The 72,089-nt window shown below is 42.2% G+C and overlaps 3 long non-coding RNA genes across 3 annotated transcripts; all 3 read left to right on the top strand.

Annotated features, from left to right (window-relative positions):
* The first annotated feature begins 4,946 nt into the window (after positions 1-4,946).
* Positions 4,947-6,122, top strand: LOC134155930 (uncharacterized). Its single transcript, XR_009961777.1, has 2 exons — positions 4,947-5,720; positions 6,039-6,122. It is a non-coding gene; the product is annotated as an uncharacterized LOC134155930 (long non-coding RNA).
* An 11,807-nt stretch (positions 6,123-17,929) lies between these two features.
* LOC134155924 (uncharacterized) lies at positions 17,930-24,887 on the top strand. The gene is made up of 5 exons (XR_009961774.1): positions 17,930-18,419; positions 20,673-20,799; positions 21,617-22,216; positions 22,961-23,031; positions 24,708-24,887. It is a non-coding gene; the product is annotated as an uncharacterized LOC134155924 (long non-coding RNA).
* A 7,310-nt stretch (positions 24,888-32,197) lies between these two features.
* Positions 32,198-60,925, top strand: LOC134155925 (uncharacterized). The gene is made up of 3 exons (XR_009961775.1): positions 32,198-34,322; positions 56,263-56,356; positions 60,170-60,925. It is a non-coding gene; the product is annotated as an uncharacterized LOC134155925 (long non-coding RNA).
* The last annotated feature ends 11,164 nt before the right edge of the window (positions 60,926-72,089 follow it).

The raw sequence follows: 72,089 nt of genomic DNA, 5'->3' as shown, positions 1-72,089 counted from the left end.
ATCAAAGGGAACTCTGAACATGTCCTGAGGGCTGCTTTATGGCTGGACTACCTCATCTGCCTGCCCTCAAAGGATGTACAGATGATGTACAGATCTAGTACATGCAACCTATTTTTGCATCCTCCAACTACGCCAGAACAGTATTTTACACTTCAGGAGACAGTTAGTCTCTGTGTAAATGGGCCACTCAACAGAACTATGCCATACTGGCACTTCCTCAGAACATCAGACATAGATATTGCCATTTTTCAGGATGTGGGATACAAGATGAATAGATTTCATACCATGACTTCCAAGCCTCCATACTGGGACTTCTGATCAACTGCCCTATTCACCACAATTAATGGAAGTTATTTATGTTAAACAGATTAAAGGCTAAGTAACTTAGATTTTTTTCTGAGTTATGTGTTGTTTCAGCTTCTTATATGTTAAAATTTATTTGCATTAGTGAGGAAATACTGTACTCGCCTTCCCCCAGGAAAAAAAACTTGCTCATGGACTCGAGTTTAATTCTTATTAGTGTAGAAATGTTTTCTGGTGAGGGGCCAAGAGGGCTGGTTCCTGGTGACCATGATTTATTAAAACACTTAATTCCTTACACAACTTGTCAGGAGACCTCTATAGAAGAAATAGCAGGAAAGACTTTGTCATCTCTCATAACACATTTTCAGCTCAGCTCGTTTCCCACTGAAGTCACCAAGCTAATTCCTAGAAATGTTCCCTATCAGGCAACTAGTACTTCTTTATCTACTGTAAGCTGCAAGACTCATAAGTCATCAGTTCATTCTGCTATTTGCTGCTTTGCTATATATTGGGATTAGAGTCAGACTCTTTGAAAATACTTTATAGCACTGTTTAAAAACTTCCAATTTTCTGTTTTATGTAACGTAACCACTTGGAAGCTTTTGTTCAAAAATAACTCTGCAAGTATTCTACAATAAGTATAATGGGATGATTACATTACTACAGAAACTCTGGAAATTTACACAATACGATGACAAATCTCCCTCTGATTCAGGCTGCTTGTGCATGCTTTCTCCTCCCTCCCTCCCCAAAGTGTCTGCTACTGAGGAATTAGTAGATTGGTTCTTATTTTGGTACAATTACCAAAACTTTTTTTATCCCTCTTGTAAGGTAAGGAGGCAGAAGCTATAGGAATGTTATACAGGCTGCAGGGATGCAGGCAGCTCTTGCTCTTCAGTGCCTTTGCCAGGCTATGAACACCCATGTCTCCACCACTGGATAAATGAATGGGCAGTACCATTGGAAAGGGACATCACCACAGGCAGATGTTTACTTCTGTGATCTGTGCAGCCTGGCTGGGAACACCTGGGCATGGGAAGGAGGGGGGGGGAGGGGAAACGTCTGGCAAAGGGGTGTTTCAGGTGAAGGTGAGCCAGAGGCTTTACCTGAGTACTGCCAAGAGCATGAAAGAGCAGACGTTTGCATTATACTTCTTTTGGAACCTGCTCCTCCTGAGCTTTGCTGCTGCTAAGGGTTTAGAGTATCTGTGCACCAGAAAGCTTTCCTAAATCAACAGTCTCCTGTTGCTACATAAATACCTAACTGGAGCAGAGATGTTTATTTTCGAAGTGGGAGATGTTGTTTCTGTGACAATATTTTATTATAATGATTTTGATCATGAACCTGCAATCTTTACATGAAGACAAGGCTCTCCTTGATTTCAGTGCAAGCTTTGTCTGACTAAGGATTTCAGAATTAGCTCTTTGGTTTTATTTTTATTGAAAAACAAGCCTATGCTTGACAAGATAAAAACAGTAAGTAGATCATGTCAGGGAGACAAATTCCTGTGAGAAATTTCTAGCAGGAAAAACAGAGCTTTATGATTACATGGCAGTAAGTTGCGAGGTTCAAATTCTAAGGGTTTTCCAGAGAAAAATACTAATGCACTATTGTGAAGGGTACCTATGCCACCAGGGGAAAAGTCCCAACCCAGCACATGCCTCTGGCACCTCTCTATTAGAGACTACACAAACGAGTAAAGGTTGCAGCACTGAAATGAATAAAGTATTTCCATGAAAACTTAAAACATCCATGGAATTAAACCACATTTTGACCTAAGGGGTTTTGAGGGTAGATTGCGTATCAGTCTGGCCATACTTTATGCCACCAAATGGGCATATAAGCTTATCTGGGAGCCATTCGCAGAGGGGAGCCACCCAGCACCCAAACCCGCAAAGACCCAAACCCAAACCCAGCACACCAAGCTCTGCAGCTCACAGTAATTGCAGAGGCAGGGAAATGTCAGCAAAAAGGCTGGGGTGGGCCAGGGTGGGGGGTTGCCCTTCAGCCCTGCTGTGCCGTTCATACAGGCAAGAAGTCCACAGGGAGTGGGGCAGGCGCAGGAGGCTGGGAGCACTTGGGGTGGGACAGGCAAACATGGAGCTGGGGCTTCACTGAGTGCCTGGTCCACACCCCCTGCATCAGCAGACCCCCAAAAAAGCCTAGAGCAAAATGCCAGCAGGGCAGGGGCAGCTGCAAGATGCTCTGGCAAACAGGAGAAAATGGGGTGTTTGGGGTTTTATTTAGGGGGGTGCAGTTTAGGGAGTGATGAGCGAGGCCGTTGTTTTAAACCAAACATTCCCACTAGGAGCAGACGGCTGTGAATACACTGCTTGACCCACAGCTGTTTGCTGAGCCGGGATGCATGCTTCGTGCCCTGCTGATGCGCTGATGGAAGTGGGTGCTCTCAGAAGTTTGTCCCAGTTCTGGTTTGATCATAATCAAAGGATCAGTGTTTTTGCAGGCACGGACACAGCAAGGGGGAATGTGGGGATGCATTGTTGGAGAGGTAGGGGAAGAGTGAGGGAGAACGTGTATTACATTAAAAAGCCCCCCATTGCCCAGAAGGGGAAACAGGAACCTGAATTTAGTAACTCGGTGATCTAAGGCACCGGATTTCAAAGGTGGGGAGCAGTAGGGCGACACGCCGGCTAAACTCGCAGCCCCTCCAGCACCCTGTGCAGGCTGCAGGCAGGGGGCAAAGCGGGTGTCCCCTCTCCCTCCCCCATTAGGAGTCTGCACCAAATACTGGTCAGCAGCAGAGGTGCGCCAGCATCAAAGGAGCTTTCGGTCCGTCCTCACAGCAGGCTGCCAAGCCGCTGTGACGGGATTTTGCAGCCCCCTTCACCCTGCTTTAAATGGAGATAACACCGGGGCAGCACGTTTAATTAATCTCATTGATCAGCGCGAACCGGAGGCACCGTCCCTCCGCGAGCAAAACGGGTGCGAGCCGGCTTCTCCCGCCGTGACATCCCCTCTCCGTCCGTTCCTTTCCCCCCGCGGGACCCACCTGCCCGCTTCATAAACGCCTTTTGCCGCACCACGTTATTTCCCCGGCCTGCGAAAGCCTCCGGCAACAGGGAAACTCACTGCGGCGCGACCGCTACCGAACTCTCGTGAGCGCCCGTGGTGCTCGTGTATGTGAACATGCGGCAAGCGACCTCACGGTGCCAACGCTCTAGAGAACGGAGCCGTTCACCTACCCACCCCCGGCAGCGTTCTAGAGCCCCGCCTGGCCCCCGCAGCCGCCGCCCGGCTCCGCAGTGTCGGGGGCTCCCCCCCCCCCCCGTCACCTGATTACCGCCGCGCACAGCACAGCACAGCACAGCACAGCACAGCACAGCACAGCACAGCACAGCACAGCACAGCACAGCACAGCACAGCACAGCACAGCACACTAGGGTCGAGTTTCCCCTCCCCCCCCATTCCCATTACCTCCTTCATTCCCTCCCTCCCTCCCGGGAGCGCGCTGGGGGCGGGGGTTTCGCGGTATATACGGCCCCACCGTCCCCGCCCCTGCCTGCTTCCTGCAGTACGGGAGGCTGGGAGGCGCAGCTGTTGCCGCTGACGGGCCGGGCCGCACCGCGGCAGGTAGCCGAACAGTGTCGCCCCCGGATTGCTGCGGGGTGAGTGTGCAGAGCTCCGGCCCCTCTCCACCTTCCCCCCTCCCTTCCCGGTTGGGGGCGGGGGGAGCTGTGCCACCGTGAGAAGGTGCGGGAGGGGTGAAGGGGGGGCTCGCCCGGGTGGTACTTGTTGCGGCGCTCAGGGGCTGTGGGTGCGTGGTGGCGGTGGCAGCTTGTAGCTGCCCGCGCCGTCGGGGCGGGGTAGAGCCCCGCGGAGCGGCTTTGCGTTGCCCGTCACTGTGTGCGCGGTGCCGGCGCGGAGGACTGCGGGTGGCTGCTCGGTCTGGCCAGGGCAACGATGTGAGCAGCCGCCGCCCGTCCGCACCTGCCCTACGGCAACCCCCCCCCGGGCTCTTCCCAGAAAGTTTCGAGAACTCCTTAAAATGGGAAGCGGCACCAGGAAAACCGAGCTCCCGGCGGCTGCGCTCCAGCGAATGTGACTGGCTCCTGCTTCGGTCTGCCGGCGGCACCGGGCGTAGCCTGGTCGGGCTGGGCGGCGGAGGGCAGCGAGGGCTCGGATCCCAGCGGAGGTATGCGGAGAGAAGGGTTTGCAGTATCTCAGCCGCTGGGGTGTGTGGTTCGGGTGGGGTTTGAGTTAAAAGCCTTCTAAACTTCTGCAGGCATCACATTTTAGCTACAATTTACCTAATGAGGATCCAAAAAAGCACCTTTTTTTTTTTTTTAAAATCCAGTATATGGTGGAGACACAAAAGAAAAAAAAAAACAAAAAACCAAACCAACAGTCTGTTCCAACTGTCAGCGTGTTGGGGAAGAGCAGTCGCTTTCCGGAAGCATGCATTCGCAGGGGCAGGTTTTGGGATGCAGGCAATGCTGCCCTGGTGAGCTTAGGAAGGTTCCAGAAAGCAAGGTGGGTGCTGTCCGCTCTGTGGAAGCGCCCCAGAGTCTACCCATCTCTTGCGGGGGACTGTGCAAGGGGAGTGAGCAGTCTGACTTCCACATGAACATAGCCCACCCCACTGTAACCCCGTGGGGATGACAGCTAAAGAGGATGTGCTGGAGATGAAAAGAGTGCAGCTTCCCTCGTGCAGTCGTGGTTTGGTGACCACGCTGTGGCTCCATGCAGTCATTAGCAGGGACCTATCAGAAAATGCCTTTGCTGGGCTGCTTCTACTGAAGCGGTTTTGAGAAATCCAGGTTGCTACAACCTGGAAGAAGTCTTAAAACAGTGATTGCCAGTGGTGCTCCCTTGCATGGAGCCCTCTTCTGCAGTAGAGGTCTAGCTCTCTTCATGGGAAGGGTGTTAATTGACATGCTTCATGCAGCAGGGTGGGTTCTTACTGTTTTCTGACAAACTACACCAGTTACACAAAATCACTGAGAGGGGTGACCTACTTGGAGGGAGAAGAGGAAAAAGTGTTTGAGGAGACCTTGATTTCAAACATTGCGTTGCATGTCCTAACCAAGCAGGGTTATTGCCTCCTGAAGGTGTGAAATGTATGGCATGAAGGCTTCCCTTCCTTTTTCTTTTTTCTTGCAGCTTTAGCAGGAAGGAGATAGTTACTCAAGAGCATGCAATTCGTATGTTTCTTAAACATCCCTGCATTGTGGCAAGAGATTAAAATACCTAGAGTGTGTCTCCTCATCCTATCTCTCTCAAACTGTATTTAAAATCAGAGTATCATTAGCAAAATTGTAGGTACTCATGGGGAACGAGGGTATGTTTTATGGTTGAAAGTCAGAAAGCCAACAAATAACACTTTTGCAAATACCTGGGTCTTGCAGGTCTTCAACATGGTTGGTACTGAACAGCTACTTTCCTGCATGCAGTTCAGTGTAAGTACAGGAGGTGTTCCTATGATTTTTTTTTTTCTGTTTGTGGATTGTGGTAGATTAATGGATTCTTCCCCCCTCTTTAAATAGGTGGGTTGATTGTGACAAATGGTCAACATAGCATATTGCAGATGGTCTTGGTTGGGAGGCATCATGGGTAGTATCTGAAAGGCTCTGCTTTTCATACTCCCCCACAAAAAAAAAGGTAACTAGGAAAGAATTTGCCTGTATGTCCAGTGCTGATGTTACCAGCAGCTATTCCCTGTGAAGGAATGAGATACATTACAATTAATTTGTGGCACTGTTACGGCCTTTCTTGAGCCGTTGAAATGTTGGAAGGTAGGTACCCCAAGGATTTCATTAGTACCACTCAACAGTCAATGAATAGATGAAACCCACAAAGCATGGTATGCTAACAAATAAAACTTAATGTGAAAATAATGTTTTTAATGTAATAAAAATATAAACTGTCTTACTGGCATCGTGAATCATCTGCGTATTAAATGCCTGTTTAGAAGGGAAGAGTTGGCCGCATTTCACCACAGGTTAAGTAATTGTGGGTTAATAGGATTCTGTCAAATATATGCTGGGAAATGTTAGTGTACAAAGTAATGATTTTTCTTAACATGCCTGCATTTTACCTTGAAAACAAGTCCACAGTTCTTCAGACTCTTTTGTACTGCATAGATGCATGATGGCTATCTGGAGGTAGAGAATGGATTTTAGAAGGGCGCTCTGGAAGCGGTAAATAATGAATGCTCATAAGATCAATTTTAGAAATGGGGGAAGGGAGGGAATTGGGCCTTCTTGTAAAAACTACGTCCTACCCGATTATTTTTTCTTTAGTATATCAGGCCAAACAATGCTGTATTTTGACTTGTGTTAACATAATATTGTTGCTGGCTAGTTTTAAGCTTGTATTTTAGAATAGAGACCAGGGCTAGAAGTTCTTTTTGGTTAAACTGAGTGCATAGACCTTGGAGAACATGATATTCCTTAAAGTTGTTTTGAAAGCAAAAAATATTTTCTGTACTTCAGTGTCTACAGTACTTTCTGATAGTGTGTACTTGGTATTTACTGTAATCTACAGCTGCCTTAAATCAGTTACATAAATAGTGTTAAGTAAATGTGACATTGTTTTATGAGAAACTTGTCATTTACTATTTCTGTAAATTAGGTGGTTTAAGTTAATTTGTTTAATGAAAATATTATAACTTGGATTTCATAAGTAATAAAGTTTTTAACATTTTCACATACTGTGCATTGTCTTGTAGTGTCAATACATCTGCATGGTTCAAGGAGAGGACACAATAATATTCATCTTATTTTAACCATTATGTTTAATATGTCATATGCAGATGGATTGAGGTTAATGCGGGGGATGTCTGTGGGGAAAAATCCTTGTCCTCGAAATATTTTTAGGAACAATTGACCAAAATAGGCTTCCCTGTTTTGGGGGTGGGAGTGGATGCTTTGGAGAATGATTTTGTTTGTCTCTTCTGGTAATTCTTCATTTTTAAAGAATAGGTTTCCTAGTTTTGGAAACCAGCAAGGGAGGGAGAGATGGGAGAGCTTATTACAGGAAAAGGTTAGTACTATCCTGTTCTTTATTGTTTTATTCATGGGGTTTTTCCTTCTCGTGCCTGACCTGCCGATGGATTATTTGGGGAGAGAAAGGAAGGAGTGTGTTTTCAAGGCAGAGACATGTATCAGAGGGGATGCTCGATTAGAAAATTGTAGTACAGCCCTACAGCCTAATGGAGTGAGAAGATGACAAGTCTCAGCCAGCTGGGTGGGGCACAATGCAGTGCTAACTGTAAGCCTTTTGTCTGATAAAAATTTCTGAAACCAAGTGATTGTCTGGCAATTAGCATCTCACTTGACCTTTTTAAGGACAGGAAAACAAAGGTAATGAATGTATCTTTCAGTGCCACCCAGTTTGTCGGGATTTTTGTGCATTGCTAGAGAGCCGCAATGACTCCTGTGGCTCTGGTTCCCAGCGCAGCGTGGCTATTCAAAATTTGAAAGATTATTTGTGATATAGTGCCTGTAGAAATTGTTAAACCCTTAAGCAAACGAAAAGCGCCGTGTAAAGCTGCTAAACTACTTTGCCTGACTGTTTTTAAGGCTTCTTTTCTTGTCAGTGCAGTGAATTAACTTCACCAGAGTTTCAGAGGTTGCTGGAAAATGCAAGTCTTGTTGTTCCTAAGCTGCACTTTAAGTCTTCTGTATTACTGAATAGTTGGAATTACTAGATAATTACAGAAAACCTAGTGCATTGTTTAAGTTAAATGTAAGCGTTGTTTAAAAACCTTGTTTTAATGAGATACGGCATTCTTAAATGCTCTTGCTACAAAAATTAATTTGAGCTTTTTTAAATACTGCATGGTTATCAAAGAATTTGTAACATTTTGTAAGGAGGATACTTGCAAGACCTTTATTTTGTTTTAAGGCTCTAGAATCTGAAATCAAGTCTAATAATCCCAGGTATGTGTGAACAGCTATTTATGTTTTGCTAAATTTGAAACAGTATAAATGTTAGGGTTTGTGCAAGACTTAAGTAAGCTTGAATCTATTGAAAACTGATGCAGAAGATCATCCGTGTGAGGGGAATTTTATATGGTTGTGAGGTACCTTGGAAATAATTAAACTAATACTTGTGCTGGTTTTGTTGGTCCATTAAATGCTTAATTACTTCATTTGAACATGACTGAGGGGATTCATTTACAAATTAATACTTATTTTTAATGCCAGGTGACAGTATCATCACTGAAATGCATACTTCTCTGTGGTTTACACTTTCTGTAGAGACAATTTAATTTGCATGTATCGAAAAGAAAATGGTGGCTTTTCATCTCGCGGTGAAGACTGAATAGAAAACTGATGTTGTGATGTCTTAACACTGGGGCACTGTTTTGCAAAGAATAATGTATACGCTGAAGCATCATCATAGAATTAGACAAACTTTAAAATGCGCAGTGAATGTTTTGAGATGCAGTTCATTTCTGCTGCACTTAATATCTGAATGTTATAATGGATGTCTGCATTAACAGAACACATTAGGGCTTATGTATTGTAGGTAAAATAGGGAATAGGCTAAAGAGGGAGAATGTAAGTGCTATCCAGTAACTGACTTTTCTTAAGCTTACCATAGGATATTCAATACTAAGATGAAAAAGTATAAATGGTAAACAGTATGTATTTATCATCTATGCAGTATTGACCTAGATGAAAAGGAAACAAGTAATAATCAGCATTTTAAATAGAACATTAAAAATGAATCTCTTAAGACTTTGAAACGTGTAATCAGTGTAAATTGGAGGGGAGGAGAAGGAAGGGATTGGGGGAACTGTTGCAGTGTGCTCTACTCCTTCAGCTCTTTATACAGAAGTAGGTATCATGATAGAGAAAAATAAAACAACTGCCTAAATTTGCTGGATTTCAAATCAACTAGTAGCACTCGTGAACTACACGGGGTATTTCTGCAAATCGGTATGTTCCGTCTGTGCTTTGTTGGAGCAGCAGGCCTATTTGCAAAGCTGTTTGTCACACAGTCATTTTTATTGTAATAGGGCTGATATGGAAATATTCCTCTGATACATCTAAAGAAAAGACAAATGGCAGCATTTATAGAAGGTGGCAGATTGAACCACAGTATGTGTGTAGGGAGAAGGGGTTGGTGTTGTCTTGTTTCCCACCCCCAGCCCCATTACCAAAGAGGGGATTGACGTTATTTTGTTTAAATATGGTGTACCTTATGTTGGACTAGTGGAAAGATTAACACAATTGGGCTCTTAACCTGGTTAAGGACCCTGGGTCCTGCCCCAAGGTAAACAATGGATATTTTCTTGTTTGCCCAGCAGGTCTTACTGTGTGGAAAAATAGCTGGGAGCCAGTCCTATTCTTTTTAACCGCTTGTCTTGCACATAAATACATTAAACTTAAGGGTGTTTTGGAAGAAGTTTGGCCTTTCTAACAAGTCAAAATACTTGGATTTTGTTGTTTTATTTCCGCTGAAGGGCCTGATCCCATTTTAATACTTTTATATTTAAACTGATCACCCATCAATTTCAAGATTAAAAAAAAAATAAGTGACCTCTTTAGCTGATATAAAGCAATGGCTGATTGCTCTTGTGGACTTACGTGCTGTTCATCCTCTGTAGTGAATGTGGTCCTTAGTAATTCAGCTATATACTGATAATTTTTATGTACATTTGGGATTTAACTTTTATTAAAGCGTAAGAGGGTAAAACATGAATGAGGAAAGCAAAGATGAGGAAAAGTTTTGTTCTGTTTTGTTTCTCAGAGAAAAACGACTTTCCCTGCTGAACAAATTTTGTTTACTCCTTCTTCCCTGCTCTAAGTGGTAGCATATGAAGGGATGCAAGTCTTAAATGACAATGCAGAAAGGTGCAGATCTGCACCCAAGTTCCTTGGTGTTGTGATGGGTCTCACCTTCCCCCTTTACAACCCACCTGGCAATGGATAGATCTGGCTGAATTTTTCTCTGCTCTTTGTTCTGGTGATAACCAGTGTTTGTCATGGAGGCTGACAAATAGGAAATAGATTATTTTAATGATTTGCTAAAGTGCAAACTTAAATTAGAATGTTTCTGAAGACAGATGTAGTCTAGATTTAGACAGCATCTGAAAGAAGAGTTGTAAATTATTTTTGTAAGTTATCAAGGTAATGACACCATGGGTGATTTTGAAGCATATTGCAGGAAAATGGTTGCCTCCAGTTGTCTTGGCTGCGCTTACAGCAGCACAATCTCTGCCCCAAATCCTCCACCAGTGCCAGTTTGTGCTCCCATAAGCTGAGCCGAGAGCCCTTTGCTTTGAGATGCACCTGGCACTTCTTGCATCCATGCACACCTCTGTTAGCATAAACTCAGGGTTTTCACTCAGCTTGCAGCAATGCTATGGACTTTAATCGTGAGCTGCCTGACTCACCAAGACCTCTTAAATATTCACAAAGTTGAGACATAAAGCACTGGCATCACTGCAGTCAGTGGGAAAGGTGTTGTTGACTGAATCTGAGCTGAGGCATGCCCTGCTGGTGGTCACGTAGTGGTTGTGCATCACCTTCTCCTTGGGCGTTGTCCTCCTGAGAGATGAGGCTTAGCAAAAGGCATTGTATGAGTCTTACTTACCACCTGCTGTCCAATTTAGTTGATAACTGACTAGAACAGTGCTACTCTAGCCTAAAGAAAGAAGAATCTTTGAGCAGTTAGTGACTCATGTCGTTGCATGGCTGCTTGGAGGAGATTGGCAGCCTTGCCCTGCCAAAGCAAGTACTAGAGCTTTGGAACTAACTCTTGCAAGTCACTCCTCTGAGGACTTGTATTTCCACCAGCTTTCAGTAAACCCACTCTGGGCATGCTGTGGTAGTTACCAGTAAAGATGCTGGTGGTGGTATCTTGCATATCTGCTGTTGACCAATTACCACATCCAAGTAAGCCAAGAAAGGACCAGACAGAAAACTGGACAAAACCCAGACACTTTTTGTGTGTTATGTCCTGCTTTCCCACCACCCCAGTCCTGGTATGTTGAGGGTTCTGAGAGCCATTGAGAATGAGCACTGCCTGAGCAGATAGGAGCTGGCGATGACATGGCAAAAGCATGCTCCTGAATGGGAGGATGATTTGCAGTTGATTCCAGAAATACAGCCTCATTGCCTCTTCTAATGGTTCTCTAGCTAGAAAGTAGGGTAAAAAAAAAAAAAAAACAAAAGCCCCAAATTTCCAAGCTCTTTAGAAGTTAGAGGCAGTGCTTTATGACTAACTCTAGAACTGAAGTCTGGACATAACAGGGGCTTTAGACAGCTGAATCTATCACAGATGCCAAGCCTGACCTTGGACACATAGATAAGCTTCCCTCCAGCATCACTTCTCTGCTGAAGAATTGGGTAAGGTAGCGCACATGGTGCTTCTTGTGAGGTCTAATGGGAAGAGGCACAGCATGCTCCTGTCTGGCACTTCTGCTTCATAACCCCCTTTGTAGGGGTGAGGTGGGAAGCGTGGTTTGAATCTCCACTTCTCAAAACTTGCTCACTGTTGACTCGTTCAAAACATGGGGACAACTTTCCTGAATAAAGGGGTTGATCCCCAGAGCATCTGAATGCATTATCCAGCTGTCTGTCAGTATTGGAGCTGCTGAAATGGGAAGTGTGCAGGGCTGCATGCAGCCTTCTTTTGGGGAAGGGTGTTCTTTTTTTCCTTGCTTTGTGTTTTTAAGTAGAAGCAATGCCTGCTGGCTCGTGAAGACTGGGAAGCGCTGTGCGCTCTATAGGATGCAACGGGGGCTTTAACGCTGCTTGGAGCCAAGCAACCAGAGCATGGATGGGATTTACTGCTGCAAGTGATGTGCCATCTTCCTTCCACAGTGTGCTCAGTGGGAAGGCTCCACATCTGCCTGTGGCTTTTGCCCCGAACAGCATCACTGTGCTGGATTATGGAGGCTGTCATTTATCGTCGCTGTCTCTGACTGCGAAAGACAGTCCAGTGCTCCTGACAAAGCGACAGGAGGATTGGGTATGGTTGAGAAACAGCTTGCAGAGTTGGCAGGCATTTTAAGTAGGAAGGTGATTTCAAAGGAAGAAAAAGAGGTTGGGAGGGAGGGAAAGACCCCAAAGACCAAAAGCAACAACTTTACACTTTCACAGGATTGAAATATGCATGAACAATGAAAACTGGTATGAATAAATGTGATTGAGCACAACTGGAGATAGGGTTTATTTTAAATAATAAAATAAAGGGACTTGTATTCAGAAAGGTTGGCAGGATTAAGACTGCTTCCAGGAAAAGCCGATGGGAGGCAAGTAGGGTTTCCTGGAAGGGAAGATGCAGTCTATGTCAGAAAAGGGAACTGATGGGTCAATGGCATGCTGCAGAGGTCTTGCCAGGGCTTCTTGCCACCCATGTGCTGGGGGCCTGATGTCCAGCTGCACAACATACAGCCTGTTTGAGGGGTGCAGAAATGGAATATTTGTGGGATTAATGGCACATTTGCAGTCTAAAAGCTAACAAGTCCTGGTACTTGCTAGTTCAATTCTACTCTCATTAAAATCTTTGGTTTCATCAGGTACAACTACTACACTGAAAAAGCCACCTCACAGTGGATAAACTGCACAGGCTCACCATTAGCATTTCTTAGAAGACCATTGAGTACTCCTGTACCCTGTGCTACTTCCTTATTCTAGGGCTTGTTTTCTATTCATGCAATGTCAGTACTCTGGAGACATCCTGTTTCTCCTTCAAGTAACGTTTTCAGCAACATTAAAGTGACTGTATAAAGTCCACTTGGCTAGGTCTTGAGCAGGGTTGATCAGCTTATACTATAATCCAAGTTTTACAAGAAAAAAGTGGGAGGCTCCAGGCGAATCCCACAAACCCTTCCATCAAAAACCAGAGTGCAAAGGGGCATCTAACAGGGTGCAACCTGTTGTATGGGCAAGTGTCTTAGGAAAGCCTCTGCTGCTAACTGGTGCCTGACTGCCCCAGTGATACATGCAGGACCTCTAGTCATTATCAGCAGTTGCAGGAGAGCAGATGCTGACTGTGCCATGTATGTCCATTGTTCATTAAATACTTGCAAGGCTTGGCTGAAATGTGTGGCAGCTTGCTGAGCTGGGGTGTGAGTCTCCCCCGTACTGCTCTGCCTTCACTACCAGGGTGCCTTAAAAGCCACCAGTCTGCTGTTTCATGGAAAGTGTTTGGGGTTCTTCCTGTTGACTGTCAGCTCCTGCCTAGTCACATCAGTGTCACACAGTCCACTGCCCACGTATTTTTCAGTTGCCGTTCCACTTGATGACTTCCCCTCTTGGCTCACCTCGTTGTTCTCCCCTGGCTGCTGCTGTGCCTGCAGCAGGTCTGGGTGCTGTCACAGGCTGGCATCTGCTGCAGTGGTGCTGTGAATAACAAATGGCACAAGAATGTTTGTCTTTGATGTGTCCCAGAAAAGGTGGAAATGCAAGTTCACTCCTTAGGAGCTGGGGTTTTTGAAAACACATCCCTAGTGAGCAGCAATGGCAGCTGCAGCAGTAGGAAGCTTCAGTAGGTATCTCCACCCACACCCCGTTTCAAAATAGCAATGAGACCATTTAGCAGTTGGTAGTTTAATGTGTCCTGGGATATACAGGTTTATTTTTTCTTTTAAAGCTGGCTTTGCTGGTTGCTCAAGAATCATGAGATCAAAAGTTAAAGGGGTTTTATTTTTCTGTATCTCAAAGGTTAAAGTGGCAACAGTTTGTGCTGTTTAACGCAGAATGGAGCCATAGCTTGAGAGCACCACGGTTTCCCTTTGGTGGTGCATGGCTGGTGGATGATAACATATCAAATACGGACTAATGGCTGAAGAAAAGCTCTTTTTTAAAACAAACAGTAAAAAGCCTTATGCCAAACCTCATAGAGGCCATAGCATTGCTGGTTCTTAAAACTGTTTGGTCCTGTTCTGTTAGGGTTGGAAAGCACATCAGATGCATATGCTCTGTCAGAGAAACAGATGAGACCAAGTAAACCCATCTTGCAAAAATAATCCAGGCTAAATCAAGCCATTCTTTAACTCTGTCCTGAAACTTGGGGAAAACCCACCATTCCTGCTACTCCATTAGGTCAGAAAGTGTAATTTTGGTGCCTCAGGAGTTGTAGAGGGATAGGGCTACTTGATGGCTGTAAAGGATGTCTAGAGCTCACCTGCTGTTATGGAACTACCAAAAACTCAGCAGTTATTACAACCTCATGAAAAAGTTGGTGAGAAGAGCGCTGGAAGCTGTGGTGTTTGATTGCCTCCAGGCTTTTAGTAATAGAAAATTGAGGTGGTGCAGGAAATGTTTCTGATATGCAGAAAAAAGGATGTCGGTTGCCTTGCAGGTACCGGTTCTCACATTGTATCTCGCTTTATGTTGCTTGCTTATGTTATAAATAGATCAAATCAGGAATGTGCCTCATTTATAAAAATCTTCAAAAAACACAGTACGTTTCTCGGTGTTGTGTAGCTAGCCTATGAGGCTTTTTGTTCTTTATTTGTTTCTGGAGCGGCCAGGCACTGCATGTGATTTGCAGCACTAATGGGAGCATAGGTGAGAAACAAAAGGCAAAGGGCTTTTGTGCAGAGCAGCGGGGGAACAACCTTTCCGTGTCTCTCACCCAGACCAAGAGGAGTTTAACCTTACAAACTCTGAGCTGTCAAAGGATTTGAGGGAGTGAAATGGGGAGTGCATGGCTTGGCAAATAGGCATTAGGGGTTAATGCTGGCTGGAGCGTTTTGACCCCACAGGCAGATGCCTGGGGCTGGTGGGAAGAGGAGACAAGCAAGGGACCTCACCTTTTGTTTTTCCATTTGTATATCTGTTTGTTTGGTTTTTGTTTGTTCTTTTTCTTCCCTTGTCTGCCCTTGAATTCCAGGATTGATCAACCCAGTCTAAGCCCATGCTTTTTTACAGGGGAGGCTGTGCCCTCTCCCATGACCGACCGAGTAGGGTGAGGCCCTTCATCTGCAGGCAGCATCCCAACGGGAGCAAGGGGAACCGGGCTGCAGGGCACTGAGGCATTGCAGCCCAGGGACTCCCCACACTGTGGGAAACGCAGCTCTGCATGCAGCCCCTTTCCTTCCTTTAAAAGTAAACCCACGGGGGAATTCAAAAAAAAGGTGAAACCTGGCATAATAATCTTAGAGGATGTTTTATTGTCAGGAAGACATCATCTCTATGCGAGTAGGACAATGTGGAAAGAGTGTGTTCTGTAAGGAGGACAGGGTGTGGCTCAAGCATCAGTAACAAATGCTGGAAGAGAAAATGCTCTTTGTTCTGCAGTCAGGTGGGTTGACAACTATTCTCACCCATCCCTGGCACGAATAACACCCAAAGCAATTAAAAGATTGGGGAAGGCTTGACATACTGAACTGCTGCAAATGCAGATTCAGCCTAGAATCTGCTTTTTTTATTATTATTTTTTTCTTTTTAAAAAGTGATGTTCCAAAACTCACTGGTATAAAAATTAGCATATTTGTGTTCCATGCAGCTGCATTGTTTTAATATCAGTGTTTTGTGTGTAATGCTTCAATTGGTGAGAGCTCTCTAGCACTAAAATTTATACTGGCCTACATGTGACTAGAATTAGACCAAAGTGTGCATTAAAATGTATTAAAAATGTGTGCATCCATATAAGCATGCAGCATAGCAAATCAACTCATAATGACAGTCCTGCTAATTGGAAAATAATTTCAAAGCCATTCCTTTTAAACTACCCTTGTTTGTCTGGCAGGTTTAATAAAAGGGAAATAAAAATGTATTCACAGTTGCTTTTAGATTGCTACAGGCTAAAGCAGTATCTAGATCTTAGAAAAAAAAAAGATTAGCCTCATTTTTAATGCTTTTTTCATTCTGCTGTAAGTTGGTTCGTTTAAGTGACAAAAATGTTGCTGTCTTTTCTTCCTAGCCAAGCATCAGAACTAAAACTTGGTCTCATTGCAGTTGCTGGCAAGAAGTAAAATCCTTGCATAAGTGAAATACTATGAACTTGTTTGTAGACAAGCAAGTAGGAATTAATGTATAAAGCAACAAAAAGAGGGGTATGACCATTACACATCTTTTCTATTCCCATTTTACATAAATTCTTTAAAGTTCCAGGGTCAGGAATTTGGAAGGCTACCTATTTTGTGTGTCTGTATAAATATATGTCTGTGTGCATAAATTATATCTTCTAAAAATGTCTTTTTTTGCTGGGAGGAAGAGAAATCTACTTGCAAATTTACATCTTGTGACATTTCCTTACAACTGCATGCTAGTGTATGTACTGCTAGAGGCCAGCCCGTCATTTCTTGGTAAAAAGAACCTTTCAGCTCGGTTACCTCCTGTAGAGAGCTAATTTTCCAGCAGTCAGGGTTGATCTGGATAAATAATTAGAGAAAGCAAGAGAGAGAGATGAAGATGATCACATCAGTGCTGTCTGTAATTCAGTTAATACAGCCAGACCCTGTGATTTCGTGTCTGCATCGTACTTGCGTGGTCTCAAAAGCCGCAGAGGCAAGCAAGCAACAAAGCCAATCGGTTTCATTTGTCTTGGAAGAATTAGCAGCACTTTTCATTCATTTGTAGAAAGCCAGCAAACAGCTGCAGCATGCATCTGCAGGACGAGAAGGTGATTCTTGACACGTTCGCTCTTCCCACCCCACCGCCCCTCATACGCAAAAATTTCATCACACAATTAATGGATGGGTATCGCCATCTTTAAGGACAGCACTTGTGTTCTTTGTAGTTTGAGATGTTGCGGTGTTTTTATGTTGGAGTTAAAATGTGTCTTGTACAGCGGGGTGAAAGCCGGCTAGGTGAAGCTGACCATTTCAGCATTTCTTGATTGATTTATTCTAAAACTGGTCAGAATTATCTGATACCGATACTAAACTGCAGAGGAAGTGTGCCTGGTTCTTTGAGCAAGCAGTAGCATTTCACATGACTCTTAACTGTATCTCTTCCACTGATGTTAAAGCAAACTACATTCTTGTACAGCCTTTGAGGATGTTTTTGTTACTGGTGCGTATTTGTCCCTTCTGTCTACAGTGTTATAAAGGGGTTAAAAATACATCTTTGGTTCACTGTATTCCCAGTGGTAGCTCAATTGCATTTATACAGGGATCAGATTAAAATAGGTCAATATCTTTTGTGGAAGGTCTTTTGACACTTTGGTGCATGACTGCAATATGCCTACCTTGAGGATGAATGGACCCAGAGGAAATCCCTGCATTAACAGAAACAGAACCTCGGGATACTTTAGGATCACGTTCCTTTATTCATCATCTAAATCAAAGGCTTGACAGAGGATATTTTTTCATCATGTCAGGCTAAATAATACTTTATGAGGTGACAGATAACTTCTGCTGAAGAAATAAACCCATGTATTTAGATAGTCAAACATCTGACTGGTGTGGTTCTATTCTGTTCTTTAAACTGAATCATTTGCATAAATATATATGTGTATATGCTCTAGCTGAAATGTTTCAGAACCTTATTAAAAAGAAAATTGTGTATTCAGGAATTGCCTTATGGCAGGAAGTCTTTGTCTGCCTGTTTGCTTTATTGCAGTTGTTTACTGCCTTGAATTGATTTTGTCTACCAAATCAGTATATTGAGGATGGCTGGGGAAGGCAGGGTGGAGGGAGAGTGCAGTTCTGCAATTAGCAGTACCAAGAAGCTTTTTTTCTGCCTCACGGTTTGTAGGGGTTCTTTTTTGCCTTTTAAAAAATAAATAAATTAATTAAAACCCCTTGGAATTTCCATATTATAAAGAGGAAGAGACTTCTCTTCGATATTATGGTGCCATTAACATCTATTAATAATGCAGACAGGGTAAGTAGCTAGAGTTGGAGCTCCCTGGGGGCCTCGTAAAACAGATGTGCGCTGTATCTTCCCGGATTTGATAGCTGCTGGGGTCGAGGGGGTCGCTGTGATTCCCATTTATTTCCTCTGGCAGCGGTTTTCTAATTTAAGCACCTCTGTCTCCTGGCTACAGTTGCCTGCTGCGATGTGGAGGGGGTGTTCACGCATTGTCATGCCTGCTGCCAGAAAAAGGGGGCACAAGCTTAGTGGCCCTGCCTCAGCATTGCCTGTCCAGCTCACTGACTCTCAGCGCTCTCTTCAGATGCCTTTTCTGTTTAAGGTGGTGGAACCGGGCTCTTTTGTTGGGTTTATTTTGCAAGAGATATCAAGGTAAGTGTTTCTTCCTCCTTGCAGACGCTGATGTATTTTTGCATGGGAAGGAAGAAATATTGCAGCTTGTGAGAGCAGGTAGTGTGTCGCTTGAGGTGATGTCTAGCCCTCGGTGGGAAATGTAGTTGCCGTATCCCCTTTCTCAAGATTTTACTTCTCTGTTTTAAGGCAATATATTCATGGTTCTGCCTCTGAATAGGTAGCACTGCATATTCTTTCTGTAGCTGTCTGCAGGGAGGGTGGGGTATACCAGAAGGACTTAAAGTATTTCATTTTTTAATGCTATTTCTTTAATTGCGGAGTTTTCTACGTAAGTAGTGATAAAATGCTAGTGTATGGCAAAATGTCTTTACAGTCAATACTATATTGGATGTATTCACATCACACAGGTTTACGATTGTCTTCAATCAAATGAGATGTGAATGTGTGTCCTTGTGTGCACTTGCATTACAATATAGTCTTGCTGTATGCATTTAAAGGTAGAGGTATGCAGGTATGCACTTTTGCTAGCTTGTCACCGGGGGGGGGGGGGGGGGGGGTTGGCGGAGGAATATCCTGGTAGCAGGTCCAGATCCTTTTCAGCTGTTTCCACCAGCTGCACATTACAGTTAAAAGTTCAGAAATGTGCAGAAAGGTAATGTAACTACTTGGAAAGGACAGACAGAACAGTTACTACTTCACCTCTTTTATTCTTCCATTAGTATGTGTGCAAATGACCATTAGTCTCTTGCAGTGAGGAGTACTGTGTTATATAGGGAAGCATAGTTTCTGCTGTATATCCTACAGTAATACCCTCAGCTGAGAATCAGGTTGCTTCTGTCATTTCAGAAAGATAAAGATACATCCAGTAGAAGGAAACAACAGAGGCGTGGGTAGGGATTTTTTGGAAGCGCTGCATAAGCCAGTCCATGGGATTTCAACAGGCAACCCTCAGAATAGTCTGAATGGGCCTTACTCTTCCCCCAAATGCATTGAAAACTTAAAATTTGCCTCTGGCTTATCACACATTTAAAGCCCCTTGCTGTTCTGCTGTCTTCCTGTATACTGAGACACTGTGTATTAGCTTATCTGTCCTTATGAATGCGCACTGACATAACGGGTGCTTCATTTAAGTGTCCAAATCCAAAAGACAGAAATTAAATAATTTAAAAAAAAAACCAAAACTATGTGAAACTTGGAGGGGAAAAATGACTGAAAAGCAAAAACTGCTCTTTATATAAAACTTATTTTTCCCTTTTATTAGATCTGGGCTATATTGCAGATAGCTGTCTTTTTTAATATATTGACTGTTCCTCTTTCTGATAGAATTCCAGTCTTTTATTAATATCAGTCAGACTTCAAATAAAAATGTGCAGATTTTACAAAACATTTGAATTAAGTAATTAAATGTGTGTAACTTTAAAATGAGCACACCTGCAAATAACTTTAAAATATAGCCATTTTTTGGGGGGAAACTTGCTGTCTGTTACTTCTGGTAATTTTGTTTGCTGAGTAATACAGAACATTTGCAGAAGAGGTCAATAAGGCTCATAACTGATAGGTTTGAAAGAACAATAAAATACTGTCTGGTTTTAATCAGGGACTTGAGTTCATGTTTTTTATTGATGTTTTGCTAACTTATAATCTGTTTGGTAAATTCTGTTATGTATTCATACAATATTTCTATCGTTTAGCCCTTTTTTTCGTGAAATCAGTATGTGAAGCTATGGCTGCTGATAGTGCTTAATGATTCCTTTTTTCCTGGCTCCATAAAATAATCCCTTCTGAATTAATTGAAGACCTAAGCATTAACCAGCATACAGAGGGAATTGTAGAACTGAGCTGTATATTTTGTACTTCACCTATTGTTTGTTAAAATCAACAAACCTAACCCACTTTTGTGGTTGTTGTTGTTTGTGGTATCACTCACTTATTTGAGCCCTTTTTGGATTATCAGTGGCGAATTTCACATCCAAAAATACAGTTCAGATGCGTAACATTTGGTGGTTTAATATTTAATGACTGATTATGATTGAGATTATATATATTCTTCTTTGCCCTGGTAAGAGTTTCTCTGTGAAATTAAGACAGACTGTGTGGATTTTGTGGTGTTGGTGTACATTTTAGTGTACATTTTCCCTTTATTTTCCCATAAGGGGAAAATACACATGCAGGTATGATACAGTAACAGGAAACAGTAATTTTAATGACTTTTATACTATGCTTGTCCTCTGGATGATCAACATTTTTGTAATTTAATTTTTCTTTTTTTAGGTAGAATAGTAAACCAAGCTAGAAGCAAAATTTTCTGCTTAGGGAACTTTGCTGAATGTAAAAATACATTGCGAGAAGTCTGGCTTCCACCTTCTTTGGGAAACAAAGGAAAGATCCTCTTTCCTTTGTTAATGATGTTTATCATCTTTAACTCATTAGTTGCTGAAGGTAAAGATGAAATGTTGGAGGGATTAGAGATGATTCATTGATATAATTTACATAGATTATTTGAGGAATGCCTGTGTGTGGGTGTTTTGCAGATAAAACACAAAAATGCATAAGCAGTAGGCATTGCTCCTCCTTAATGCTCCTTAAAGAGCACTGAATTTTTATCCTGTGTTTGATGTGTGTTTGATGCCTTCTAAATAAAGAACAATTGCAGGACTGCTTTTTATCTGAACTTTGGGTGAACCCTTGTGTAAAATGGAAATGCTTTGTGAGGCATCCATGAGAAGGTAATATGGGGCTGCTGTATATGGCAAGCTGTGATTTGGCCTCTTCTGAAAATGTATCATCGTAATTTTGTCTGAGCAGTCTTAATTTCGAAAAGGTAACCTTTTTCAAGTGACAGTCTGCCAAACAGGATCAGTTATGGTTATATAAAAATATAGAGATATACAGATCTTCTTCCTTTTAAATTATCTCCTTTTTATTTACATGTGGAAGCAAACAGTATGTCCAAAATGCAAGGAATATATTTTTCCTTTACCCAGGAGTAGCACTTCTGCATGATGCATAGTCTTTGCTTTTTCAGAATCCAGTGTGTTTGTTTTCTGATTGAATTTTAAAGCACAGTGTTTCAGTGGATGCTTCAATATGTTGCATTTTGCTTACATGGGATTTATAAACCCACAAATAATTAGCACTTTTTATTTATTCCCATTAAATCATGCGTACATGTTCCTTGAACGTTATGCGAAGGGGAAAAAACCTCTTCCTTCTAGTGACTGTTCTGCTTTTGTGCGAGATACTGCAAACCTCTAACCAGGATCCGTACTGTAGCTGCTTATGATAACCTCCAGCATGTTGATGTGAGGGGAGGAGCAGAAATCTTAACAGCTCGCACTCCAGACACCCACGCTGATTGCAATAGAGGAAACTTTGTACAGCAGCAAAACAAAATAGTAAATAGAGAGTCAGGAATTGTGAAAATGTGGCAAGTTATAATTATGAAGAGGATGTGCATTGAGCTGAATGCTTCTTTGTATGTGACACAAGTGAGATTATTTGCAGGGGGAAAATCCTCAAATTTATGTATTTCATTTACTTTTTGCAAATGTTTGTTTCTGTGTTTCCTAATTTCTGATTGACTTCAAAAGGAGGGCATTCTTCTCTTGTTTAAAAGTCAGGTCCAAGGACAAAAAGATGCAGCATTGGTAGCGACAGCTGAAGAGCAGCAGTGATTCTCTGAGGATGTAATTTTCCCCATTTTTCTCTTCTGTTCAAGTCAGATACACACAATCATACATATATTTCTATGCGGCTTTGTACATGGCAGCATGGTTGTGGATGCGCCTCGGAGTCTGCAGGGGTTCAACATGCAGGTACCAAGGATGTACAGTGACAGTGCTTCCAGTACCCTTTTTGAGTTTCCACATGTGGAAACTTGTGTTGCTTCTCCCAGAATCTTCCTTCAGGGAGGAGATTATTTGGATTGCAGAAGGATATAGATTAGTTGTTTATTGAATGTTCCTGGAAAGACGGGAGGCTACATTTGTGTACAGAATAGGAGACAACTACTGATTTATGCTATAAACCACATGTAGCTTATAAATTTGTGCACGATGAATGTCTGCATTATACACTCTTTTCCACTTTATCCATGGACAACCCCCATTCATTTGTCTCCCTGAGGACTGCTGCAAATATTCCAAACACCCAGCCCTTTTAAAATAAAATAAAACCTGCTGATGTTGTGGGTTTTTATTTTCTCCTTGCTGAAATGGTGAATTTCCCCCTCCACAGATCATGCCTCTCTCTTGCTCATAAGAGGTATGGACGTGGTTGGCATGTTGTAAGCAGCCTGACCAGGACAGGGAGACAAGGACCCCAATGCTGGCTGTGGGGCACAGCCTGTGCCAGAATGATGTGCACTGGGCTGTGTGTGCAAGAGGATGGGGACTGTGCTTTGTGTAGAGCCCCTTGTCTCCATCCTTTTCGAGGCCCCTGCTCTTGGTGTTCTAATGGGAGGAGGAGTGCTGCCTTTTGGGGTTGAAGTAGTTAAGAAAATGTGTCTGTACCAAGTTGCCTTGCCTGTGTGTATTTACTAAATTGCATTTTGTTAAAAGGCAAAGTCACTCTCCTGACACTGTAGCTGCTTTGCTCTGACCTTCCCTCAAGGGCACCTGTTATCCCAAAGGTATGGTTTACTTCAACGAGGATATAACATCACTGTCCCTCCCTCCTGTCTGTTATATGCCCCAGCAGTTAATTTCTGTGTGAAACAACTTATCTTTGCATGTTTAGACCATGAGCCCCAGATAGGGAGGTTAAACTACTGTGCATGACAGTTGTGTACATGAAACTCTTCATTAGCCTCCGTACAAAACGAAAGGAGAAAATAGATGTCACAGAGCAGTTTCTGCCCAGTTTTGTTTCTGCAGCAGATGAGTGGGAGTGTTCAGATACCTCAAGTACCTTCTGCAGCAGCAGTGTGCAGGTTTTCAGGCAAGTCTCATGTCCAGTGCTAGATGATAGGGACTGCAGGGGGACCTGGTTGCATGGCTGAACGATCAGGAGCTGGGGTACCTCTCGAGTCAAGGCGGTGTCCCCAGGCCTGAGCATCACCATGCCTCTGCATTGCTTTGGCTGTCACCCTTTGCTGCCTCTGAAATCAGCAGAGCCTGAACCTTTGTGAGACCATGCCCCCCGCAAAGGGGCTGGAAGTGCTCAGTGCATGGTTAAAGAGGTCTTGCATTCATGTTGAGTCACTGCCAAAAGCAGTGCTAAAGCCCACTATGTCTGGCAAGTTGACACATCGTTTTCTGCTTGAGCAACAGGGTTTTTTTTTTTTCAACATCTTGCTAGTTCTTTGCTCTGTTAGAGTTTAACTTTGAACCATTTGAAATTCATAAAACATCTAGGAATATGCAGATTTTCATATCAAAAGTCAAATCCAAGAGCCTATTAAATACTACAAGTACTCTGTAATAGGCTTGATTAGGCTAATATTAACTCCAAGTGACACTTCAGTGACATCAACTGTGACAACGGAAGTGACATTTCTGAACTGCCTTGTTTTTAGGGAGAATGTTGATCATGGCTTTTTCAATTGTCCCTGTGGCATAACACTCATAGACCAACGTATTTCTCGCAAGTGTGACATGTACCTTCTCTCTGGTTGCGGGGGTGTGATGGTCAGACTTGCTGCTGCTTGGTAAGGTTCTTATGCTGACAATATGTACTGATGGCATTTCTGGCCACAGAGACCTAGGGACTTCTGTTAACCTGTTCAGAATTAGATTTCTTGAGAAACAGTTCTTGATTAGGTATCAGTATGTTTACCAAGGCAAGGAAGAATGACTGCCAATGTTAATGGCTAACCTGTGAAGCAATGGCTTTAGTTGTCTGAGCACATGATGAAAGAGAGTCAACAATGCAGCATTCTGTTTTCTCCTTGGTGGTGGACTTGGTGTTTTGATTCTGGTGTAGCTTTCAAAGGATGACAGCGTCAAATACTTGGCATGCAGAAAGGTGCAGTTCTTGTCACTGTCTGTATCCCTGGTACCATGTAATTCTCTGACTCCCAGGCTCGTACCAGATACAGATAGTGATCTTCTCTGCAAAGTACTATGCAAGTATTTGCTAAGCCCGGTTTTAGATCTTGAAGGTTGTGTTAGTGTCAGTAGTATAGGCCAATACTATTCTTTGAGCATATATTCTGGACAGGCTTCATTCTGAGCAGTCTATAAAAGCAATCTCTAAAAGTGTCCCCGAATCAAGAGCCAGTGACTGTAGGCAATCTTTTCATTGAGGGAAAATTGCACAGTTTTAATGAAACTTGTCTTTTAATGATTGTTTTACCTATGCTTATAGTCACACAGAAGAAGATAGATAGAGAATAATTCCAATCATCAAAGAGATGGTTTAACTGACTTCTCATCTTGGTAGATCGCCATGATTGGAGTGCCATTTCCCAAAAGACTGCAGAATTTCTTGTTTGTTTGCCATGTAGGAAGTGCAACGTGGATTGTAGTTAAGCAGATGGAGTACTGTCATTGTCTTTTCTGACTGACTAGAAATAATCACATCTGCTATTTTATTATTCTGTTCTCTTCACCTGCTCAGTCTTAGCTTTGAAGGCTGTGGAAATACAGGCTTGTCCTTTGTCAGTCCGTTCCCTGGACAATGTTCACAGCCCATGGTCAGTTTGGCTGATAAATTCTGCTGTAATATGTCATAAGCCTGGGTAGGAACCTAATTGAATTGTCCTGTGCTTCCCTTTTGCTACCCATCTTTCAGTCATTGATTGGACTTTTATCCAGTATCTTCTGTGTATCTTGAAGGAGTGCAGCTGTCTGCATAGAACCTGTACTGCAGTACAACACCTGTTCACCTTCTTCCAGTGTTCCCAACCATACATGCAATATTTTAGGTTCATATTCAGATCTTAAATACACTTTCTTGCTTGATGTATTTTACACAGAAAAGAGCATTTACACACTAATTATTCTTTCTGTAAAATCCTGCTGTATTTCCTTTCCAGAGGGCTCATTGAAATTAAGCCTGTGATAAGTCTGTCACTCCTAAAAATCAGAGATTGTCTGTCATTCTCATGATTACATGAGGTAAGAGATACTTACTACATATTTGATTTAATCCAATTACTTGGTTTTGAAAATGGGGCTTTTTTGCTCTTTATGGCTTTTGTGATCTGGCACTGAATATTGCCTCCTTCATTGCCATTGCTGATATCAAAGTGGTTTATTCATAATTTAATATTTTCTATATAAACATTCCGAAGTCTCTTTATCCTTAATGCTTTGGGTGTGACAGGGCTAAATCACATGTGGTTAACCAGGGCGGTATGTCTTGTTGCCTGCCTATCCAATGACGCTACCTATTTTCATCTGATATGTTGCAGCTCTGAGGCTAATTATCCAAGAGTAATAGTAACATTTAGTCTACTTGTGTGTGATGCAGAGTCTGTTCACTGTTGTCATGTGATCTTCTGGAAGACCACTTACTATGATAACTTTGTAATTGAAAAATTGTTTAATGGTTATGTTCAGGTGAAAAGGAACAAACCACCTATTCTGTGCATCCTACTTACTGGAAATGTTTTTCTTCCCTTATCAGTGAATTTTCATGTTCTAATGTAAGACTTCTCTCAGATTCCACCTAGATTCCACCCAGATTGCTTCTGTTTTGATGAATCTGGCTTGCTTTCAGCTTGCTAAAAGCTGTTTGCTGTAAGGCTTGGAACATCATTACAGCTGGAAGGATTGTTATCTGATAATGCCTGGAAAATTGTTTGCTATCCTGAAGTCAAGGGAATGTAGTTCAATGCAAGAAGAACCAAGGACAGCAAGTTTTTAGCGTGGTTTAACATTGTAGTGGATCAGCAACCTTTATTTTAGTTGTGTGTTGTTAGGTAGACACAGTATGTTCATCGCTTGAGCATGCAGCTCTGTTTCTGTGTGTTCCTAGCAAAGCTCATTAGGTAACAGCAAAGTTCACATATGAGCACCTATCAGTGACCACCAACCCAGAAGAAAGCGCTTGTGAATTTTGAACAAGTTTTTTGGTTTCCTGTTTTCAGGACTGGCTTGTTTGGATAATGGAAGGCTGCTGTTGGCTGAGTGACAGAGGTGTAAACTCTGTACTGCATGCCTCTGTTATCCAATTAAGAAATCTATTTTCAGCACTACTACCAAGGATCCTGCTTAATTGTTTGGGGGGGGGGTGTTAAATATCTGTAAAACAAAGAAAAATAGGTCTATCTTTAAACTGACATGAAAAAGAGAGGGAAAGCATGTGGAATAACAGTCACCTGGACTGGAGCATCTGCTAGGTGTTTAAATGAAGTGCTTTTCTGGTTGTTTCCATTGGTCCAGGCTCACAAAAGTTTTTATGTTCTAGCTGTAGGTCTGTAAAACCTCTGACCTTGCACATGATCTTGTTAATGTATCTGGTCAGTTGTCCTGGTTTTGCTTTTATCAAAATCCTGTAGGAAACAGCGGTAAACCTGGGCTCTGGTCATGCCCTAATACTTCTGTTGATGAATAAAGCAAACCCTTAATTACAAACTCTGCCACATTAAAAAAAATATTGTTGAGGGCTGACATTTGTGCATGAATTAAATGCGTGATGTGTCTGTTGAAAAGTCATGAGGTTATAATTAGGGTTTTATATGATACTGTAAAAGGAGATTAATGTATAGTGTATTTCCTTAACCAGCAGAAAGCAGGAACCAGTTGCCTGTGACAGCGTGGTGCTTGTCCCTGTACCCAGACGTGTGCTGTGCAGGCATGGGCTTGAGAAGCCCATCTAAAGGGTCTCCATTAAGGAGAGTTTTTTAACATTGGAGAGGCAGATGTTGGTAATGTAGGAGTCAGGAGTGCTTTTTGAGCTTAATTCCAGGATTTCCTGATTTGCTAAAGTGACAAAGTGCTGTCTGATTGACTATGACACAGTGCCTCAACGGGCCTTTCTGGGAGTACCCGGCACCCCCTCAGGGAAGATCCCAGGGCTGCTGGTGGTAGTCCTGTTCTCCAGGCTGTGAATCAGTGATGAGGGGTGGCAGCAGCAAGGTGGTCCAGCCAGCTGTTGGGCCAGTTGAGCACACTGCAGTGCTTGTGTTAAACATCAGGGAGCTATATGGGGGCATAACTGGGCAACTTTAGTGAAGTCCATCTAATTTTTTGTCTTCAGGAGTCTGCTGTGGTTCCCAGGCTTTGCCATGCTGCAGAGCTCACACTTACAAGTTTATGTTTCAGCCTCAAACTGTCACCAGCCAATTTTCCACAGCAATTTGATTGTACAGCCGTCTTCCCCTTCCCGCACCTACGCACAAGTCTTTTTATTGTTTTCTTCTTGCTACCTTCTCCCAGCTTCTCCCTATATGAAGTGAGTGCAGGGAAGGTGGTTATGAAATCTTTTGCATGCAAGCAGGGCTGATGTTTTCTACATCTGTCCTCTTTTGACTCAAAATGATATTTTTAACTTCTTTTAACTTCAGCTGCAAGTCTTGCCTTTTATGTCCAACACAATGCATGGGCCGGGCCCAGCCCTCTGTATGCGCTCTCTGCTATTCTTTCTCTCCCTCAATGGGAAGCCCTCATTTCCCCTTCTTGTTGACATAATTTCAGGATGCTTTAAAGCCACCCGTGTGCATAAGTGGTTTGCTGAGCCGTGCATAATGTGGTCACTTGAATGCTTCTGGAATGCCTAGGTATCATGTGAAGATAATGACCCATGTAAATGCATTTTGTAGCAAGAGAGTCATCTATAGATGGTGTGCGTGTAGGTTGCCTTGAGCATTGCAACTGCTTTTGTGTTTTGTTCCTCTCTCTACTTGCTCAGCTTTAGATCCCTTTTTTCAGCTTTGCATTTTTAAAAAAAAAGTGTTTCTTTTGTTAACTGCATTAGAGATATTAATTGTGCTCATGGAAAGCCACAGTGAGGTGCATATGTATCAAAAGCCATTATGCTCCACATCTAGAGGAAAATTACAGATTGTTTTCTTTAATGATTTCAGTGGTTGCTTGCTGCTCAGTGGCAGAAGTAGGACTGTGTTTCAAATGATTTCTACATTCCTTTGGATTTTTTTGTTTGAGCAAAAGTGTCAGGTTTTTCACACATGGTTCATCCTGGGTCTGCAGCCCTGCAGAGAGGTTGTTCTGTTTATTCTTTATAGAAATAAAGTATAGATTTGAAAAAAAACATTAATTAAAATCAGCTCCAAAATACATTGTTCTTTCTTCCTCTGTGAGGCAATTGAGATAATTGACAATTTTAGGTGTTGATTGTTGAGGGGTGGGACTTCCTTTTCCTGTATGTATGTATAAAGGCATGACTTGTCTTTGATGTGCCAGAACGTCATGGTTGGAGTCCTTCCGATGGCCCTCAGTCCCCCTACTTCATGTCACCCTTCCTCCCGCTGCACAGCCTTATCATTTCCTGCTGACACTGTGAATCACGACCTTGGGTTACCTGAAGCTGGAGAGCAATTGCTGCAGTTAGTGAACATAAAAAGTAATATTGTCTTTACTATGGCCATGTGAAGACTGCAGTAATGAGTCAGGAAGCAGATTGGATTTTTGGATTGGAAGTAAATCAGATCTTTATTTAATGGGGAATGTAGATATCACCAGCTGTGGTTTTTTAGGCCTTCTTTGACAGTTAATGTGAGGTAGACCCATCTCAAACACATTTACAGTGTTTTCTTATACTCGATATTGAGTTCCTACAAATCCTGTCTTGACTCATGTCCTCAACCCTAATTGTTCACAGAGGCTGAAAATTACCACTGCATCTGTCTGCATATCACACATTTTAAGTGTTGAATAGAAACACACTAGCTACAAGGCATGCTGATGGGCCATTAGATGTTATTGGTCTGGAAGTGCTTCATTTGAAGCATATTGCAAAAAATCCCCAAAACCATACCAGTTCTTGGTTGGGAAATTTATATCTTCTGTGACCTTATGACAGCAATAGAGTTCAATGACTTCATATTTGTATGTTTGAAGAAAAAAATGGAGATTAAGGTGAATTTTAAAATAATTTCCAGAAGATATTTTGTCAGTTAAAAACAAAAGCAAGTGGTAATTTTTGATCCACATAATCTTGCCTTCATTATGAAACAACATAGCCTGTAAAAGTAAACCTGTTGGCCACAAACTAATGCTTTTGTAAATGTTTAAATAAAAACAAAATATTACTAGCACAAATATGATCAGAAATATGAGCAATAACTCAATTTAGAAGACTACATTAACATTATTAGTCAAAATACTGAAGACAGACTGCTGACAACACTGCTCTGTGTGCAGCATACTAGTGGAAACAAGGAATAAGGCTTGTATTCTGAGATCATCTTTATGCTGCAAAGCCAGGATACATCCATCATGTTACTAAATGTCATTTATAATCCACTGTAGAATAAACTCCTGAGTTAACATTTTTGCTGGCTGCCACAAGAAGCAAGAAAGCTTTTTAACACTGTTTGTGATTTGAAAACTTCCATAATTTGGGATAAACATACTATTAGACCATCCTTATCAGAGTCTGTGAATGAAGAGGATGCACCCCAAGAGAGTCCCTGCTACGCAGCAGATTATTAAGTTTTCAGGAGAGTAAACAGGTAGGGTTTTCTCATAGACACACAGCCACAAAGGCATTCTTTCTGGGGCTGGAGTGGCACTGGCACTAAATCAGTTTGTTATCATTGAACATCATAACATTACCTCTAGTTATTATATGTATTCTAACTTCCAAATAATCTCTGCTCCAGAGCCTTCAAATACTGCCTCACCTAATGAAGCAATGCCTTTTTTTAATGACTCAGCACATTCACATATGTAAAAGGGAAGCTGCAGCAGGGCTTTGTGGCTCCTGAGAAGGTAGTTTTTCCTTTTACCAGTTCACCATCAAAGCAGGAACATAGAGCTGGTGAAATTCCTAAAGTTTCCTGCCTGGCAAACCCTGCTGCATTGTTCTGGTGCAGCAATGTCAAGCTTTTAGGGAAATAATTTCTTTCTGGAAATAAATGCAGCCCTGGAAAAAGATGCCTGCCAGCGAGCAGTGCAGGATTTTGATATCTTCCTCTGCCGAGGGGACAGGGAAGCCATACCACCTGCTTCTAGGCTGTCATGTTCTAAAGAGAATGAAGGGACAAGGATTTAATCTCAAAACAACCCGTCTTTTTCTTTTCTGCTGAGATTGCCAGTGATTTTAGGGGCAAGGGTACCCATCCACTGCAAGAGCAGAAATCATCCTGCTGTATATGATGGGTCACAGTTGACGTGCACTGGTGACTTTTGGTTTCTGGGAAAGTGCAAGAGTTGTGTCTTTCTAGGTAAAAGGTATTAAGTTGTCGTGTTGTTTTTTTTTCTTTTGCCAGTTCCGTAGGATGCTTCTTAAGGCAATCTGTGTGAAAGCAATAGCTATTTGTCTTGTTCCAAGTTATTTATTGTATTGTACCATGCTGTATTTATATCATCAAACATACCTCTCCAATGCAATTCTGTGGATTCAGAACAGAATTCTGTTTTGTTGCTGATTCCTTCAGTGAGCAAGTAAGATCATGAAATTCATGGTAGATGTTATTGATGATCATTTGAAGCAAAACTTAAAATGCTTGCTTTCAGAAGACTTTTGGGACCTTTGTAAGACACATGGTAATTTATTCAGAGGTACAAAAAAGTTATTCAAGTTATTGACATGTGATAAGTACTTTAGTGGAGAATTTCCATCTGATTTCATCATATCCACAGCAGTTTCCACATATCACTTTCAAAAGGACAAGCCGTGAAGTTAAATTACATGTATACAGAGAGGTGTTTGCAAGTTCTGTCAACAGTACAGATGCTTGTGCTTGATACCTTTGTTTGACCACGTAGTTTAGCCCTTGCAGTGGCTGTGGACTTCCTCCCACAAACCAGAGGTGGGAAATGAACAGAATCTCATAGTGATGACCTTCACTGGGCAAGTAAAGACTCACAAGTGCAAAAAGCCTTGTGCACTGGACAGTGTTTGCATTGCAGCCAGAACATTTTAATGGGTTCAATCTTTATACTAATTAAGGAAACAGATCTTTTTCATGGAGCAGATTTGGAGTCTATGTCTGCTTCTGTTAAAGTCAGTAGGGATTTTTCAGTTGACTGGGGGGCTGTGTCAGAAGAGATGAATGTGATGCAAAGGAGAGTGCTTGGATTTACAAGAATTAAAACCCCTGAGATTATAATTATTCCTCTTGGTATAATGTTAAAACACAAGCAACAATTTCTCTGAATTGTTAGAACTATTGAAGAAAACCCATGACAATGCAAAAGTTAGCTACCTGGCTTTTTTGTAGTATGCATTAGGGTTCTAAGTTTTTTAAACAGTATTAAATTTGAGTTGAAATACTACTCTGAAATAGGAGAGATATTTGAAATGTGTTTCACTTTACTTACATGCCACTGAGTTGGGATTCAGCAATGTTGTTGCTTAGGTCAGAACCCAGGTATGTGGCCCCATGTTGCCTAGTTGTGACATTAGTTTTCAGTTGCAACAGAAATACCGAATCTGAAATGGAGGATGAGGTGGAAGGGACTGCAGGCCCTACTTATAATTGGGAATTTTTATTTCCATTAAAAAAATGGCTTAGAAGAAGCTTTTTCATTCATCTTTCTATGTAAGTGGATATATTCTCATTGTCTGCTGTTAAAAGGAATATTTTTAACTGCGATGGAAAGGTCCTTGGGGTACATGTATGTAATAATAATTTTTTACTTTTAAAGGAAATCATCTGTAAATCCCATTAGTTAACATTTTTCAATTTTCGTCTTTCTAAGCATGATTTAACCTCAAGTGTTGCAATTCTGAAATCTAATTAAAGAATCGCCTTTTGTTCCGATCAGAAAGTAGACCTACTGTAGACTGAATGTTTGAGATGAACAAATGAAAACCTTTACCCGTTCTGGTTTGAAAAAGCTATGGGGATGTTCCTTGGGTGTGGAGCAGTGCTGAATGTGGCTGTCCTTCCCACAGAAAGCGCAGCCTGATCCCATGCCAGTGGGGTATATGAGGACCCAGTGGGACTAGCAGTGGGTGGATGCAGGAGGCATGTTTTCATCCAGCACCGCTCTCCTGATGCCCTCCTGAGAGGTGATCCCTGCTGAGGAGAGAGGGCTGTGAAACCCAGTCTTAACTCTGCCCCTTTGGCCAAGGTCCTGGTGGGCAGTGGTGGTTCCTCTCCCTATCAGCACACTGCATGGTAAATAGAAATGGTAAATGCTCCATCCCTGGCAGTGTTCAAGGCCAGGTTGGACAGAGCCTTCAACAACATGGTCTAGACTGAGGTGTCCCTGCCCATGGCAGGGGGGGTTGGAACTGGATGATTTTAAGGTGCTTTCCAACACTAATCATTCTGTGATTCTATGGCCTCCCCCTCTGCTGCTGCAGCTCTGCTTTGTGCTCTGCAATATCCAGTAGCAGCGTCCATGGAAACCACTGCTGACAGTGACTTGCAAAGAATTTGTTAATTAAAAGATGTTTAAATTTTAATAAAGTTGGTATCTTCAATCCAACCAGGATATTGCAAAGAGTATCCCACTCTGCCATCACTCTCCAAAACTGAAATGCAGCTGGAAAGGAAGTGCCCCTTCGCACCCAGTTCTCATCGTCTGTTATCTTAGCACACTGTCAGGAGACATATATACATATATTAGTATTAAAGTTTCTATAGCTGCAGCAATGAGGGCTTGACCCAACCCTGTGACCACCCATAAACTCTGTTATCTGTCCCCCAGTTTAGCACAGGGCAAGGCAGTACAAGTGCAGGGTTTGTCCTAGGCCTTGGTGGAGGAGTTTCTGCAATGGAGCCATGCCCAAGAGCATAAAGAAACAAAACACAGTAGCCGGGAAAACAGCAGAATCACTTCAAAATGGACATGAAAGAAAAGATTAGGCTAACTTCTTGCAGACTGAAGGGACATAAAAGGCTAAAATCTCATTAGAAACTTGTGAGTGATTGAGCTGAGGAGGTGATACCTGTGCTGGATCTGGGGGAAGTCTCGCAGGAAGTAACAGAAACTGTCTTTGTGTTAGAGGGCTGGATCCATGGTATGTGTGAAACTGAACATCGTTTGCTGCCTTTGCATGCAGGAGTCACACAGTGCAGGAGGGTTGTGAACCTGAGAAGTTAGCAGTCTTTGCAAAAAACAGCTCTAAGTGTCACTTAACCAGCACCTAGATGTTACAATTTAAGAGAAGATGATGTTCTCACTATGTGGAACAAAACAGAGAAAAAAGTAGAAGCTGTGGTAGAATTGATGCAGTTTTAATGTTGGCCTCTGGCTGATCACTCACTTCCTTAGGGCAGCTGTAAGGTTATGGGAGAACCTGGGAGTAGAGGGGCAGAAATATCACCCTCGCTTCCAGTGGGGTCCATGAGATGCGAGACTCCATGTAAAGGCTGAGGAAAGGGTATTTGGCATTATTATGGATACAAAGGCAGGGAGTTCAACCCTTGCTGTTTCAAGTCTTTATTAATGTTTTTGGGCAGTTTCTCTTTCTATCAATGAGCAGGCTGTGAGTAGTCCTTGTTAGTGTAAAGTACTCTGGTAGCTGATACTCAGGCTTGAGAGATTAAACATGTGGTATGCAGAATAAGGAGAATTAATTCATTGGTGTTTTCTGTTCAGTGAGAAAGGGTAAACAACCTGGACACTGAAAATTGCAGTGGGTGTTTTTATATTTGTTTCCCATATGAAATAAAGGCTGTATTTAAACTTTTCCAAAGCAAATATTATGCTACTATGAGGTGAAAATTTCTCAAATTCTTATCCCTGTTCTTTCATTCTAATTCTTATCACAAACTGATCTTTTCTCCCAGCAGAAATAATTGACCTATAACAAATCCTCATCTTGATTTCATTGGCTTGTATCTCGGACAGCACAAGAGGCATTCTGTAATGGTTCAAAATATCCCTACTGGATAATGTGAACAGACCACTAAATTAATACAATTTAACTTTTTAACCTTTCAAAGTTAAAACCCAAGAATTTGGACACTGCCCACAACCAGAACTAAACATGTTCAGATGTCTTTACTGTATGTCATTTCTGCATGTTAACATACACTTAAATGAAAGTGCAGTTATCTTTATTGGTTATTTCTGTTTACTATTGTCACCAAGTAATTAATTTGATAATGAAAGTGAATATATTAAAATTGAGAACTGCATCCCAGCAACTTACCTGCAGTTAAGCAATATTACCCCTCTATGTGTTGAGGGTTCAAACCAGTCAATTTGTAATTTGTTTCCTAATCCCTAGGAGCAACAAAATTGAACTGTACAGAGAAAGAGAAAGAACAGAAATAGTGTTTGACTGTCCTGCTGAGAAGTGATGGGTAAAGAATAATTCTGTGAACAATGTAACTTATTTTGTTGTAGAATGAAACAGCATGCTCAGAAAATGGTTGCTTTCTGCCTCTCTGCCATGGTTGATTCCATGTCTGACACCTATCTGTACTACTCACAAGGGCACTGATGGCAGCTGAAAGTGGCATTAAGCAGAAAGAAAGCTTTTCAAGCTAACTTATTCAATAAGTGAACAAAATCCCTGTATCCTTTGAGAATGGCATATAAAAAGCCTGTGTGTGTGTTTCTCCTTTGCTAACAATGTTAAGTAGAAGTACACGTGGTTTTTCCACACCTTTTTTCCCCCTCTTATGTGATGGGATTGCTGAGTGGATGGCAGGGAGCTCCGCAGCTACGCCTTGTCTCATTTGGACCACTGCCTACTGCTTGTCTTCTCTATAAACAGAGACTCCCAATCAGTAATAAAGTATTCCCCAAAAGTGTGAAAATGGTTACTCAAGTCCTATTGTCCTGGGTTCAGCTATAGCATTTTTCTCCGTCTTAGTAGCTGGTGCAGTGGTGGTTTTTTGACTTTAGTCTGGGAACAACGCAACAGTTGTTGCTGAGTAATGTTTACTCTGATCAAGGACTTGTAGGGAAACTGGCTGGGCTTAAACTACAACACGCGTTCAGCAGTGCTATTTCAGGTATTGCTACTTCAAATTGCTATTTTGCTACAGGCTCAGACCAGAGTCCCTCAGCACTGTGGCCTGAAGAAGGATTTCCTTTTCAGATTCACTGTAAAAGTCAGAGGGAAAAGAAAGGAAAAAATAATCTTTTTTGCCATCCGTGAGAGTTGTCTTTTGGGAAGAGCCGTCCCTAACCTGTCGTCTGCAGAGCTTTGCCACAAGCAGAGACCAAATCACATAGGTCTGTCATTTTCTGGTTCGCGGGGAGATGCTGAGCTGTTTGGTGTGGACCAGTCGGTTGGTTTTGAACATTTGCTGGGTTATATCAGGTCAAGAGCTGGGAGTCATGTTTGGGGGCCGGGATGCTCATTTGTCTCCCAGCTGTGCTTGTCTTAGCCATCAAGGGCGGAGTGAGAGGCTGATGGAGAAAGGTGGAGTTAAGCATTCCTTTAAAGCAGTTCCTGCGGATGAGGTGACCCTACCACAGTCTTTCTTGGCTTTCACTGGGGACCATACTGTCATGCAGGTTGCATCTCCACAGGGGAAGTTAAAAGGGTAGAATTTAGGTTTCCCAGTTCACTCCCCAAGCAGGGGATAACTCCTAAGGAATGCCTCTTCTGTAGTCTGAAAGTTAGAGAGTGTCAGAAGCGAGATGCAAGCTGACAGTGATGTACTTTTGCAAGATGATGACTTGCTGGATGATAATAGTGTTGCACATACAATGCATGAATTAATCCTTTTGAGGTATCTGGTGCTAGTAAAACTCAGCTGGAATATTTGTGTCTGCTTTGGGGCACAACTGTTCAAAAATAATATAAGGAAGGGCAAAGTTTAGCAATAAAAACAACGAGGAATTTAGAAAATAAGATGTAGGACAGCAAGTTGAAATCGTAGAAGCTGTCATTGTGTCTCTTGGCTAGCCTGTGTAACCCTGGAGGGTGTAAAAGGCTGCTGGAGAGAAGGGAATAGCCTGGGATCTATCTGCTGTGAGTCAGATAAAGAGCAGTAAGTTGCAGTAAAGAAAATGTAGATTAGATTTTGAGAAACAACTTTGCAACAGAGAAGAGAGACAAGTGTCAGAGAGTCTGCGTGTGATGGTGCTGGAGACCCCAGCACTAGGGGACATTTGAGAAGAGCTGGATAAATGCTGATCTAGGTCACTGGTACTGCCAACAGGAGATGGGGGGGGGGAGTGTCCCTGCAGTATCTTTGAGCCATATGGTTCCCTCATTCTTTATTTTTATCATAGTTAATACTGGAAAATTATTCTTGCAGATGTGAAGAATGGGAACATGCCTATGTCTGGCAACTGGTGGCACTGTGTGTGTGCTAGGACAGAGGTGGGCAATGCAGGAAGGTAGATCTCCTAACCTGTTCACCCCATCCTAGCAATTGCTGATCACTGCATCGGTGCTCTGCTTCTCTTGGAAGATATTCCCTTCTTTGCATGTTAATAATTTCTTGAATATTTCCAACACTTTCTTTCAATTATGGCATTTGTACTGATGGCTAAGAAGTATTTTTGTATCTGATTTATGCAACAGAGAAATAATATCAGCACATCTTCCAACCAGGATTCTTCACTGCCTCACAGAGGTTTTTTTTTTGTCATGTGTCAGGTCACTAACATCACTTCAGTAGGGTTTTATAATTGCATTTAATATGTCACTTACTATGCACGCCTCGTCTGATTTCTGTGGTACAAGTGAGATCATTTAACCTTTGCTGGGTTGCACAGTCAGTTGTGTGTTGATAGCAAGTTTAATTTTACTGAGTTACAAAATCTTAGCTGATTTTAGAGAAGGGTCTGAGCCAAGATACTTCTGTATTTTAAAATACTTATGAACTCCATACCCCTAATGTTAGCTTTCTCTCTGTCTTTTCAGCTAGGGCAGCTCCATCTTGAATTTTATTTGGAGAATTCATAAAACTTCTGTCATTTGAGTGATGGGGGAAATAGAAAAGAAAATATGTGCTGATGTTCATTGGCTTCTTGGGGAGAGAGAAGATGGCAGAGGGACAGAGCCAGCTTTCCAGTATCAGAGCTATCAGAACACCAAGCCTTCCTACCTTGCAGCAAGAAAACTCCAGTTAACAGATTGGTGGGTGGGGAATATCTTCTGTGACTTTTTCATATTTTTTGTCAGGGACCTCTGGGGCTGCGTTCTGTCATTTTAGTCTAAACAAGGGATGACACTTGTAGGAACAGTTGCAGGTTTTAGACCCTTTTTTCAAGTACTGTATTTGACTCCTGTACAGTGGTTTTCTTGCCAAGTTAATTGCTCTTTTTTTTTTACGGGGACCTTGACTTCGTTTTCATATCTGAAGAAAAACGACATTTGGGTTTTCTAATTTAGAAGCACAAAAGAGGTTGAAAGAGACAGTGCTAGTACCTGATTCACATGCCAAAAAAAAAGGTGCTTGTGTTAAATTATAGCCTGCTGAAGCTGGGACCAAAGATAACATTATTAGGCTTTTGGAATAAATATAATTAATGGGACAACAGGGCTATCATTTCGACCACCTCTTGTGTATATACCTTACTTATTTTCATGGGTAGGATTTCATCATTTAAATCAAATATGTGCATGTATGTGGGGTTTTTTTTATTTAACCTGTCTTATTTTCCCCTCATTTGGTGTTTTAAAATGTCTAAAAATGGTCATGTTTTTTGAAGTCCACACTTTCAGAATTTTTGGAACAGCAGAAACTCTCTTGAGATGTGAAAAGAAAAGTCAGAAAGAGCTGCCACGTTTTTAAGGCTATGAAAAGGTAGAATAAAATGAGCACTCTGGCTTGTGCTGAGCTTGCTGGGAACCAGCTGCTATGCAGGATTCCCCTTGAAAGCATTATATGAACAAATCGTCACTTAAATATAGAATTGTTGCTTTACCAGAGCCTCATTCTTGCAAGATCTTTTATGTCTGTGCTTGAGATGTATGTATTGTAGTGCAGAAGCCCCCAGTACATCTTTTGGTAGTCTTTTAACCTCTGTTTGGTATAAGGGGAATCAAAGCATAAGACAACACTCAGCTTGTGATCACTTGTGTTTCATAATGGCTCAGGTTTTTCTCAAGCCTGTAAAGAAGTTTGAAGTCCAGTAGTGATGCTTCCCCTTGCGTTGCCTCTCCAAGTGTGGATACAGATTGTATACATTTCCCACTATTTTTAAGACTGAGATAAAGGGAAAAAAAATACCTTTCACAAAACCAAGAGGGTTTTTTTCACCTTTTAAAAGGACAAGTGTGGTAGACACTGAGTGGACAGTGGTATCAGCATGATGGATTGGCGCAATCCCTATACCTCCCATGGAGTCAGCAGAAGCATGCATTATTCTGACACGCTGTTTTTTGGGGATAAATCTTTTAGAACCTTAAATCATCTTTTGTGAGCAAAGATCAGAAAACATTACTTCAGCAGCTGAGCTAGACCTATCAGCTCTTTTTTCCACGCTTAAAACACTGCAGTGCACTTTGTTCTACATTTCCTTGCCTTGATATCAGCCTGCAGGACAGTGTGCTGTGGCTTCATTGTGTATGTCTGGTTTTGCACCAGCCTCCATCATATTTGGGTTTTGAAAATCAGTGTGTCTGTCAGCTCTCCCCTGGGCAACAGATGTTTCTTTGTTTTGGCAAACCAAAATAAAAGCTGAAAACAGAATAAGCACATTTTTTTCGCATACCAGTATGACCTGATATGATGCATGACCAAGTTTTGTTTGTGCTTATGGCTCTGACCAAGATGCTAATCGCCACCTCAAAAGCTGAAAATCATTTAAAATGGCAAAAAAAAAAAAAAAGGAGATTTGGCCTTTTTAAAAGATGAGAGAAAGCCATTAACTGTTAGCAAGGTATTTTTAAAACAAATTAATATTTAATAAATGACCAAAAGTATTCAGAGTACTTTTCCCCTTGGTGAAAAAATCCAAAACTTTTTAAGCCTGAGGATCCAAAATATTCTCCGCTTGTAACCCTACCTGGAGGCGGTAATCGATTGTGGCCTGAGTTCTAGCAGTAGAATGAGATGTAGGAAGTGAACAGCTGTCCTCCTTGTGGTCCCTCTACAAACTGCCCTGGCCGCTGCATTTGCAGTAGGGGGTTTCATGGGGAATGGGGGCAAATGCTGTAGCTCTCAGATAATATGCAACATATTCTCTGTGTTTGTAAAGCTCATTGTGATTTTACTAAAATTGCTTTACTCCTGGTTTTAGATTGCTGCCCAGTGCCATTTCACCAACCAGTCAGCAAAACTGTGTTTGCTCACCAAGCAGGTTTTTGCTGAGGTGATACATGAGCTTAGAGCTGATGTTAGACCCTGTTTAGAAGTGTTCTCCCTTCATATGCAGAGAATAAAATAGGAAGTGCTGCTTCCCCAATGCGTTTGTTTTATTTCTGTCATCCAAGGATGGATAGAATACATTTCAAAGGCATGGGCTCCCTCCTACTGTGCCTGTTTGAAATTGGTTTCCCTGCTGCAAAGCTGGCTGCTTTCCCCCCAGCTGAATTCTGGCGCCTGTTCAGGTGTTTGTAAAACCAGTTTTAATCTCTGAATAGCATGTTAAACTGATGTTAACCTCCAAAAGGTCTGTCCCAAGAAGCACAGCAGATTGCAATCCGTTCTGTAGCGAGTGCTGTCTTGTAAGTTCTCACTTTTTAACACAACAATGCTGAATTTAAACACAAAGCAGGAACAGGTGAGCTTTTTGATCCCTGTGCTGAAATACGTCCTCACTTGAGGATCCAGGCAACTCTGGAAATTCCTACATCTTGAGCTGTTAAATGACATAAAAACCTCCAAAATGAATATACATGCAGTGCAAAGATGTTAGTTAAGTGCTGAAAGCAGCATAACTACATAAGTCCATGCCAGAGCCCAAATTAGTAAATTCTGGCAAGTTTGAGCTGGCTGATGAGAAACTGTGACCATGCTGCTCACCCTCCCAGATGTAGCAGAGCCTGTGTTGGGCTCTGCTCAGCGTAGGGCTTTGCTCAGTGGAGATAGGTGCTCTAACTTGCATCTGATATATGAAGGGGAATCACTTTGAAGAAACACAGGGATTGGATCACATGTATTTCCACTCTCTGCTGTCTTGGGTAAAATGGCTTGTGGCTGATGGATGCAATGCTGAATGACAGTGATGCATGCATACATATTTATAGAATCATAGAATTGTTTGGGTTGGAAAGGACTTTAAGATCATCTAGTTCCAACCCCCCTGCCATAGGCAGGGACGCCTTCCACTAGACCATGTAACCCAAAGTTCTGTCCAACCTGGCCTTGAACACTGCCAGAGATGGAGCATTTACTGCTTCTTTGGGCAACATATTCCAGTGCCTCACCATCCTCCCAGTAAAGAACTTCTTCCACATATCCAAACTAAATCTCCCCTATTTAAATTTGAACCCATTGCCCTTGTCCTGTCACTACAGTCCCTGATGAAGAGTCCCTCTCTCATCCCTATAGGCCCCTTTCAGATACTGGAAGGCTGCTATGAGGTCTCCATGCAGTTTCTCTGCTCCAGGCTGAGCAACCGCAATTTTCTCAGCCTGTCACCTATTTTTCTTAGCCCACGATGTTACCAAGGTGGGGGGGAGCTAAAACATAGTACTGCATCTTCAAAAGAACATGGGCCCCATGCTTTTTTCTGTCATAAATGTGTTCTTAGAAGGGAAATCTGCCAGGTGTTTCTCGTTCCAGATGAGAATCTACAGCACATAGTTGTGTTGTAGACAAAGGCTCAGATAACTTTCCATAGATTGTGTATTTGGGATTAGCCTTTTCTTTTTTCCTATTTTCTCTTTTTTCTCTTTTTTTCTCTCTGTTTCTCTCTTAGCAAGTGAAATATTTTTATTAAACATCTTTATATTTTCTCATATTAACTGGGTGAGTAGGTATTTGCATCCGGCTGGTCTGTGGCCAGTTTAAGAAGTATCATCACATGAAGAATTTATCTGGGAACCACATTTAGCTCTTGAGTGTATAAATATAGAAGAATGTATGAATTTCCTGAAAATTGGTGCATGATAAAATTCAGGGAGACCAGGAAGGAGTTCAGTTTAATTTCTGGCAGGTCCAGATATAGAAATACTTAGTTGTATTTGCAGCAAGCACACAAATATTTTTCCTTGTCTAGGATCCTTGTCAAATTACGGGCTTGGGAAATGAGATGTGCATTGAATTTTGACACCAGTGACAGCTGAAGGAAGGGATTGGTATGATTTTGGTACCAGGTGACACGGCTGTACCGTAGTTTAGCAGCTGGCTTAGAAATCTCAAGGGTAAGAATTTCTTCCACTTCATTGTCAGCATCCTCTTCCAAGAAAATTAGTGCAGGCTCTTGCTTTGTCCTTTCTTCAATAGACTGTGATCTTAATAGTCAAAATGAGTTGCAGGCATTCCATTAATTGTCCAGATAATTAGCTTTAGGCAATCTGGCATTTCATCTTTGTCTCTGACTTAATCTCAGCTAGTTTCTGTTCAGTCGCTGGCATGTGTAATTCCTCATCTATTTTGACATTTCTCTGTTGCATTAGCATTTGTCATACTTCAGTTCCACTAGACTTGTACGAGCTTTAATCAATTGTAGTGGTTTGCAACTTACTTATGCTACATAAAACGCATATAGTTACAACTTTTTGCATCCACCAATTTCATAAATGTGAATTTTCTCTTCCTGACGTGCACTTACAGTCTTGCCTTGTTTTTGTCTTAGCACTTAGGTTGTTAAAACCTTCTGTAAGAATTCGCCTTCCCTGAGTGCATATGTGGTGTTTTAAACCTAACTTTGTTTTTATTAATCCCTAGGACAATGCCAGATGGTGAAACACAAAGATATGCGATAGGGCTGCATGTGTGCGCTCCCATGTGCACTCACACATTTTATCTCTGAACACACAGGGAGACTCAGTGCAATGGAAGATTTTATTACGTAATAAAGCTGCATTTTAAGTTATGCAGGTCACTTCATGTGAGGACAAAAAAAAAAAAAAAAAGGATTTATTTAGCTCTGTGCTGTGTATGGTTTTATAGAAAAGCTGTTCAGAAAGCTGACCTACTACTAGTTGGGAGCACTTAGATTACCTTTCCCCAGAAGCTGGATGCCTTCTGCTGGGTCCAGATGAAAAAGGAGAAGCCATTATTCTGTGTTCATTTGGAAAACTGTGAACCTCCCAGTTAGTTGTATTGATCCCAGAGTGCTAGTCTGAAACACTGCATTGGCATCAGGGGTAGCCCTTAAATCTGTCACTGGTTCCCTGGGTGTTAAACATTTTGCATCTGAAACCAGCAATGAGGTGGAGAGATTTGCCAGTAAAAAGAGGAAAGCATCTTTCTGCTAAGTAGAATTTTTAAATTTTTTATTAGGTTTGAAACTGCTGAGCATCTCAGACTATCAGATCTGGTGGGGAGGTGTTGCATGTGCTGAGATAAAACAGAAGTGTGTTCCCTATTTGAAAACTTGGGGGAAGGTTTGTTCTGTGCTTCACTGAATTTCCTATCCTCAGTTTACTTTTAAAGGGGAAATACTGTAAACCCTGTGCTTCTTCCCCTAAGGCCAGGAAAAGCTTCCCCTGGTCTTGTCTTTTTTTTTCTTTTTATTTTTAAGGGCAGAAGCAATGAGGCAGAGAAAACTCTATCAACATACAAGTGCTTTGAAGAGTTGGATATGCTCACATAGCAGTGCAACAGCCACTGCCCTTTGGACTCTTATAACCAAGGCCTGCCCATTGGAATGGGAACACCATCAGTGTTGCATCTGGCATCACAGTGTCAAAGGGCCTTCCTTCTGTGCTCTTGATGATACCACCTCATGCTGAAGCTGCTTTGGACTTTGCAAATTAAGTGAGGAATGAAATCATTGCAAATGTCAAGGGTGCTACCTAACACTCAAAAAAAGCATCTTCCTAAGAAATACCAAGGCTAACTGCCCAATATACCACTGAAAATGCTTTACTTAAGACCTAACCAGGACCAAGCACTGAGCATTCCGATGTTGCACAGTTCCTTAAAGAGCATGGGACATTTTTTCTCAATAATATACCTGAGTCTTGTGTCCATTTCCATGAGAGAAACCTGCCTTGTGCTGCTTGTCTTCAGAACTGCTGTTTCAGCTGTGAAATGCAAGGCTGTGGCTCAGCAGTTCACTTCAAAGGCATCCTGCTTCTCAGTAGCGGTATCATGTACAAACACCAATCTAGAGGAGAACAATAGATATATGGCCCTGATTTTGCATGTAGAGTACATACAGGTAAACTAACTTTATTCCCTCAGTCATCCTACTTAAGTACATTGTGGAGTTGGAATCCATAAGATACATTACTTGATTGATACCTAGTTACTGTATAAATCCACTAGCAAACTTGTAAGTGCAATTATGCCTTTTTAAAGATCCTCATCCCCTTGGGACTAGGGGACATATCCCCTGCTGAACATGACACTGTCTCTCCAGCCCAGGATGCTGCATAATGGCTGTATTTTTCATGTTTAGGTTTCAGTTTCTGAAACACCATGATGAATTAGATATTTGTAGGTCTTAGTAGAGTTTAACTGGGCCCATCCTGTAACCTGTTTCTCCTTATATATTATTTCCAATTCAAATACACTGATGTTTTATGGCAAGAGATATTGTTTTATGTAGACTGTTAGAGTTTAGTACCTCAAACTGGGCTTTCAGAACTGATCGAAAGTTCCAGGCTCTTTAAGATTTTACCATAACTCACCTGATGTCTTTCATAATGACATAAACTTCTCACCCACTGGCTTACATGGGGCTTTGGTTGACTGTTTTTAGAAAGCCCAGTTTTTCCAAGGCCAAGTTTACTCATCTCTTGGTAGAAGGTTTTACCACATGTGGTGCAATAGGTAGGTTTCCCTGGCTAGGGGATTTTAAAGCCAGAAGGGACTATTAAATTACTTAGTTGCCATGACACAAGCTATAAAATGCAATTTAAATTGGGTGCTTTCTGCAGTGAATCCCCCAAGTGGAAGTGGAAGTTGTTTCAGCCCCCTTGTCTGAGTAAATGTGTCCTTCTCGGTCTGTTCTGTGACAGCTTGGTCTCTTTGTGCGTTGACTGAAGTGAGGGAGGCATCTGAGGTTACTTTTACACTCCTTTGGTAAATGCGTACAGTTTGCTTTTAATAAGGATGACTTTAAGTGGTGTGAATCCTTGTACTTGTGGATGACTTTTTCTCAGCCTCCTCACATTTTGCAGACATGGAAGTATTTGAACACGAACATGATTTGGGATTTACAGAGACTGCTCATGTGAGTAGTTAGTTATTTGCATTGCTATTTGCCAGCGTAAGCTCATGCATTTTGCTTTGCCTTTTATTTTCCCTCCATGGATCACTACGATCATTCACTGTGATGTGCTTTCAGGGAAGAGTACAAGCACATAGTGGGATGTGGGTTCAAATTCCAGCTTCAGCCAGGCTATTATGCCCCTGCCTTCCAACATCTGGGCTAAAAGCTTTTCTCTGATTTATTGCAGGTACTCCTGGAGTAAGAGGTGAGCTACTGTAGCTCTGCCACATGTGCTGGCTGTAGATAGGAGTTTGCACAAGATTACCTGAAAAATGGTTTTAGGAAAACTTTAAAGCCAACAGTGCTAATCAGCATCCTACATGCCCAGCCTATCAGGCACATCAGATTCACAGGAAGGACAGAAATACAGTGTGCAGGAAATAAGGGTCAGGAGTGATGGGTGGGGAGGAGGGAGAGATACGCTTAAGAACAAGCCAGCAAGAAAATGCAAAGAGTTGGAAATGTATTTGCTGTTGCTGCCTGTCAAAAATCAGAAGCTGATGCATGCTTATAAGACGAGCCATTTTTTTGCTTTAATATCTCCAATTCTAGATTGTTGCTGTTATTCTGCAGCAGTTAGGCAGAATGGGGTGGTGGGGTCCCAGGCAACGATTCTTTGGTTGTCTTTGTGGCACTCTCCTAAATCACAGTAATAAATGTAGTAAGTCAGAGTAATAAGATACATTTTTTTTCCTGGGTGTGACAACAACAATTTGCCTTTAATCAAGAGGTTATATCCTCCTGAAATTTCATTTATAGGCTGTTTCCTAAAATTAGGAGCTTAGACTATTTCTTGTCAGTGTTAGCACTATTCCTCGTGAATTATTTAAAGGTATTAAAAATGCATAGCACATAGGCTGTACCAAGTTTAATGAAAGAAAAGATTGGTCCTGACTTTACATGGAATTACACATTAGCCATTTTTTTATTGTTGCACTTTATTTTATTTGGGAAACAGAATTAACTCAGATGAATACTTCCTGATGGACATTACTCAGTAATACCCCCTATGTTATTTAACATATTTTGTAGATCTGCCCATGATATTTCCAGAGAAAGCTCATTTTCCATTCAAATTGAGATGGGCAAAGTCACCTCCTTAAATTGCAAGAATTTACCATGATAAAATCTAATGTCTTTTTTAAATCGCATCTATTTCTGTCTCCAGTCAAGATGGAGGGAGCCAAATGTAAGACAAATCCCTTCTTTCTCTTCTCTGTGCCAGTCTCCTCTGCCATATATTTATGTTTTAAGGATCTGAGGAGGTTTTGCCTTGAAAATGTAGAAGAATGTCTTCAGGAAGCTGCAAGTTTGTTAAAATGCTATGAAGTCAAATGAATCTCATGTAAATTAGATTTCTCTGAAACTTGCCACCTTCTTTTGGAAAGTCTAACACGTTGGTAAATAGTAAAGCAATTCCACTGGTAACAGGACATGTATTAGCCTGGCTTGATGTCGAAATACGTTCTTGGAAGAGCGTATCTGTCAGTTACAGAAAGATGTAATGCTTCTCTCCTGATGCCACCCGTGCAGATAGAGGTAAAAGCTGGCAATGCTGGGGACTGTGGCTGAAGACCTCTGAGTCGTGGCTGAGCTCTGGGGCTGCGCATCACAGCTACAGAGGAGTATTTGCATTGACAGTTGAACACCATTTAATTCAGTTCATGTTTCTTCTCTTGCATATCAACAAGGCTCATGGGTTCGTTGCGATCTTTTCAATCCTACACTTCTTCAAGGGAAAAAGTAGGTCATTTAAGAAACTATTCACAACAAGTCTGAGGTTTCGTTGCTTAGAAAAAAGGCACTGTATGAGGTTGCAGTTGTCCAGATCTCTTTTGGGCTTGCAATGTGCTATTTGTCAAGGGGTGTCTTATATGAAGTTTTTCTTAAAACCTGTAGCCAGAAGTAGGATGGTCTCTTTCCTAGCCTGCAGATTATCCAGAGCCCTGTCAGTCCCCACATCTCATTCAGCATCTCCTGCTGGTTGCTTGACTTGAGGGCTGATCTCCCTGTTTGCTGAGGTATTCATCTCCTGCCTCCCTGCCATGGTATCGTACTCTCATGTAGCTGAAGCCCTGGCATTAGAAACAGTCTGTCTTGTGGCAAGATATCTACAGCCAACACTCATGGTCTCCACTGAGAAAATGTTGGCCAAAACACAAAGTGAATTTATCAGTTATGCTGGGTGCAGTAATTATGCACATTTGCATCAATGTTACTAACGTGCTATTGCTTTTAGATAACAGCCAGTCTTCACTTAACAGTAGCACAGTACTAAGCCATTAATTATAGGAGTCAGAGGAGAGGTACAGCTGCAGATCTGCTCTGTTAGGATTTATCAGGCTCCATTTTGTAATCAATGGTTTATTTATTAAACCATCATAAATGGTGCGTGCACCACAGCTGGCTGCAGCTCTGCTTGGATATTTCATCTGAATCAATGGAGGCAATCATCTGCTGTACATCAGGTATCAAACCAGTGTGGGTCCTCAAGTGATAAATGACTTTATTGTCTGGGTGGAATTGACTGGAGCTGATGCCTGGAGTGGAGGGGGTAGTGGTAAGAACACTGAATTAGTCTGTAACTGCTGCTTTTGTGCCTTTCTTTCCTTTTTCTTTCTCCCCCCTCCCCCCCCCCCCCCCCCCCCCCCCCCCATTTTAGCTTCTGCGAATCAAATCAGAGTCTTTATCTTTTTGCAGTGGAATCTGATGCAATCTGAGGAGAAGCCAGGACAAGAAGGAATGTGCTGGAAAGCAAAAATGGAGGGTGTTCATTATGCTTTGGATGTGTTAGAAGTCAAGAGGGTGACCAGAAGCAGTGGCCACTGTGCTGGTCTTAGCTCTGAACTCTTCAGAGCAGAAGTCACACACAAATGGTCCCAATGGCCTTTGGAGATGCTATGGGGTGCCTTTGGCTTTTAGGAGCTGCTGCCAAAAAAAAAGCAAAGCAAACAAAAGCATTTGAAGTAAAGCAGTCCCTGAACCCCTGGGAATACATCCTCAGCCCTTCTCCTTATGTTCACCAGGCAGGGAGTGGACACTAAGGTCAACAGATCATAAAATTTCAAAGAACAATAGCAATAGCCTTTTTATAATAATAATTTTATTATTATTTAAAATAATAATTTAATATATTTAAAATAATAATTTTAAAAGGCTTAGGTTCGTTTCTGCCCACAGGGCTGTTTTTCATGGGGACAGTGTGTCCCCTTACATCCTGATGAAATGTGGGGTTTTGGAGCTCACTAAGTTTGTATTCTCATAGCCTTCATTTTTCTCTTTCCTCTGGCCAGAGGTCTGATGAAGAAGTCAGGGCTGCCCAACTCTCATCACTTGCAGGGTGTAGACCCTGTAGCATAGAAGGAGATTACTTACCTAAGGATATTTTTGTTGGAAGCTCACTCCGAGGTCATCGTTCTTGCACACTGTATTCATTTCTGTTCTTGCAACAGCAGAAGCTCTTCCTTACCCATTAATAGGATACAGTGAATAACTTTGGCTGGGTGGCATGAGACTGGAAAGAAACCCCATTTAGGGTGCTTTTTACAAGGCCTGTTGAAGTCCATAGGGCATGTCCTGTTTTTTGCAGTGAGCTCCGAGCCCATGGATGTTGTAGGAGAGCAGTCTGACCTGGTGTGAATACCTTGCGTTTGCACTGGGGATAATTTCTGCCCAGACTTGCGTTCTTCACAGCTAATTCATCCTCATGCAGGCTGTTCTACAGGAGCTATGTGATTTGCATGTTGCATGAGGTCTGTTATTGACATGAGGCTTTATTAGATTGAAGGGCTTGCTGCTAGAAGTGATTTTTCAAAGAATATAGAGGGTTTTATAAGCCTCCAAAACTAGCCTTTATTTGATCTGCATATATCACACCCATGCTAGCGGTAATACTGCGTACTGTTCCTCCCTCATGACCAGTATGTACAGGAGGGTAGATTATTGCCAGGGGGCCATGTCCCCCTGTAAGGCCTTCATATCCAACAGTGTTATACAAAAGAAAGGCTTTGGCCAGTGTATTATAAAAATACTGTGTTAAATAAGTATTTACAACTTGTATTTGCTAAATTACATCTGTGATACTTTGTGAATACGTGATACTGTCCTGAGCCTGGAAAGGGGTTCGGAGGCCATTTTTTTTTTCTCCTGGGAATAACGTGATCTTTTGTCTTTTCCAAATAGTTAAGTTTGTGTAGGCTTCTGTATGGGCTACCATTGGTGGTGTTAGGGTGGTGTTTGCAAAAAGACAAGGCGTCAAATACTAAAGTGTATTCCTCACCATGCACTCACTTCCAGTAGTACATTGAAAACATTAAACTAACAATGTAGGACCTGGGCCTGTATTCCTGGCTCTACTACTGGCTGCCATATGATATTGAGCAAGTTACTCCATGTCAGCATGGCTATCTTCCTCCTTCTTGGGCCCTATTTGGTGATACACACCTGTAAACTTACAATGTGGAGTGGAAACTTTCCTGAGTAGAAGCAGGGGAGAGAAAGAATTTCCCACTGGAGGTCACAGTTTATGCTGCATAATGGGGTTGCAGCAGGGAGTGGGAGATAGATGGGTAGATAGATACAGAGCCATCTGGCAGCCACAGCCTGCTCCCTGCATTCCTCTCACTGCTTCCTTGGAAGTACTGCCTGAACCATATGAACTGGACCTGCAGGGCACGAGACAAGGGCAGTTACACTGCTAAGCCACACAGAGATAAATATTCACCTGTCATCATGGGCAGCCAAAAGCCTGCTCCCAAAGAGCAGCTGTGAATAGGTGCAAAGTAGCATTTTCAAATTTTTGCACAGATAAAGGACTAAAAACCCCGGAGTGTTTAATTCAAGACATCCATGCAGCAAGTGTCAGCATAGAAACAGAAAAGCACAAATATTCCTAAGTCCTAAAGACCTGCTCCTACCTGTTGATGGTTGGTCTCTTCTGGGGGGAGCACCAGTGCAGCATGTGCATGAAACAGGTATGTTCTCACTAGCATAAGGCTTTGGGGTGTATTCCTGAGAGCTGCAACCTGAGCACTAATTAGCTTCTGCCTGGGCTGTCCCCAGGAGCAGGTGAGGACCACATCAGTGGTTCAGTTGATGCCAGTGGCACGCCAGCATTTGACATCCACTGAGTAAGCCTCAGTCATTGTGGTGCTCACTGCAGTTACAATTTCACCAATGTTCATAACTGAAATTCAGCTTGGAATAAGTAAGGCCATATGATTTGTAAAAGAGAGAGATGCTATTTACCACTGTAAAAATACATCCTGGTCATTTTTGATGCTGTATTACAGTAAGAAGTTATTTAGAAGATTGAGTTCCTAACTGATAACTAACACAGTGATACCTTTTGTGTGTGGTTACTCTTAATGTTTTCCCTTCCAGTACTACTAGTAATAAGAACTTTGTGAATATAAGAAATGTGTAAGGCTGAAGACATTATAGATTATTTCCATCAACCCACTTTCTGTATAAAAGAGGTCAAATCACATTAGGTTTTTACCATTGAGATCTCAGGGCTTCCAACAGAGCCACATGGATCTGTTCAATAGAAAATTAAACTGGTACATGCTTATGCTAACGCACTAAAATCTGCAGTAATTTCACACACACATACACTCTCCTTTCCCCTTTCCCCCCATTAGTTTAGAGAAAGTAGTTGTCTGAGTATAAAAGTGCATGGTAAAAGAGCATGAATGGAAAATGATTACCCTTTTAAACATTTTGTTGGACAGCGTGTTACACAAAATGAGAGCTTGTTGCTTCAGAATTACTGTCTTGCTACACTTGGGTATTAAATGTATTCAAATTTTTACTAGCCAGTTCTTTGGTGCAATTTGTGTGCATGCTGATAGAGTTTCCAAAAGTGTTGTGGGTTTGGTTTTTTTTTAACTCTCCAGGCACTTTTTATGTGCAAGCCAAGCGCTTCTGCACATGATAGAGCAATTTTATCACTCTGGAAAGTGAAACTAGGTAGAAATACAATAGCTGAGCAAACATTGACTTCCTCAGCATTGTTATTTGTTCAAATAAGGATACGGCAACAAAATCATACACGGGGTTAAGAGTGCTAACCTCTGTACTGATGAGATCTCGCTTGATAATTTTTGGTAGGTTTCCAAACAGAGGGCATAGTTTACTGAAAGATGGTGCACAGTGTAGAGAGTGAGCTTATATATACTCCTGATCTGGAAAATCACTTAATTTAAATCTTTGATCTATTACTAATTATTTTCTAATTATTTGGGGCTTGTTCCTTGGCTAGAATAAATTGGTAGGGGTTTATTTTGGTTAAAGGGCTCTTACTGATTTACGCTTTTGGAAAATGTGAAGCTTGATGGAGCTGTTTTGGGGGATTTTTTTGAAAGTTTAGCATTTAATCTCATTTTAATTGGTTAATGCAGAGCCTGGAGAGTAAAGGTGTATATATCTATACATACATACATATATATGTGTGTGTGTATAAATACACACACTCTTACAAAGAGAAGAGTGGATTATTCATACGGTGTACAATTATACAAAAACCTATCATAAAAATTAAGAGCCCAAGTTAAGCATGTACATGCTTATATGTGGAGACCATTTCAAGAGCAGATTTCTAGCACAGACCAATTTTAAGGGGATTAATAATAAATATCCAAGATACATAGCAGCAGCGTGGGTTTTGGAAATGGAGGAAACCAGCAAAAGGTGGAGGCTGTGTTCACACTGAAAATGGACTAATTGGAGCAGATCTTCTAGGACTGCCATCCAGCATCATGTCTGTTGGCTTTGGAAAAGGAATATTGATATAAAACAATGGAGTTCAATCCGTACAGCATACAGATCTATTATCATTGCATGTAAATAACAATTTTATACTAGCATTTTAAACTATCACTCCCTTCTTAAACAGTATGCTAATTTTCTTAAAGAGAAGTCTAATTGTTCTCTTTGTATGCAGCTCCAAGTCAAAAGCTTAATTTATCACTCCAGTTGGATAATTAAATCATACAATTTTCATCTCTTGTGACTTTTTCTGTCCCAGAAATCTTACATTCTTCTTCTCCAGCGGCCTTCCACAGAGCACAACTCCTGACAGAGGTTTCACCTTTAATTTACTCGTGCCAATAGGACAGCTGTTTGTCTCAATTCAGAAGTGAGGCTTCATTTTCCTTTCCTTGAGTTTCACTGCATATTTGTTTTCCTGAAAAAGAAACCCCATCTCTCCTACACATAGCTTCTGCAGGCACTACAAGACAGCATTATTTTTGCTCTTCCCCATGACCTGATTTTGCAAACCTGCAAGTACTCCTGCTTGAATCAGCAGCCTGGGTTGCATGGGTATGGTTTGCTGAATGGATTCACTTGAAAATCAAAACATGCAATTTGAGCTCCTGTGTAGTGCGGTATGAGTATTGCAGCATGTGGGCAATTAGAGCTAGAGCTGCAAGGCTGAAGCTGCTGTACATTGAAGATGATGATACCCCACTACAGGGAAGTCCTGGGAGTCACTGATGCATAGCACCCCATAGGAGCAGGCTGCGTAGCTATAGGCTTGTATTGGAAAAGAAATTGAAGGTCTAGAAGAGTTCACGCTTGGCGAGGCGTTTCTATTAGAATTCCTTCTAAGGGTCATCCTCCTTGCTTCATTACTTTCCTTCAAAATAAGAAGTTTCTGAAAGTTCAGCTGTGCATCAAATAGGCCTGGAAGTGAGCAGTCCTGCTAAAGGCAGGAGAATAGTGCACATGCCAGAAATGAAGACCTCCTAGTCAGCACTGCTCGGAGATTTTGCAGGACTGCATCTGGTAAGAGGGATCTCTGAAGGGCTTTCCTGTGGTGTGCTTGTGGGCTTGTAAGAGATGGTACTGCAGTTAGTCTGCAAAGTAGCAACTGTGGTGTTGAAACATTGGTTCTGACACTATTTCTTGGGTCTAATGGTGGCTATACCTGCAGTTGCATTAACTTTGCTTAGCCATTGTGCTCTCAATGCAACTGCTGTGTTGCTGCACATTGAGGCAAGGGTTTGGCAAAGCAAGAAAAGCTGACCCTAGGACTGGCTTTGTGCTTTGCTTTGTGTTAGGGTACTGGCTTGCTTCTGAGGTTTCGCAACATAATGCATCTAGTAGCAATGCTGACTTTTCTTTACTGGAACTGCAGATCAGCATCTCGTGCTTTCCCCACTGATTTTTAAACGCATCACATTTTTCAGTACATTTATTCATGTCACTGTTAAGCAGCATTTAAAATTACGACACTGGTTCAGCAGGTGCTGGGATGCTGCTCACCCTCCTTCCCCATCTTCCCCAGCATTAACCCTGTAGGATCTTCTGTGTCTTCAGGCCCAGCTGACTGAGGATGATCCCTCAGGAATTCCTGGTGGAAAAGCTGAGATGCTGCTAGAATTTAAATTAAATGTGCTTTGTACCCAAATGTACACAAAGTGTCATTATTTTGGGTCATGCAGCAGTCTATCTTGAGGTGCAGTACCTTGTTGAAAAAAGACATCAGTGCTTCTGATGGCATTTGTAGCGTTGACTCTCATTGATAAAGCTGTGCCCACTTAGGGCTTAAGTGGGACCTCAGAAGTGATCGAAATCTCACTCTCTGCAGCTGGCTGGAGAGCAGAGGTGGAAGGCACAACTACAGATTTGTTTCCTTCCCTTTAATTTTTAAATAGTTCATTTTTTAGGTTTCAGGTAGTGGTCTTTTCTTGTGCAGAGATTGTAGGTCCTTCTGTGAGCAGGTTTGAGTGCAAATGTGCTGCTGCCTCAGAAAGGTAGACTCTTTTATGTCTTGCAGTTGTGACCCAGTACCTATGTAGGCATTCTTTAAGCACCACTAATGTTCTTTAAGTGCTGTTTTATTTACAACTTGCAGAAGAGTGATGCTTAAAGAATAGACTGTACTGAAAGAAGGAGCTGAATTGCCTGAACCAGTTTCCAGAGCAGTGCACTCCATGCTGTTAGTTTTAGTATCTGCAAGCAGATTTTTTCTGTGTGCATGTTAGCCTTGAGACAGCAAGGAGCCACACAGGAGGAAGCACTGTGATACCGGGGCAGCGATTTTGTCAGAGGTCTTGTGTTCACCTTGAAAGGTCTGCTCCTGAGATTAGCCAGATTGCTGAAGTTGCACAGAGATGCAGACAAGGAATCCCTTTGAACACTGACCTTTTGCTTTTCCCTTTTTAGTGAAAAATTATTCAAGGGAGCAGAAAGTGACTCATTTTGTGCACTGCCTGTCAAAGAGGAAGGAAAGTACAAGCAAGTGCCCAGGTGTAACCCAGTGAATGCAAATGATTTATGGAGTAGCTGCTGTAATAATTTCCAATTACTTCCATCATCATCCAGTACCAACTATTTATGGGTATGAGCTTAAACACATTGCCTAGATGACATAGGTGGCATAGGCAGCTGTGTGACTGTTACACACTCCAGCATCTCTTTGTGCCTCTGCTCAACAGGTATCTCCTAGTGATTTACACAAGGAAGACAAGCCCTGCCAGGCAACCCTTTCACTTCAGCTTGGCTTTTCTGCACTGCACCCAAACTAACGAAGCAAAGTTAGGTACTTGGTACATGTACATCCTGATCTCAGAAACAGATATATAGGCGATTTTTCTTGTGGGCTGGAAAGGAAAGCAGCTCACCTGACCTGGCTAGCTGCATATGAGCACGGAAGATGTTTGATGTCCTTGCCCATGGCAGGGGGTTTGGAAGTAGATGATCTTGAGGTCCTTTCCAACCCTAACTATTCTATGATTCTATGTGGCGCTGGTTACACAAGACATTCCTTGTCTAGCTGAGGAGTGTCTGATCACCTTTGTGAACCACAGCCACAGCACCCCATCAGTGCAGAACAGTGGCAATCAGCTGGCTCAGAGAGAGAGGAGGCAAACTTTTCTAGGCAGAAAACTGTTCTAGAATAACTTTATGTAAAAGTGAATATTTCATTCCTTCTAGGTGCCACAGATTTCATCTGCGGTTAAAATAAATGAACAAACATGGGCTAGAAATAACAACTTCAGACAGGAGTGAGTTTGTAAAAGGAGAAGGTTAGGTTGAGCTGACAGTTTGAAGTTACCAAGATACACCCAAGCTAAAGGAATCAACCATCAGACTGCCAGTCAGCTCCACATTCTGTGCTATTTAAGTGGGGCTTGGCAGGTAGTTTGTGAACTTGAACAGACAGTGGAGCTTTCATAGAGCTTCAGCATCACTAAGCAGCATGCTTCATGGTCCCAAGAGGCTTGAAGTATTTTTTCCTCCTTAGTATGCCCATACTAAGAACAAACTTACTTAACAAGTGATAGCAATGAATCAGCTGAAGTTAGGACCTTTGGGTGTGCCTTAAAGGATGTAACTGGTATTCTGCCTTTATGTCAGGATTCTCGTCCATTTTCAGCAGTGAGAGCTATTTCAGTGCATCTTTCTTATCTTCCCTGCCACTTTTTACCTTTTTTTTTTTTTTATTAAACTGTGCCCTGCTTCTGTTTAATGCACCAAAGAGCAAGCGTTACACTGATGGTATAGCTCCAATTCCTTAGTGGCGTCTTCAGGGAATTTAAAGTGATCAAATTCCCTTGTTAAGGAGGACACTGACTTGGAGATCACTCTTTTCTTCAAAATATAACCTAAATTTAAAAATAACCTTGCAACCCAGGTAGTAATTATGTGCATTTAAAATGCAAGCTGTGACAGATGGTTGTACAAATCCATGCACAAGCAAATAGCCTTCAGAAGACCACTGTACTACCTTGTCTTCACAGACACTTAGGTCCTATATAGTAACCAATTTTATGAAATACAGTATGTCTGTTAACCAACAGACTGAACTTTTCAGTTGCTAAGTAACTAATCCAATCCAAGGAGGAAATAAAAATAGCATACATAATTTTAGAACCTTTAGGACCTTTGCCAAGCAAAATATTCTCACTAGCAGCAGCCAGATTTGTGATTTGAACGGGTTAGCTTAATAGAATAGATTCTATTTATTTTATGTAGATAAATGTTCCTTGCTTTTCAAATCTGATTAATGACGTATCTGGCCCATTAGGTCTTGTAGCTTCTGTACTCTTCCACAAGTTTATTTAACTAAAAATATAATGTAACTAAATATAAGATAAATAAAAAAAGGAAAAATGTTTTAGCTGCCGGCTTCTTTTCAGCCTTAATCTGGTTAAAAAGCTGAAGACTGCAGTATAACTCCGTAAATCACATTATATTATCAGGAGGAATGTCATAAGCATCTGCTTAATTCAAGTGTGCTTTTTCCCCTATACTTATCTGTAAAGCTTGTTGAGATGAAAAAGTATTACTTAAAAAAAGGTATTATTGCCACCATTGGTGGAAATTGCCATGTGGTACTATAGCACTGCTTTATACAAGGAAGGTAGGGACCTGATAAGTTTAGTTTCTCTAAAAATAATTCTTTCACTGACAAAGTATGCCTCCTCTTTTAAAATGCATCTTCCAAAACATGCATTTGTCTGCGTTCCTAGGGGCTTGCTCTGTTTATGGGCACTGCCCATGCATTTGACAAGTTTCACACACAAGACTTCTGCAAATTACAGCGAGGATCTCAATTTTTTTCCCCACAATTTTATCAGCATTGCCACTGGATGAAGGATTTGCAGGACTAAATCGTAACGCATGTGAATAGCGTCACCAAAGTCAGCTCTCTGGCCCTTATTCCTGGATAAGGTAGGTGGTATAGGATCCAATATTCTTGTAATGCATGTATTCTGAAGCAGTCACAGCACGTTGGGTTGTCAAAACAGATAGGGCAATCCTTTCGCAAAACAATTTGAATACCATCTTCTGAGTACATTAATTTTGATTTAATTCCCTGCTACTCTGAGCCATGCATTTGGAAAGGTCTCAGGTATTCCTTAATCTCTTCCAGTTCAGTAAGTATTTTAATGCAGGGCGAAAAGCACTCAGATTCAGTTTTATGTGGCTCGTACATTTTTTTAGGTACAGTGATTCAGCACATTTTTCATTCCACTTTAGGATTCTCATCCTGTGGGGCAGGAAGCTAAATATAACAAATACATGCCTTGCATGGTAGTTTTTAATACTTTTTGTTTAATACTTCTTTTGCTGGTGGAGTTTCAGGCACTGCTATTCCTATTTTCAGCATTTTAATATATTAATAAAGCTAACAGACTATTCTAAAGCAAATTAAGGTTTTTCATTATTCTGTACTGAAAGAGCAGCATGCCAAATCAAAGAGGAAGTTTCCACTGAACATCGCCGTAATTATTTTATGTGCCTGAAACCAGGAGAGATGTAGGTACATCCATGACTGAAAAACAGAGCTGGAGGGATGCAAGACATCACGTGGCCCACAGAGATGCCCACGGTGGAATTTCAGGGTGCAACAGCAGGAGACGTGTTGTGGTCCTCCTTGGTGGCGTTTGAGCTGAAACAAGCAGGAAGGGGAGCTCTTGCATGGAGCCGGTGCACATTTTCTGCCTGGAGCTCCTTGTCTTTGCCCAACCTCGGTGGGCTGCCTGAATGTTTGTATTTTATTGAGGATTTAAATATGCAATTGCTGTGGTAAAATGCAACTTGATTCGCCACTGGGTTTTTTTTTCCCCTAAAGAAGTTCAGAAAACATTGCGTTTATACAAGGATTTGTGGACAAAATGTATTATGCAGTTAAGTGAAGTAAATTGCAGTTACTCTGTAGCAAATAATTACCACCTGTTTCACATCTGCCTCAAATCTGCTAAAAATACTGCAATCTAGTAATCATTCTTGTATTTTTGTGTAGTTTTATTATTTGCATTTAGACTTCTGTTTACTTACCCAATTTACAACAATTTTTTTTATGCCTTCTGTACAGAGAATGGTGAATTTAATAACTTCGCTTGGATTTGTTTATAGAACCTTTCAAAATGCGTTTGCAGTGCATGACAGGGCTCCTGATACACTGCAGGCACTCAGTGGCCTTTTTCATCATGAACTGTGTGGTTGGGATAGTGCTACTTGCCACCCTCCAATCTCAGCATCTCCATTTCACTTTCAAAAATAGCCCACACTAACCCGTCACACACTTGGTTTCCCGAGTTTCTTCAAAGTCATGTTTTGCTCTGTTAACACAGGATCTTTTGGGTTGCTTGTTCAAAGCATCAGGATGCTTTGATGTTGGGATGGTGTCCTGGGTTCAGCAGTAGCAGTCATTTTTCCCCTTCTTGGTAGCTGGTGCAGTGCAGTGTTTTGACTTTCAGCTTGGGAACAGAGCTGATAGCGATGTTTTGGTTTGGCCAAGGACTTTGTGAGCCTCATGCTCTGCCAGGGAGGAGGGGAAGCCAGGGGGAAGCAGAGACAGGACACCTGACCCAAACTGACCAAAGAGGTATTCCATACCACAGCACATCATGCCCAGGATGTAACTGGGAGTTAGCCGGAAGGGCTGGTAGACTGCAGGGTTGGAGGAGGTATGGGTCGGTGCTTGGTTGGGCTGAGGGGGGCAAGTTATCGGTCGGCTGGTGCTGAGGTGTTGTATTTCCTTCCCTTGTTATTTCCTTTATCATTATTATCATTGGTGGTAGCAGTAGTGATTTGTGTTATACCTTAGTTACTAAACTGTTCTTATCTCAACCCGTGGGAGTTGCATTCTTTTCGATTCTCCTCTCCGTCCCTCCGGGAGCAGGGGGAGGGCAAGAAAGGGGGGGAAGTGAGCGAACGAGTTACCTGACTGGGTTTAAACCACGACAGATGGACAGTGAGGGAAATAAGGGATTTTAGCATGAATGATCACCAGGTATAGTGGAAATGCAAAGGAAAGGGACTAAAGTCAAAGATACACTGCTTTAAAACACTCAAACGAGTCTTCAAGCAGGGCTTGGACATTTTGTGCCTTGTGCTGATTGTTCTTGCTCACAGCAAGATGTATTGTCATAGTGGTTTCTTACAGTACTGCACTTCACAGCAAAACCATGAGTGTGGGAAGGAGGGCGAGGGGTTAATTCCTGGCAGCACATCTAGGCCATTCCCTGAAATCACAGGAGCAGAACCAGCTGAGCAGTGAATCAGGCCACCCTGCCTCTCCAGGACAGGAATAGCAAGAATCAGAAATCTTGCCCTCAGCTGTCCTGGTGTGCAGAAATGCAGAGGGAAGGCCAGTTACTCGCCTCAGAGTTTTGGGTCTTTTCCGTTATACCCAACTGGTTTAAGTGGTTTTGTAGTTCCAGTATTGAGAGCAAAACACAGTTCCCCATACTTTCAGCCTGAGGGTGATTGTCCTCCAGGGTGTCTTTCTATGGCAACACCATTAAATTCCCCTTAAACACACCCTTTAATTCCCCTTTAATTTTCCACCTTAGTTAGGAATTGTTTTTTCATACAGGCAACTCCATTCCATTTCTGTAGGGCCCTATTCACATGAGCCTCTCTCACAGCAGGAATGGTATTCCCCTCCACTTAAGCATTTATGCTTGGTTGTGATGCAGTGCTTGTGCCCAGCATATGCAGACAAGGGAATGCATGTTTCTGTTCTAACATTCTTCTACCGGAGGGGAGGACAGTGATGGGCTGGGATCTCCAAGTATTTGTTGAAGGTGGGGAAAAAAGCATAGCTAATAAAAGTTAAGCTTGGAGGATTCCAGGGGAATGAGTCACAAACTCAGCAGCACTACTGCATGTCTTTATAATACCTCTCAAAACTGCCTGTCAAAATCTCCCATTTAAGGAGCATGGTGGATTAGTAATTATGCACATCTGTTAGCTAAGCATCCATTCTTTCTCTCAAAGCTTTGTGGCAGTATCTCTCCAAAGAAGAACATATCTCATCTAGGTGTCTGCTAGATGGCCACAACACCTCCCCAAGGGAGATGCTTCTGACAACACTATATTAAAGACAGGGCTTGGTTTTGTCTTTTAAACTGTTATCACACAAGCCAGTGCACAAGGAAAGACACCTATTATAATTTTGTAGGTAAACGCTAACAAAAGCTGCCTGCATGCATGCACACACAGAAAAATTCAGTGTTAACATTGCAGGGGGCTCTGATGATGACAGGAGTACTTTCATTGCCAGCTCTGCTGGGGAAGAAAAAAATAAAACCTTATTTGTGCAAATAACTTGAGCTTAGCTTCATTCACAGGATTCCTATTTGCATATGTGAGTATGTTTTGTCAGCTCTGTCTTTAGGTACACATCCTCATCTTCAGGTACTGGTTCTTGTTTGTGTTAAACAGATTAGTGCCATAATAATACACATCCCCACAGAGACATGAGTATTGTATAGTAAGAATCCCAAATACATGGTGGTTTTGTTTTTTTGTTGTGGGTTTGTTGGTTGTTTGGTTGGTTCCCCCCCCCAAAAAAAAAGAATGCTTAATTAAACTGTCTTATGCTTAGATTTCCTGATTTATTCTGTTCATTAATGAAGGACAAGTCTGAAAAAGAACTAAGAGCAAAACTGGGAGCAGAGGATAGTAAAATCCATTGCTATTAATTAAGCTGAATTCCTCGAACATACCCCCTTCCAACTTCTTGTCTTCCAGATCCTAGATAACTTCGTTCTTTCAGTGACTACTGCTAGACAGATGCATCCTGTTGTGATAAAGGATACCAGCTGGATTTAGGACTGTGGCTTCACATTTGTGGTATGACTGACCATATGTGATGCTCTGTCAAGTTTGCAGCTTTAATGGGAAATCGCTGAAGTACTTGCATTTTGATTCATCTTTTTCATTGGCTTGGTAACAAAAGAGGGGATGGCTTTATGCACCTGGCTTGCACTGACATACGTTGCAGTGTGGTCTCTGCAGAGGAAAGGGAAGCTCTTGCATACTTACCCTTAAGAGTTGCTTTGGGATTGCTTTTGGGGTTTTGGGGTTGGTTTGGGTTCATTTGTTTGTTTTAGGAAAAAATAGCTGGGACCAGAAACTACATTTAATTGGGGATATAATTTTGAATTCTTATGCTGATCATGGTTTTTATCTGGCTTTAACAGAACTTAATAATTCTGTTAATTATTATTGTCTTCCTGTCTGCTTTAGGGAAATGGGTGTCTATGTAGGTCTGGGAACAGAAGGGAAAATACTTGTGAAAGAAGCGTAACAGACAGCAGACAGAACCTGGAGGATCTGAGGTCTGTTTTTTTTCCTAAGAAGGAGCACTATCAGACCCCAGTAGACTTTTCTGGTATTTCTGATCTCAGTGTAATTTGAAAGTGTATAAAGGATGTGTTTTCCATCATTTTAACCATGTAAGGCTCAAACATGTCTAATTCCCTTTGCTAAAAATATTGTATTTGTATGAGTTCATAGACCTGAATTTCTGATTTATGTCTTTTGATGCATGTATGTTGTTTTCTTGCTCATATGGCAATGAACAGCTGATATCTCTGGCTGGAGGGGGAAATGGTACATTGTGGAAACCTTGCCCACTAAACTGTGCTGGTGCATCTCTGTCCTGACCTACAACATCCTTGATGATCTCTGAGATCCTGTCCCAAATGCTGAATATCCTTCCCATCCACTGAAGACTATAGCAGTGTTCCCATAGGAGAGGCACTGAAGAAAATCTCCAGTTCCTACAGCTTTATTAGACCATTTGTTAGCCCTGCCATCATGTTAACGTTGGCTTTCCCTATCCCCAGACTATGACTTGGGTGTTAAAGATATGGTGGACAAGAGTTGAAGGTACCTGAGGCATTTGGCTGAGGGCAGGAGGGAGGAACTAGCATTAATATTAGTTTTCAGTTTTGTTAAGGAAGAGAGATGAGGAGAAGGACCCTCAGTTCCATGATCAAGATTGGACAAGTAATTGCAGCCTGCAGCATTTATTGGTCTTCCCCACTTGAGAGCAGTGAACATAGGAGCAAAGGACAGTGATGATCACATGGATATGGAGGACATAGGGATAGGATAATTCCCTTCCTTTTGCACTCTATGCAAGTTTTACTCTGAACATGCAGTGAGTGTATTATCATTTTGAATGGGTTACTTCACCTCCATTCCATCTGCTCCTCTGAGCTCTGAGTTTCAGGTAGAAAAGTCAAATGCTGAGGAAAATCTCATCTTCTAAGATTTGCAGCCTGACAGCAATTGGCAAGACATCAAGTCAGCCAAGTGTCTTGAAGTCCCCTGTTATATCTGTGGATAAAGAACTGGCTGGATGGCCGCGCACAAAGAGTTGTGGTCAATGGCTCAATGTCCAGCTGGAGACCAGTAACGAGTGGTGTCCCTCAGGGATCGGTGTTGGGACCGGTCTTGTTCAACATCTTTGTCGCTGACATGGACAGTGGGATTGAGTGCGCCCTCAGCAAGTTTGCCGATGACACCAAGCTGTGTGGTTCGGTTGATACCCTGGAGGGAAGGAATGCCATCCAGAGGGACCTCGACTCACTTGTGAGGTGGGCTGATGCCAACCTTACAAAGTTTTAACCATGCTAAGTGCAAGGTCCTACACCTGTGTTGGAGCAATCCCAGGTACAGCTACAGGTTGGGCAGAGAAGGGATTCAGAGCAGCCCTGCGGAGAAGGACTTGGGGGTGTTGGTCGATGAGAAAATGAACATGAGCCAAGAGTGCACACTCGCAGCCCAGAAAGCCAACCATACCCTGGGCTGCATCAAAAGGAGCGTGACCAGCAGGTCGAAGAGGTGATCCTGCCCCTCTACTCTGCTCTCGTGAGACCTCACCTGGAGTAGTGTGTACAGTTCTGCTGTCCTCAACATAAAAAGGACATAGAACTGTTGGAACAAGTCCAGAGGAGGTCCACGAGTATGTTCAGGGGGCTGGAGCATCTCCTGTATGAAGATAGGCTGAGAAAGTTGGGGCTGTTCAGCCTGGAGAAGAGAAGGCTGCATGGAGACCTCATAGCAGCCTTCCAGTATCTGAAGGGGGCCTATAAGGATGCTGGGGAGGGACTCATCATTAGGGACTGTAGTGATAGGACAAGGGGTAACAGGTTAAAACTTAAACAGGGGAAGTTTAGATTGGATATAAGGAGGAAGTTCTTTACTGTAAGGGTGGTTGGAATGGGTTGCCCAGGGAAGTTGTGAATATACCATCCCTGCTGGTGTTCGAGGCCAGGTTGGACAAAGCCTTGGGTGACATGGTTTAGTGTGAGGTGTCCCTGCCCATGGCAGGGGGGTTGGAACTAGATGATCTTAAGGTCCTTTCCAACCCTTACTATTCTGTTATTCTTTCTGGCCCTGCCTGTGCCACACAATGCAGTGGGGTGAGGAAGGACCAGTTGAGGTATTTCCTGCAGCAGCCTGGAGAAGAGAAGGCTGCATGGAGACCTCATAGCAGCCTTCCAGTATCTGAAGCGGGCCTATAGGGATGCTGGGGAGGGACTCATCATTAGGGACTGTAGTGATAGGACAAGGGGTAACAGGTTAAAACTTAAACAGGGGAAGTTTAGGTTGGATATAAGGAAGAAATTCTTTCCTGTTAGGGTGGTGAGGCACTGGAATGGGTTGCCCAGGGAAGTTGTGAATGCTCCATCCCTGGCAGTGTTCAAGGCCAGGTTGGACAAAGCCTTGGGTGACAGGGTTTAGTGTGAGGTGTCCCTGCCCATGGCAGGGGGGATGGAACTAGTTGCTCTTAAGGTCCTCTCCAACCCTAACTATTCTATGATTCTATGAAGCAGGTGCAGAGAGAAGGCATAGGTTAGCACTCAATACCCAGGCTTGGGCTTACAATTTGTCCTTTAGTTGAATACTTCCCATGCTTGTATTCAATATTGTCAGTGGCTTATGGCCAGACTGTATCTTCTCTGCACCTTATTAACACCAAACATTTGAACAGTGCCTTAACTTTAGTGATCAGCATCTTTTAAGATAGAGAGCAACTCATACTATTTTTTTTCACCCAGGACTGTCAAAACCCAGAGACTGAGCAAAGCAGGAAAAGCGAGGAATAGTTGCCTCCTCCATCAGTGAGCATGATGCTCAGTTGTGCTGGGATGCAGATGGGTTAGGTGGGATGCTTCTTACCGAATTGCTGCACCTTTATGCTTTTCATCCAGGAGGAGGGGCACAGAAGAAGCATCCAGGGTGGTGCAGGTGTCATCTAAACAATGAACAGGCAATCTGGTAATGGGCCATAGATTTCCCAGGTGAAAGCCAGCTTGTTATCAAGTAGATGTGAGTATTTTCCTATAAAGTGTTTCTAAAACGGATCTGTTGGCATCCAATTCTTTATGAAAATCATATCTAGATATCTACATGAAGGCTGTATTATGGAAGTACACTGAAAGAAAATGGTACACTTTAAGTATTTTGTGCATATTTGAGATCCTTTTTCATTTGAGGCAAAACTTTAATTTTTCTAGAGCTAAAAGATGTTTAAAATAGAAAGGAATAGTACAAAATAAAAATGATCAGACTCTGTCCAAAAAGAGCCTGTAGTGAAGCAGAGCATTTAGCAAGGACCATGTTGTTATCTGCTCCAACAGCAGGATGCTGGTGGACAGGACACCTCCAACTCTTCACAGGCCCTGCTGATGTGGTTGTAGTGTTAGCAGTCAGGTAGATTATACCACTCCTGCATTTTATTTTAAAGTGCTCTTTTACTTACACTGTTCCCTATGGCTGTAAATTAGTTTCCTGAAATGGGGTGGGGGGTCCTCTTCTGAGACATGTACGCTTCAGTGCTACTGAATATTTGATCACTTAAGCATTAGACCCTAATCTCCAAGCTTGTAAAGCTGCTTGTGTGAAGTAACACCTATTGAGCTCTGTCATGAATGGCAGCAGCCCTGTCCTGCTGCTACTTAAATAATGGAAAAAAGGCCCTGACATATCTCAATATTACATTCAACAAGCAAACCTTTGTGTTATTCCTTTAAATCAAGATGGACAGCGACATCCTAGACTAATACGGTGCCTATCAGAAGTGTAAGTTTCATCTAAACATGTCTCAGAGACTATTTTCTCATTATAAAGAATATGCTGGCCCAGTGTAAATGTCAGTGAGCTCAAGTATTTTGTGCAATGAAATGGACAGATCTAAACCAACAGCAAGAGTCAGGCCTGGGTCCTGGGAAATGCTGAAGAGTGAGTGCTTGCTTTCCGTTTTTAAGCACTCTGTTTTAAGTCCATCTGCCCACTGGTTTGAGTCTTGATCAGCCTCAGAAGGGCAGTAACTTTGCACACACCTTTTTTCTTCAGAAATAATTCTTCATGATGATCTAGTGGGTTGTACTGTGGAGATTTGATTATTAACAAGTATTTCCTTAGTCTAGATTTTAAACATTCCCATACACAGTCAGGAAAACATGAATGAGATATCCTTCCTGAACAGATGTGTTGGTGGAAAGCAGTCTCCCGTGCGCAGACAGGGAAGCGTACAAACTGTGGTATTCAGTTTTGTTGTCTGCAATTGGTAACACTTAGCAAGAGACAGTCAAGCATCTGGAAGATTAATTTGAAGTACATATGTATTGTTCAGGTGAAACCACCAGAAAAAAAAGACTGAAAAATTCTTTTGAATTTCTCCATGATGAAACAAAGTTCCTCAGGACATCTAAAAGCAATCCTGAAGTCCCCAGTGATAATGATCAACAGTAATTACAAGGTGATTTTCCCAACAGAGAATCAGCTCACTAAAAATGCATCTTGCTGTGAATATATAGCAACATATGAGCCTTTACTAAGGCATCAGCTGATTATTATTCTGCTACTGGATTTTATTTTCTTCTTCTACTCCCTCTCTTGCAGGAAGGCTGCATACAAATATAGCAGTTGATTGTGAGATGTTAACTCCTTTATGAGATTAATTACAAACATAGGGATGCTGTGTCTAGCCCGTGTGTGTAATTGATCTTGTAGGAGGAAATGCGATAGGAAACTGATGCTTCCTTTTATCCAGTAAGCAAAGTTCAGAGATGTTTATATTCTGCTGGGTAAGCACAGCTGTCTTAAAGACGTGAACACGGATGGACTGTCCTGTCAGCACAAATTCATGCCAAGGTAACAGGCTATGCCGTCTCTGTGGACCTCTTTCCAGCCAGGAGGCTGTGGGGCCAGAATCGCTGATTTAGCAAATAGCTAAATTGTGTCAGATTTTAATTAGTGGGGAGACCCAGGCAGAGTTGATGCGCTGCAAGGGGCAGCAAGGGGAAGGTTTTGGTGGGCTACACTGGGTGGTGGGGCAAGGAGGAAGGCTCCTGGAAATGCTGAGCATGGCGTTGGGCATCGCAGGGCAGCGTTCAGAAACTGACAGGGCTTTTACTTTAAAACCTGGCCGGCATAAGGAAGGATCTGCACATCCACTCTCACAGCGTGTAGCTGTGGAAGCACCTGCAGAAAGTGCAGCACTTGGCTGCCCTTGTTTCTATTTGTTTATAATCTTATGAGACCTGGATTTGGCTTAAGGTCCTTTTGAAAAGGTTTGTTTCATTCTTGGGCAAAGTCTGGTACTTGTATTTAGGCTGAGAAACAGTGTCAGGGGTGACGGATCCAGTTTAGTGACTCAGCCTTCTTCCTCTCGGTATTTTAAATAAAGGATGTGCTACTACTGATCTTTTAACTCCTGCCAGAGCTGCTGAAATATAGGGTGTGTTTAAAATTCTGATAGAACACTGAATCTCTGCTCAGGCAGAAGGGATCCCCACCTGGGACTGAGTTTCTCAAAAAGAAAAAAGAATCAGAGGAAGGAGCCCAAGCCGTAATATCTTGTCACAGAGTAAAAATGCCCTTCACCTGAGGCAGTAGTCAGCTGTAGCAGCACACTGACAGAGGAACCTAAAATTAGTGCTGCAGTCTGCATTATATTTATTCAAGCCTAGGTACTGCGCTCATGAGGAGAGAAAGAGCTGTTAACCTGTGTTCAAGTAATTAGTGTAATAAATACAGCCTGGTGAGCGCCAGAGGAAGTAGAGATCCCTTTGTTCACATCTTACCACTTAAAGCTGGGTAAGCAAGTCTTGGGGAGTTAAGCTCAGAATTTACTTACCCTTTTATTCGCGGTCTAAAGGTCTTGAGCAGGATGCTCTGTTGATGCCAGAATTAACAAGCAGCGCTGGGTCTTTGCTGTCTTAGAGCAACGTCCAAGATTTCAGCGGTCTTTTCTTTTTCTTCATTCCACCCATGCAAATCCTTCCTGATAAATGTGGATCCCTTTTCTGTTTAGCAGTCAGTTTGCTAGGCTTGACAAAGGTTATTACAATAATTGATGTTCCTCTTCTAATAATTAATGTTAATAAGTCCACCAAACAGTAAACAAGACAACAAAGAACTGTTAATGAGACAGCCTTTGCTCATTTGTTTAATCTTTTAGTAAGATAATGGGCGATAACTACATCCCTGTTCAGCCATCTTCAAATCTTTAATGCATAGAGAGCGTTTTAAAAAGAGGTTTGAGCTGATTTTTTATACTTGCATTTAGTAAATTCAGCTGACTTGATAGGTGGGGTGCCTGAAAGAATTGAGAGACCTATATAATTAAGTGCCTTGACATTCTTCTGAAGAACATTGGCAGATATCCAAATGCTGTGTTCTGCTCTCAAACCATTTAATTAAAACCATACAAGAGAGGGGAGGGGAGGGGGCAAAAGCGAGGGAGATCTTGGCAAAAACCTTATGTGCAGTTTTTCGCTATTGGATTGACCAGACAGGGCAACAAAGATGATAAAACAGGATTAGCAAAATTGCATTGTTGGATATTATATGCTGTGTGACATGTACTACAGCAAAGGAATTTGGCAGGATTAACCTGCAGAGGATAAAGATGTACCAGACAAGAGGGCTGAATTAATAGACTGCTGTGACCAAAGCAAGGAAATCTGTTTGCATGGGATATGAAGGGTGGTAATAACCTTGCAGGGGGGGGTTGAAGTTGGTGTCCCAAGTCCTGTGCTGACCCCATGACTGAGTCCTGATCACTGCCTGGAAACACAGCATACAGAACCCAGCTTGTTGGCACAGTTTCTCATTACACTTTACTGTTTCTACATACCAATCATATATATGTATAAGCTATCCTATAAGGCAGGATTATCTGCATTACTGTGTGGGGGTTGTGCTGGTGTTTATCCACTCTGTCCCCAAACTGAGAAGCTTATTTTCGTCTTTATAGGAGATGAGATTCTTTTTGCAATGCACTAGTGTCATCCTAAAGTAAATATTTGGTTAGGTGGTTTTCCTCAGGGCTTCTAGACCCAGCCAGTCAGATGACATGGGGGAATGCAGTTCCCTAGCTGCTGGTTACTCAGCTGTTCAGGAGATGATTGTACACTTCCATATGTGTAACCTAGCTGAAATTGTAAGAAAGCCTTCAAATCATGTAGTGTTACAGAATATGAAAGCTGTTGCCAGAGTAAATGACTGAATAAAATCACACTAAGTAAAAATGGTAGAATATTAAAATTTCAGCTGAGACATACTGTAAGACTATGTCAGACTATTTGACCGAAGGGGTAAAGAAGCAGAAAACCAACCTACATCTCTGGTACATTAAGGGGATAGAAGGTAGATTAAGGGTTCATTTCTCGCTTGTACATCATATAATACTGGTTTTTACTTGAAGAGGCTTTTAAATTGGCTTCTTCCAGGGAGTAAGCAGTACATATACAGTAGCCTGCTTATTTTAAGTAGTCTGATACACTTCAGTGCAGATTGCATGAAAGGCTTCAGAAGAATTTAAACAACGTTGAAAAAGGCTGGTGTCATTCTCGTTTTCTTCTCCCACCCACAGTACCAGGACAGACTTTAGTGTTCACAGGGAGCAGAGAATATATAAAAAGTGTTTGGCATTAGTGTGTGTGTGACACAGTGTGTTTTGTCAAGTGCACTCAGTGCCACCACACACGTGAAAGATCTGCTCAGGGGAGAGGTTTCACCTTCATCCCACATTATCATGTCACCATTGATCAGCACCAGCCACACCAGTTCAGCTCTCAAGCTCTTCCTTTCAGCATTGAAGGCTGAATAATAGATACGCATAAATATAAATAGCATTGGCTCTTTTTCAATGTGTTAAAATTCTGGAAACTGCTCTTCAAATAAAAGCTTTGTTAGAACAACATGACTGAGGCTTTACAAATGTGCACACATGCACAGGTGTCAAGAAACTTAGCTCCATTTCCTACAGCAACTCAATTGCATAACCTGTCTCTCTGGGGTATCATCTGTTAGTGCATGTTAATCACTCTTCTGCCCAGCGACTAAACGTGACTACATCTCTCTTCCCTGTGGGGGAAAGACAATGTATGAAGTTTCCTTTGGATTGAATTGGGCAGTTGGCATGCAGATGGGGCTGGGGGACACTTCCTTCATCAGCAGGGTAAGAATTTTTGCCTCCACATCTAATCCATTTCAGGAGAACTATTAAGAAATGGCAGTTTCTCCCTGGAGCTTTGCTAGGCTCACTTTGCTTTCTCTCTGGTTTGCATAAGGACTCCTTCAATGGGTCCTCATCCCAGGGAGAGTCCTTAGATGATTCACAGAAATTCTACTTCCTTTTGAGTTTTGGTTGTTGAGGTAAGTCTGTAATACATGGGATGAAGATTATTGTTTGCCTTTTTTTTTTTTTTTTTTTTTGCATATGCCTATATAAATTAGCCCAATAAGGAGTTGTTGGAAAAACTGCAAGAACAACCCAGTCAAGCAAGTCATGGTACCACCAGTGCAGCATTTTGAGCAGAACTGGGGAGAAGCAATGGCTGTTTCCAACTTTTTTGGTCTGCTGGACACATGTCCTCTCCCAGGCCATTCCTGTAGTGCTGCAGCACTGCAACACTGAATTCTTGTGCTGCCCAGGCATCGTCCCTGCCCAGGAGAGGGAGACTTCTTTTTCCCTCAGAGTCCCAGAATCTGTCACTCCCTGTGTGGTTTTAAAAGATCAGCTTTCCCAGTCATCACCAGAGTTCTTTCTCTCAGGTTCTGTGAGCTCCTTCAGGGATGGGCACATCACAGGGGAATGAAGGGGCTCTCTGCAGACTGACACATTCATGTGTCCCAGCAGCGTTTCTGTGGGGTGGGGGCACCTTTCTGAATGTCAACACATGGAGCAGCTTCTGGGAACAGGCCACGTATGCTCTGGTGTCTCACCTACCTCAGAGAAGTGGACAGGACATAGGCAGGAGAGATAATAGTGGTGTCACGCTTGGGAAGCCATGCGGGGCACTGCTCTCCTTCTTACAATGTGCTGGGGTCTCTGAGAAAGCAGTCTGTTTCTCCCGTGTCTCTGAGGGCTTGGCTGAGTTTCTAGGTTACTTCTGCTGCCTGCCAGCCTCTAACCCTCCTGAGATGAGCACAGAAAATGAACAGCAGGAGCACAGCTGTACACGTTGCCAGCATGGTGCTTCAGGGTCCACCTCTGCAAAGCCTTACGTCTTGAGCACAGAGCCAGTTTGCCACTTTGATTTCTTTATGGTTTTTTTTCCCTTTGGAGACATACATCCTTCGCAATCCTGTATTTTAAACAGGCAGGGGTATATAGCCTGTGGTACCGATGGACCTAACCCTGTCACTTTGCTTTCCAGCACACAGGACTATGGAAGATGGTTCCTGGCGGAAGGCTGAGCACACAGAAGTCTGGCTGGGGGCCCCCCTCGGGTGCCGTGCAGCAGCTGGTGTTGTGAATCAGGCCGTCACCAGTCAGAGAACGGCTACTTCACAACACCAGGGTCGCACTGCACCACAATTCAACTGCCAGCCAGAGAGCAGCGGAGCTTCCCACAGGATGTGCAGCACTCCGGGGTGCCTCTGCCCAAGCCCAGACCTGCAAAGGTAATCAGGTGCTCAACTCCTATTTAGGCATCAGCCTCCCTCTGAAGTCTGAAATAGAAGGTAGGCCCCTAAATATCTCTGTGGGTCTGGCCCCAAGACCCTATCTTGCTGTGCAGTGCAGAGCATAGAGCAGTGCGGTCAGCAAAATGGTCACTGCCTGTTTGCATGCCATGTGGATATTAAGGAACAGGTAACTTTTATTAAGCCATGGCAAATAGTTAAAAACTTCTGCATGCTCCATGTGTGTTCTCCCTGACAGTTGTGTATCTGGTTCTTGCCTGTGACTAGTTCTGATCCTTCTCTACCTAGACACATAATGGCATGTTCTCTGTCAAAGATGCAGTACATACCAAGAAAGAAGCCAGACTCCTTGGAAGTTACACTAAAGCAGCCCAGGGTGTATTGTGATGAATTAAAAAGCATCAAAAGCAAACAGTGTGGTTATTCAGAACTGGTGCAGTAGCTGCTGTGCTTAAAATAGAGAAGAAAATGTTTGATTTTGCATTGCTTAAGCAACCATCAGAAATTATCGGGCGTAGAGAGACAGCAAAGCACACTCAAAACAACCCTGTCTAGAGTGGCCCTGTAACATGTGTCACGTGTTTCAGGTCTGAAGTGCAGGCTGTTCCCTCCCTCCTCCCATGTACAATAAATCAGCGTGATGTTAGTTTGAGGGGAGTGAGCAGAGTGCTTTCCACCCAAAATCCATGTTGTGTTCAGCAACAAACCATGCAAAAAAACATGCAAAAACCATGTTGTGGTCAGCACAAAGCTGTACAGTGCCTTAAGTCAAACTTAAATGCTGTTGAGTTTTGATTTCTGAAGGCAGCCATCTGCTCTTGGATTCAGGATGGGCTTTTCTCTGGTGGGTTTTCCCTTCCTCCCACCCCCCCGGGATAGACTGGCTATAAACTCTTAGGGTTCGGCCATTCCATTGTATGACATAGAACACTGGATGTGTAAAGCAAAGAGGAGAAATGCAGACAGCAAACGATCAAGGTAACATTGAACTAATGAGGGGTTTTTTTGAAAGTTTTCTTCATCATCCTACTCATCGGATTGGAGTTGGCAGTAGAAATCACTTACATCCTATCCTGGATGTATGATTACTGGCAGGGAGATAAACATAAGGGAGAGTCAGGGCATACACAAGATCAGAAATACCATGGGAATGCAAATGAAAGGAGACAAAGGTGGTTTATTGGACACATCCTAATATTTCTGTTCATGTGGGCTTCCTACAGAAGTAACCCTAAATTCCTTTCATAGCTAAAAAGCCCACAACCAACGCTATGAACAATGTTAAGACATGTATGAGAGGCTCATACGTACATTAGGAGAGGACAACCTGTTGATGCAGACTAGCATTGGCTTTTTTTTCGTTGACTAGAGAAAAAGCAAGACTGTGTTTCTATTTTGGGCACTAAGGCAAGAAGAAGCATGAATGTGTCAACCCAACATGCAAGTCTGTTTTATTAAACTTGTTCTCTGCTAACACAAACTGTGTACTGTGTGTAATAGTCTCATTGTTCATTATAACCTTGTTTTAAAGCTCGATACCTTTCACTCCAGGGTTTGTTTCATGGGGTAACATATTCTTTTGAAAGAGAAGGCAACAACAAAATAGTCCGAATAATCCTTGCACACACATACCCCTGATTTATATGAGCAGCTATTCACATACAGAACAAGACACTGTTTCATCTTCTGTTGTGAGCCAGAAATCTGTTTGACCTAT

This window comes from Pezoporus occidentalis, unplaced genomic scaffold, assembly GCF_034315485.1.
Source record: "Pezoporus occidentalis ecotype Australia unplaced genomic scaffold, CSIRO_AGI_Poc_V1 ctg80, whole genome shotgun sequence".
In the NCBI taxonomy this organism is placed as follows: Eukaryota; Metazoa; Chordata; class Aves; order Psittaciformes; family Psittacidae; genus Pezoporus; species Pezoporus occidentalis.
This window is presented reverse-complemented; position numbering and strand designations above follow the sequence as displayed.